At 41.0% G+C, this 72,089-nt stretch overlaps 2 protein-coding genes across 2 annotated transcripts; one reads left to right on the forward strand and one right to left on the reverse strand.

Annotated features, from left to right (window-relative positions):
• The first annotated feature begins 37,927 nt into the window (after positions 1 to 37,927).
• On the forward strand, positions 37,928 to 38,592 carry LOC149168629 (U-box domain-containing protein 43-like). Its single transcript, XM_089424938.1, has 2 exons — positions 37,928 to 38,093; positions 38,210 to 38,592. The coding sequence occupies exons 1-2, from the start codon at positions 37,928 to 37,930 to the stop codon at positions 38,590 to 38,592; spliced, it is 549 nt and encodes a 182-aa protein (XP_089281064.1).
• Positions 38,593 to 59,826: 21,234 nt separating this feature from the next.
• On the reverse strand, positions 59,827 to 61,674 carry LOC149168630 (uncharacterized protein At4g22758). Its single transcript, XM_089428354.1, has 4 exons — positions 61,596 to 61,674; positions 60,843 to 61,361; positions 60,534 to 60,741; positions 59,827 to 60,203 (listed from the first exon to the last, which is right to left on the reverse strand). The coding sequence occupies exons 2-4, from the start codon at positions 61,086 to 61,088 to the stop codon at positions 60,037 to 60,039; spliced, it is 621 nt and encodes a 206-aa protein (XP_089284480.1). The 5' UTR covers positions 61,089 to 61,361; positions 61,596 to 61,674; the 3' UTR covers positions 59,827 to 60,036.
• Between the last annotated feature and the right edge of the window lie 10,415 nt (positions 61,675 to 72,089).

Raw genomic sequence — 72,089 nt, forward strand, 5'->3', positions numbered from 1 at the left:
AGAGTAAAATAACTAAAGGTTGTTAACTCTTGCTAACAAAAAGAAGAAGATAAAATCCTTGAAGAATCTTCACCTATAATGTCCCCAACTCAAAACAGGAAAACTAATGGAAAATCGATTATTCTTTCCTTGGCCTACCCAAGACGAAAAGGATGCAGAGACACATTGGATTTGGGAACATGCATGAGAATTAATGTGAATGAATAAGACTGAGCATGACTGGGAGTTGTTTGGAGCACATGCTTGACTGAGATAAATACCACTAGAACACATGAACTAATTTAGGAATGAGTTGGCACTTTTCTTTGAGTTAATTAAAACACATGCATGGATGGGGAGATAACTGAGGGTGTGGTCCAGTTAACTAGGTGCTTGATTTTTTTCTCTTCCACTTCACAACACTTTGACATAAGAGTATCTCCACTAAACTAAACAGATGCTTCTTCTCTCCACTTCTACTTTAGTTGAACTCAATCATACTACCTTTAGCCATGTGCATGGCCATCACATCCTAGTTCACCATTAGTTAACCGAAATGCATGGAAGTTGAAGGCAGAGTCTTGCATGCATAATCCGACTTCCATAATTTATAAAAGGAGAAGGTTGCTTTGATAGTTGAGATATACATTGTTTCTATTCTATGTTGTTGTAATTTTGGGCTTAATGTCTTAAAACCTTGAGTATCCCTGCTTTTAAAGAGACATATGGGCTCCCCCTAGTCAAAAGGTTGTGTTTTGGTGGAAGAACTACAGTTTGTGAGACCCTAGCACATCATCTTTTCTGGGTTTCACTCATTCATCAGGCTTGGAGGTTGATCTAGAGAAAAAATTTAGAGGATAATTTTAGATTTATGTTCATTTCATCGATTAATTTTCATAGTTGTAATTCTTGAATTTTATGCAAATAAATTTTGGATTCTGTTGTGCTCTCATTTAAAAATATATTTTTTTTCTAGTATCTTTATTTAGGAATATTACAATGGTATAAGATTTGCAAGACATGGAAACCTATTTGGGTTAACTACATGTGTAAAGAGGGTGGTCATAACCTAGAAAAATGGAAGGAAATAATCGTTGGAAATGATAAACCATCACCATCAAGTGAGAAGTTGGAAAAACAAATGTTTGCATAAATGTTAAAACAACTATAAATGAATAACCTTCATTTGAGTCAGATGGCTTAAAACACAACAAATGGAAGAAATATGATGCATATAAAGTGAGTGGAAAGTAGCAAGGTTGAAGAAGACATTGAACATTCTTCAAAAAAACCTTCAAGTTCAACACAATCTAGACTTTTTCATGCCTACTTTTATACAAGAGGATGAGCCTACATAAAGGGAACCCATGGAGGACAATGAGGATGCTAAAATATTAGCTAAGTATCAAGCTTTGGAGGTATGTAATATCCCCTATCAGGGGTATCCCTCAAACACAAGAAAACTCCAACCAGAGAAATAACAATAGTGCAACATACAATAATGTATACATGGAATATAAGCAGATACTCGAGAAATGCAGAGAGAAATTCTAAGCCATTTTATTATACTGAGGAATGGAAAGAGAACAAGAGGTGATCAGAAAGATAGCACCTCGACTTGCACAAGGCAAGTGAAGCAATACACTCAGAATGGTAAGGAAACAGCCTCTCTCTAAACTGCGTCCAAGCTGCCGAAGAACTGTTGTGCTGCTGCTACTACTGGAATCCAGTGATGATTTGGGGTTGTTCCCCTCCTCAGAAAATGTTGAAACTCTGGAATCAGCCTCTGCTCAAGAAACCTAGAAAAGCCCAGAAAGCTTTTCTAAAATAATTGACCCCCGAAAATCACCCCCTTGACAATCTACGCTATCCCTCAAGGCTCTGCGCTGCCCCTGAAGAGAATCCTCCAAAACTCTACCCGAGACTCTGCCAAAATCCTCCAATATGCAAGAGTTGATCCCGTGCTCAGTCTCCAAGCTCAAATCATCCACATAAACCCAATCTGGAGCTCCTACCAAAAGAGACTGCATCCTCCCCTCTCAAGACTCCGCAGTCATCAAAATGTTCAGTCCCTCCTCCACTCCAGAGATTGCTCCCTCCTGCAAAATACTGATGAAACTACCTTGCTCGAGCAGGCACTCGAAGTCCCCCAGGGCTAAGGGTGAGATCTTCGAACAGAGACACTTGATGCACTAAACAATGCTGCAGACATGCTAAACAGCCAGCGTGCTCTAAGCCGAAGTGACTAACTCAAATGCAACATAATCAAATGCCCAAAATGAGGAGGCTCCTCTCTCCTTTATAGCGTTGGCCTCTCTCAAAACCCTAAGGACCACCTCCTACAACGTAGCCTCTCTCTTGTCACGTGCTCCTTCTCCATCTGCGCAGTCCGTCCAAGTGTCTATGTGGGCCCCTTCTCTACGTGGTTCTTTGGCCCCCCTTGGCTCCCCTTTTAAGTTACAATGTTGTGCTACTAGGGAGTGACTTTATTCAAAAAGTGAGTTATGTCCCCCTTTCCTCACCTTTTTATTTATAAATAACTATAGAAGGCAAAATTGAGCAAAATTGAATATTCCAACTAGCCATGGCTAATTAGGAATATTACAGTCTCCCCTGGAAAAATGTTGCTTGTCCTAAAGCAACTGAAGTGATGGATGCTACAAAATTTTCTCACTCTCCCAAGTGGCATCCTCATTCGGTAAATTCTTCTACCTCACCAAGAATTCCTGGACCATCCTATTCCGCAACTGCCTCTCCCTGGTATCAATAATAGCCTCTAGTTGCAACACCAAATGCCCCTCATCATCCATGGGTCGTATCTTATCTATCACTGTCACCTGTTGCCTCAATGCCTTCTTCGGGCATGATACATGAAAAACGTTATGAATCTTGTTGCCTTGGGGCAGCTCCAATTCATATGCAACCTGTCCAATCCTGTGTATCACCCTGTATGGCCCATAAAAGCGGGGCTTCAGCTTCTCAGTTCCCTTTACTTCAGTGATGATTGTCAGTATGGCTGTAATCGTAGGTAGACCAAGTCCCCTACCTCAAACTGTCTCTCCACCCGACCCATGTCAGCATACAGCTTCTGCTAGTTCTACATTGTAGCCATATTATCCTTGAGATCTCGGAGGATATCCTAACTCTCTTGGATCCAAATCTTGGCTCTCGGAGCCTTGCTAGAACCAAACATCACGTCAGCAAAAGATAAAGGATGATATCCATACAAAGCATAGAATGGTGACATACCAATGGACATGTGATGTGTAGTGTTGTAGCAGTACTTCCCCAGATGCAGCCACTTCAGCCATGCTCACTACTGCTCACTAACATAGTTACGCAAGTAGCCCTCTAGCCACTTGTTAACTATCTATATCTACCCATCCATCTGTGGGTGATAACTGGTACTCGGTGTCAACTCTGTCCCCACCAACCAGAAAAGCTCCTACCAAAACCCGCCCATGAAACAGTTGTCCCTGTCACTGATGATGGTCTTAGGAAGACCATGTAGCCTGAAGACCTCTCTAAAGAACAGCTCGGCCACCTGCGCTGCTATGTAGTGTGCAGATATGGCGAAAAAGTGTGCGTACTTTGTCAGTCGATTAACGACGACAAAGATACAATCCTTGCCCTGCACCATGGGCAACCTTGTGATGAAGTCCATCGAAATACACTCCCATTTCCCCTCTAGAATGGGAAGAAGTTGCAATAATACTGCGGGATGGCTGATCTCCCCCTTGTTCCTCTGGAAAATATCGCACTCCCAGATATACTAGAGTACGTCCTCCTTGAGACCCTTCCATGAGAACCTCTCTCTAATGGCCCTGTAGGTTTTGGTAAACCCCTGATGGCCGGCCAATGGTGAATCATGTGATACCTGAAGTATCTTCTTCTTGAGCTGAGATCCCTTAGTCAAGAAGATCTGGTCCCTATAGTAGATGATCTCATCAACTACCCTGTACCTGTCATCCGCCACCTACCCATCCAGAACCTCACATGCAAATCTGTCCTTGGAGTACTCTACTAAGAGTCGAGCCCTCCAGACTGTGTCTAAGCTCATAAGAGACAATGTGGCTGGTCTACGTGAAAGGCCATCTGCTACCACGTTGTTCTTACCCTTGAGATACTCAATTTCAAAGTCATACACTTGGATCTTACTAATCCACTTCTGCTGCCTCTCATGTAGCTATTTCTGCTCCAAAAAGAACCTGAGGCTGTTGTGATCAGTCCTCACCCTGAACCTGTTGCCCACTAAATACTATCAAAATTTGGCCAATGCATGCATAATGGCCAGCATCTCCTTGTTGTATATAGAATACAACCTCTCATTGCAGAAGGAGCATCCAGCTCTCAAAGGCTATAGGGTGACCTCCCTACATCAACACTGCGCCAATCCCCTCTCCCGACGCATCACACTCCAAAATAAATGGCTGCGAAAAATCTGGCAATACAAGCATTGGGCAGCTGCTCATAACCTCCTTGTGCCTGTCAAAGGCTCACTGCGCTGTGTCTGACCAACTGAATGCCCCCTTCGTCGTCAGATCTGTTAGGGGTGCAGCAACCTGTGAGAAACTCTTGACGAACTTCCGGTAGTAAGTACAAATGCCAATGAATCCTTGAAGATCTGTCACGTTCCTTGGCTCTCGCCAATCTCTAATGGCCCTGATCTTCTCCTCATGGACTCTCACTCCATCCAGCCCTATGATGTGTTCCAAGTACAACATCTCTATCAACCCAAACTCACACTTGGAGAGCTTGGCATAGAACTGTTTCTCCTCCAAGATGCGCAGCATTGTCTCAATGTGTTGGATATTCTCCTCCCAAGTCCTGCTGTAAATGAGAATATCATCAAATAACACCAACACAAACTTCCTTAAGTGACTGCGGAAGATGTAATTCATGTAGGACTGGAATGTAGCTGGGGTGTTGGTTAGCTCGAAGGGCATCACCAAAAACTCAAAGTACCCATAGTGACACCTGAAGGCGGTCTTTGGAATGTCCTGCTCCCTCACGTTAATCTGATGGTACCTAGATCTCAAATCAATCTTTGAGAAGAACCATGCTCCTCTCAACTCATCCATCAACTCATCGATCTTGGGTATGGGGTACTTATTCTTTAGGGTCTTCTTGTTCAGGGCCCTGTATTCAATGCACATCCTCAATGTGTTTTCCTTCTTCTTCACCAACACCACGGAAGAAGCAAAAGGACTCATGTTCAGCTGAATGTGCCCAAGAGCCAGCAACTCCTGAATGGCCCATTCAATCTCATCCCGATAGGCCTTGGGATCCCTATAGGGGGTAGTAATCACTGCCTGTATGCCCTGCTCAAGCTCAATGGTGTGCTCAAACCCCCAGTCCGGTGGCTGTCCCGGTGGAATCTCCCCAAACACTGTGGCATACTGGTCAAGGATGGACTATATCTCTGGGTGCACCGTCTGCCCTGTAGTCCCTGCCTCTGATGCACGCAGCTCCACTGCCCACTCTACGTCTCCCTTCCGAAAGAATTCCTCCATCCGATGAGCCGAAATAGTCTGAAGCAGATATGTGTGTTGTCCCTGTATCTTCTCATGCCTCCCTGTCTTCTTATCATCCCACTCCATCTCTAGGTCCTTCCAATCTGTCGTGACCTTCCCTAGAGTGATAAGCCACTGAACACCAAGTATCAGGTTGGTGTCTGGAATATTGACCACGAAAAAGTGTTCAGTCAGTGTGTAGGTGCCCATCGTCACTGATAACTCTGGGACATAACTAACACACACCATGGTATGATCTCTTGGGACCAAAACTGAAAAGCCATCAAAGCTCTCTGTCTATATACCTCTCCGCTCAACCATCTGTGCATCGATGAAGTTGTGGGTTGCCCCACTATCAACCAAAACTGATACTCATTGGCCACGTACTATCCCCCATATGCACAGCGTCAAATCCTTGCGAACTCCTTGCAATGCTGCAAGGGCCCCTCCGGTAGGTGCAAAAGCTGCACCACCTGCTGTTGGTGGTGGAGGTGGAAAAGGATCCTACGCAGCATGACTATCTCCTGTCTCCACATCATCCTCCTCATCCTCTTCCCCGCTACTCTCAGAGAAGACCTCAATAAAATGTGCTTTTCCAGCAGAAAATCTATGTCCCAGTGCCCACGGCTCCTGACAGGTAAAGCACAACCGCTTCTTCTTCAGCTCCCTCCTGGCATCATCATCAATCTGTGCTCATCTTGGATTCCCCTTTGGAGGCGGAATCCTCACATCCTTCCCCTTAGGCTGGAAATCCTGTCTCTGGGGGTAAGGTGCCCGGGTCCTGGGTAAGGCATCCTATAAGTCTCGGGTCCTGCTAATAGCATCCTGGAGTGTGGCTGGTCCAGTGGATCTGACTAGACCCCAAAGTGGCTCTGCTAACCCCTCAACAAACATGTAGATCCTCCGTGCCGTGGATAGATCTGGCACCATCACTGAAACCCTCAAGAAGTCTGCAATGTAGGTCTCTAGGTTCCCGGTCTATTTGAGCCTCGTCAGCTCAACAAAGTGTTGTTCCAGATCCCTCCGGCCAAACCTCTCTATCATTCTCCTGGTGAACTCAACATATGTCATCATTGTGGAGTGTCCAAGTGTAACCAACCGATGGAACTACCAGTCCTAGGCCTCACCATCCAAATTTAATGTCGCCACCATGATGGCCTCTATCTCCGACATCTGGTTAAGTTGGAAATAGATGTCCAGCTTCTCCACCCTGTTATAGACATTTTTGTGCCTTACAGCATTGAGCATGAAATGTCCATAATCCAAGGGATCCAAAGTCCCTAAATGAGTTGTTCCTACCCCTAAAGGAACAAGGTCAACCAATGACAGCTTCTCCCAGAAGTTCTCCACCAAAAACCACTCAGAAACAGTCAATTCAGGATCAATTCAGAGGCTCCACTAGCTGTCTGCGCTAAAATGCAGAGATTACACTGGCTAGGTGCACTGCAACGCAGGTAGAAGCACTACCAGGGTGCGCTGAGCGGGAAATGACAAATGGCAAGTTCATTCAACGAGGTGGAAAGACCCTGGAAGCTTCCAGAATCTTCTCCAATGACACTTGCCTCAATGAATTCGACTAGTGATGAGTAAGAGGTTCTCAACCTCCAAGTGGAAGCAAGAACTGACAGAGAGAAGCCACAAGTCAAAACATGAGCTGACTCATCCTCTCTGCTCACATCTATATATGGATCTCTCACCCAGAGGTTCAGGAGGCTGGAATTTTGTACTTTGCAGAGAATTGTTGTTGGTTTGAGATTGACATTAGCACATTGGGTGATTTATGCTTTGTTGGAGGAGAGGAAGGGATTCCTTTGCTGGGAGGTAAATGCTAGATCGGAACTCACTTGGTTGTATCTCCTCTTGGACTTTATTATCTTGTCAATAAACTATTTGAGTTTCTCCTACATGTTGTATACCAATGATGTTTTGTTATGCTTACATGTTTAGCTTAATCTGATATTGAGCTTTTTATGAATGTATATCTGTATCTTTGTGTAGTTTCTCTCTCTTGTAATCTTGCAGGAATTCGGTGAAGCTGGGTCGGTGAAGGAGCAAGAAGCTGGGAGCTACTGAAGAGAGGAGTGATTTGGATCGACAAACTAGCGGAAGATACAGGTTAGTTAGATCCTTCTTCTTCACTTACATTTCATAAAGAAGAATACTCGAATAAGTTTACATGTTTGTTGCTAAGGCACTATCACCTCTTAGAGTGGGATAGGGGCATTCCGAATTGGATACTTTTCCCAACAAAAAATTGGCGACTCCGCTGGGGAGAGTATCTTGTTAGTTTATTTGTGTTTCTATTTTTGTTCTTCTCATAAACTCAGGAGTGCCGAATCGAAATGCACTTGCCATTTTCAAGTGCAAAGTAGAGATCTGCCACTCTAGTCCACTCACTGGGCCTGTTTTTATGATCTGAACAAACTGATCCACAAGTGCTCTAACAGCCCTTTGTGATAGATCTTAGTCCTCCTCGAAATCATCCTCCTAATTGTACCTAATTGATAGCTTTGATCCGGCCAAAAACTGTTGATTTAACTGCAAACCGTAACCCAGAACCCAGAAACAACTCTCGTTTCTACTTCAGCGCAGACTCTGTGAAGAGGTTCTGCATTTAAACACAGATCCCGTGAAGGCTACCTGCGCTGAATGTCAAAACCTCTGTGTTGGGAGTGCGCTGATCAGTCTTTGCCTTGTGCAGCTGTGGTTCCCCGCTTCCTTTTGCTCAGTTTTATCTCTGTTTTTTGCAGCCTGTTATTAGTCAGTGTACCTATCTGAAACCCCTTTTCTTTGCCTCAATTCCACCTCAGTTGTATAAAGAAACTGTATTTGTTCTTTGTGTATTTGTTACATCATTTGCATTTTCCCATTACAAAAGTAAACTAGTCATACTGTCGCCCTTAGATCTAGACCTGTCATAAGTGTCGTTTTGATCTTAGGAGTGAGTCTGTTTGCTGTTCACAGTTGATTGAGATTTTAATTTTGTCGTTTGGTTTGAATTTATGCATTTCTAGTGTCGAAACAAGTAAATCATAAGGTGTCGTAATCGTCTTTTTTATTTTGAAAAAAGAACTTGTTTATGTTTTCACTTGAAATCGAATTCAAATTTATACAACAACTTTCTTTTTAGGCATCAATATTAAGGAATCGAAAACAAATACATGCATTTGTGCATTTGCATTTTGATAGTTTGCATGCTTTGATTTAGGGAAAAGTGCATTACAGTGTGCTCTATGCTCTTTGAGAAAAGTTTGTATCTTCCTTTTCCCCTTGTAGCTAGGATTTTCATTGTTGAAAAGATATAAAAGCTTGCTTATCATCTTTAGACTGCATTTAGGAATTGTATCATACATCAAGTGGTGATCCAAAAAGGCAAACTTCTAAGAAAGATCAACCTAAAATAAATTGAATGAACTTAACAATGCTTTGCAACTTAACGCACAACATAGAGGTCTAGGCTAGAGACGTGTTCCAGCGTCGTAAAACCTGGTGACTGTCGATCTCGCTGATGGTTGGGTGATTCCTCCTGAGGAACGATAGCGCCAGTACGGATTGTGCTCCCACGTACCATTGAGTATATATTGGGAGACCCCTATAGGCATAAAACCTTTATCCTTAGGAAGCCGTGTCGACCGCCCTACTGATCGCAATGCACTGAACACAGCATTCAGGAAGATTGACCGCTCGTACCTTAAAAAGTATTCTGCGGTTTTGCGAAAAGTTTGGCACACCCTCTACCTAGAACTCCAGAGCAGTTCCTTTTGGCCTTTTTCAGACTCTATAACGGAAAAAGTCCATCCGAGCATTTGTCACTTCGGGCTCGTTAAAACATCGAAGGAGACTAGAGTCATCTTTAGCTTTTTCTCGACTCTTTAAAATTGAAAAAGCAAGTTGTGTCTAAAGCATCTAAAAATTCATTTAATGCGGAAACACACTTTCCCCTTTTGTATTTTGGTTGATCGAGTAATCCCAATCGTGGAAGAAATTCAATTGAAACCTCGTCGTTCGCGGAGGCTTACGAGTCAACCATCTTTGTCTCTGGAATCGAAAACAGTACGGACAAAGCGAACTCATTTAACCGGTTCGAAATCTCCTATCAAAGTTAGAACAAGTGTTCCAACAACATCTGAGATTCCAGTTACTCCAAACATTTCTGGAAACCCTGCCTCTACAGAAGAAGTTCAACAGCCATAGAGGGACAGTGATACTGATCCTAGTCTGAGAGCAAACACTTGTGTTACTGAACCAGTTCCATCTGTAACCGGTTCAGAGAGTCTTGTTCCTCGAACATCTGTTGCTGTTGATTCAACCCCTTCTTCGGCACCAGAAATATTTTACGGACCTGACGGTCTTCCCCTTCCACCTGGTTTGATTGCGATAGAGGAAATTGTAGAAGATCCGCAAGCAAGTACTCCAACACATTTTGGAGTCGGGGTCACTCTATTTCCTTCGACATCAGAAGTTAGTCTACCACCAGTGGAAGTTCCTGTAGAATCGCTAGGTAATCTTTTGGATAGACTCAAAATGTCTGAACAACCGTCAACATCTAGGACTGTGTCAAATGACACAGCGACAGCAGAACTCCCTGCCGTCACTCCGACAATGTTTGCCGGCATACCATCTGTCCCGACTAGCTCACAACCGCTAGAAGGAGTCCACCCAGGGACTATTTCGACAGTGTGGTCCGTTCCTGTTTGTTCCTCCGGAATAATATCCGGCAACTCTTATGTTGAGACTCGCCAAATTGATCCATTTGGAGGTCAATTTGGGCAATCCAGTCCCCAAGGACAAACAATCCCCTTGAGTTCCGGATTGCCACCGTATGGGGGGCAGTATGCCCTTTCATTACCCCCTTCGGGAGGATATCCATACGGGAGTTCACAACAGTATCCAGGTTATATGGGAGTTACATCAAGTGGTTGGGTACCTATACTACCCCAACAACCAAGGGTTGTGTATTCTATGCAACAATGTGTACCTATGTCGAACATCCCGACTACACCAGCTATTGTGACAGTGTCGCAAGTTCAAACATTGCCTGTTGTATGTCAACCTCAGATCTCTCAGGTTGTAATGCAACAGCCCCTTGACCCTGTGACTCAACCACAATCGCCGACTGGTGGGGCGACACAGGTCCAAACGGGTACAATTACCCCACACCTTGGTCCAACGGTTAGTATAGCGCAACAGAACATGGCTTCACAACCATGGCTGGTGCAATATCAACAACCACAATTCCAACAAGTATACCAAGGTTCTGAGCAGCAGATCTTTACGAACAGTGGACAACCGTACATTCAAAACGGTCAAAATCAACCACTTTACGATGGTCATGTCCACCAACCGTATCAATCATACCAGCATCAATTACATTATGCTGGTATGCAAAGACCAACTGCTCAGGCAATTCCATCATATCCTGGGTATGCTTCACCTAACCTGAATCAACAATTACCATTCGTGGCAACTTTAGAGTTACCCGATTTACACCGGTTAACAAACGATCCAATTGCTTATGCCCCTTGGTGGCCAGCGATTCCTCACAAACTTCCTTCAGACATTCCTAAATTTAATGGAAATCCAGGTGAGGACCCATCGAATCACGTGATGACATTTCATCTATGGTGTTCATCAAACACCCTAAATGATGATTCGATAAGGCTTCGCCTTTTTCAGAGGACGTTAATGGGTCCAGCGGCAAAATGGTATATTGAATTGCCTAGAGCTTCGTTCGACAATTTCAGCACCTTAGCCACGACTTTCTTAACCCATTTTCAATTACCGATAAGGTATGAAACAGGAACGGAAATCTTAACCAACTTCAAATAGACAACGACCACTCACATATCTGATCATATACATGAGTGGCGACGTCGTTGTAGGATGGTAAAAACGTACGTTCTCGATCAGCTATAGCTGAATGGTTTATCAAGTCGTTACTTCCTGATATAATGGAAGATGTGGCAAAAGGGGGAGTCGTAACAGAAGAGCAAGTTATCGCTCGTGCACAATATCTAGACTTAGTCTATACTCAGTCTGGCATGCTCTACGACAAAATACCTGATGCCCCTAGACTGGAATTCTCAATTCCTCCTCCTCCTAAATCAAACAATGACTCTCATGCCGGTGATGGCGTGATTGGCACGCCAAACGCGAAATCAACAAAGGCCAACTCCAAGAAGGCCCGTAAGATTTCGGATCAAAATGCAAAAGATGAAATTCTTGCTTCGGAAGTAAATGCCGTATCAGCAGATAAAGGCAAAGAAACCAAACAATCAGGAAGCAAGAAGAAGCAAAACAAAGGGAAGAAGAAGAAACAAGGAGAGTCATCTCCTGAAAAAAATTCTTCAAACCCTCCTGGAAATAGGAAACTAAAATATCCATGTCAAATATGTGATGAGGATCATCGGACAGGAGATTGTCCATACAAAGCTGAGCTTAAAAGGTTCTTCAAGAGTTCGCAAACTTCAGCTGTGTTAACTGATCCGTTTCCAAATCCAGGACAAAATCTGGTTGATAGTGGAAATGCTTCCCCGTCGCAAGTGCTAATGTTGTCGATTTCCAAGCAACAAAATGATGCTTTGATTTCGACAAGGAACAAAGATTACGGGAATCCGCAGCTGTCGAACGGCAAGGAAAAATATCAACCAAGCAGTTCGACAACAACTTCGACAAAAGTTGTACCACCCATCATTCCTGAATTAACAATAAAACCGCCAAAGGGAGTAGTACACAAGTCGACATTTAATCCTCGTGCCAGAGCAGCACATCATTATAACATAGTGGAAGATTTGGCCCAATCGCCATCCGCTATGTCGACTCTCGAAGTACTACAAAATTGCCCATCCCAAAGGCAGGCTTTGTTATCAGCCATTGGTGGGGTTGATCCTAAGGATTCCAATCTTGTATCCTTTGACCACAAAGGATACGATCCTCAGTTACCAGCTCAACTAGCTTTCCTTATCCAAGTGAAAGCCCTCAACAAAACTGTTCATCGAACAATTATTGATGAGGGGGCATCTACATGTATTATTTTGATGAGTTGCTGGAAAACTTTAGGATCTCCATCCTTGTCGCAATCCTCGACAACATTAAAAGCATTCGACGGAAGGACATATACCCCATATGGTATCCTAAATAACTTGAAGGTTGAACTAGGGGGAAAAATAGTAGAAATAGATGTTGAAGTCATCGATGGGAATCTTGATTACAACATCCTACTAGGAAGACCATGGATCTATGCCATGGCAGCTGTTGTGTCGACCTATTTTAGAAAGATTGCATTCCCCTTTCAAGGGGGGATTACGATCGTTGACCAACAAAACTTCCTCCCTAATGGTTCACAAGTTACAGGAAGCATTCCCATGATCCATGGAAGCCCCCATTCGCTTCAGAATATCGGAGTAGGCCTACTAAAAGATCCTATACTAATGGGAACCTTCACTCTTCCACCTCCAATCGACTTGGCGGAAGTAGCGTCGATAGGTACCTGCAATATGATATCTTCCACGAAGGTCTCGGAAGACGATATCAACATGGATCATGCAATGGTTTTACCCCCAAGCCCGATAGAAATATTGTAGCAATCAATGTTTCTGGCATGGGAGGCGAACCCAGATCAACGCTCATCAATCGTTTGGGTAGATAGGTCTAGAGAATATGGTACCCCTTTAGATCCTTGGTCGCGAGTGCATGGAATCGACGAAGGAGTTCTACAATCAATGTTGATTGAGGGGGCACCATGGAATGATTGCCACCATCGTTCCCTTCTTCCTGACTATGAAGAAGATACTCAAGATGACCTTTATCACCCTTCAGTTTTTGAATTCCTATCAAATACTGTAAATACGGTGGATTGCGATCGAAACTTATCCAATATTGAAGAGACTATAGCCATAAATATCTCGACTAAAACAAATGTTGTAGAGAATATTTATGTCGGCAAAGGTTGTTCTCCTTCAGAACTGGAAATATATAACGCTCTTTTTCGCGAGTTCAGAGATGTCTTTGCTTGGTCATATGATGAAATGCCCGGCATTGACTCGAGTATAGTTGAACACGAAATTAAGATGTATCCAGATGTCAAACCGGTACGACAACGACTTAGGCAGGTGCACCCCAAGAAAGCCGCTGCCATTAAGGCAGAAGTTGAAAAACTCCTCCATGCTGGTTTCATCTACCCGGTTCCTCTAACCGATTAGGTATCGAATATTGTCCCTGTTATGAAGAAACAAGGGACAATTAGGGTGTGTGTCGATTATAGGGATGTAAACCAAGCTTGTCCAAAAGACAACTACCCTACACCCTTCATCGACCAGATAATTGATGAATGTGCCGGATGTGAAATCTTTTCATTCATGGATGGATTTTCCGGGTATAATCAAATAAATATCCACCCACAGGACTAGTCAAAGACTGCATTCATTTGTCCGTGGGGCACATTCGCATATCAAAATTACCTTTTGGTTTAAAGAATGCAGGGGCGACGTTTCAAAGGGCAATGAATTATGCCTTCCATGACATCAAGAACAACGTTCAACCATACCTCGCAACCTTCTGGCTCATTCGCGAAAGCGGACTGATCATCCGCAACATTTAAGAGCGATATTTCTACGTTGCCGACACTACAAGATACGACTCAATCCACACAAATGTGTATTTTGCGTCAGTTCTGGTCGTTTACTTGGATTTGTAGTCTCAAAGGATGGGATTCGTCTCGACCCTTGCAAGGTCCAGGCAATCATCAATTTGCCTCCACCTTCAAATTTGCTTCAGATTCAGAAACTCCAAGGGAAAGCAAACTTTCTAAGGAGGTTCATTCCAAATTACGCCGAACTTGCTAAAGGTTATACACGTCTTTTGAAAAAGGAGGTACCCTTCGTCTGGGATCAGGTTGCGCAAGCTTCCTTTGATGCTTTAAAGGATTCCTTAATAAAAGCATCATTAATGTACGCACCCGATTATCAAAGAGACTTTAACCTGTATCTAGCTGCAGCAGATACGACCATCGCAATGGTTTTAGTTCAAGAAGTCGATGGAATCGAACACCCTATATATTATTTAAGTAGAAACTTAAATGATACAGAAAGAAAATATTCTTATGTTGAAAAACTAGCGCTTGCAGCTGTTCAAGCGATGCAAAGGTTTCGACACTATGTCCTCTTTCGGAAAACTACCATTTTGTCTGATTGCAACCCCATGACTTATATATTGTCGCGACAGTTACTGGGGGGCAAATATTCAAAATGGATAGCAATCCTTCAAGAGTTTGATCTGGAATTTGTAAAATCCAAATCAAAGAAAGCTCTAGTTTTCGCAGAATTATTGTGCGACCTCCCATCGTCGTCCAACGATGAAACATCCGAAGAATCAATCGTGGACGAGAATTTGTTTCTGATATCTACAAGCAATGAGTGGTATGGAGATATAATAATTTATCTCCAAACCCAAAAGTTTAGGCCTAACACCTCTCACTCAGAACAGAAACGTATACGATACCAAGCAAAAGACTACATGATCGTCGGTCATATGCTTTACCGTCGTGGTATCGATACGGTTCTGAGAAGGTGCCTCACCCATGAGGAGGCCGAAAAAGCCCTGAATGAGTGTCATTCAGGCACGTGTGGGGGGCATCAATCTGGATATGCTACAGCACAAAAAATTTTACTAGCAGGATACTTCTGGCCAACCATGTTCAAAGATTGCATAACCGCAGTCAGAAGTTGCCATGCTTGTCAAATTTTTGATAGCAAAACCAGAAGACCACCCGCACCTTTACAGCCAATAGTTGCTGTTGGGCCTTTCGCCAAATGGGGCATCGATTTCATGACATGTAACCCCACCTCGACCAGGGGGCATGGGTATATTATAGTCGCCGTTGACTATTTTACCAAATGGGCCGAGGCGATGCCTACATTAGATAACACTGGTGAAACAGCTGCCCTTTTCTTTTTCAATCATGTAGTCGCCAGATTCGGCATACCACAGGCTATAGTTACGGATCATGGATCGCATTTTCGCAATCACATGATGGTTGAATTAGCTGCCAAGCTAGGGCTATCTCACGACAGCTCTACCCCGTATTATCCGCAAGCCAACGGACAAGTTGAAGCAATCAACAAGGTCCTAAAGCGTATGTTGCAAAGGATGATCGGGGTTCACAAAAGAAGGTGGCACCTAATCTTGTACTCAGCCTTGTGGGCCTACCGAACATCGGTAAGGAATGCGACCGGGTTCACACCTTTCCAACTGGTATATGGCCTTGAAGCAATCTTACCAGTCCAGTGTGAAATCTCGTCTCTTAAACTCGCAATTGATCTCCTCCCCGGAACTTCAGAAGAAGAGGCTCGTTTCTTGGAATTAATCCAATTGGATGAAACCCTTCGTGATGCCGCGTTGGCTAACGAAGCCCATAAGAAATGAGTCAAGGCGCAGTTCGACAAAAATGTCAAACCCCGTGTCTTCTCAGAAGGTGACTTGGTCTTACTTTATGACCAAGAATCCGATAAATTGGGAGCAGGTAAATTTAATTCTTTATGGATGGGCCCCTATATTGTTAAACGTGTGTTAGCAAAAGGAGCCTACGAGTTAATGGATTATGACGGAATTCCACTGGCGCAACCCCGTAATGGGTTGTACCTCAAGCGTTACTATGCTTAAATAGTAACCAGTATGCTTTTGTTGTATTTTGTTTTCGCTAAAGTGTTTGTTTTGGTCGAGTAATCCACCTTTTTACATTTATTGCAGATGTCAAACCTTTTGGAGACATGTGTTGGATATGCCGACGGAGCGAGTCGTAGTTCGCGGAAATTGTCCTCCGCAGCCTGGGCCATTTTTTATCCAAGCGGTGAGTTAGTAAGTTTCAGAGGTGTATGTATTGGGCAATCAACGAATAACATCGCTGAGTATAGTGTGTTGATAGAACTGCTCTCTGATGCCATCACCCATGGTATACGCCGACTAATCGTCAGGCTAGACTCACTACAACTCAATGGTGTATATTCCGTCCGAAATCCAGCCATTTATCGCATGTTTCTAAGGGTTAAGATTTTGGAAAGACATTTTGATCTAATTCAATACCAACATATTTCCAGAAACTTAAACACATTAACCGAATCATTAGCGAACTATGTGTTAGATAGACATTTGCGACATTTATAAAAGAAATACATCATCAATGTTGTACATGTGGGTCACATAACTCAACCAGAATAAAACCCCGAAAATCAAAATATATATATATATATATATATAGCTATTTATGGTTTACATATAATGTTCTGTAACCAAGACAAAATCGGTCACATGACCCAAAAACTCAAAAATGCTAGGGGGCACCCTAGTCTAGTGATGCTCATGATAGCACGTCACGGCCTGTGCGATCATGCGTAAGAGACGAGTCCATCGTCTAGGCACACCAGTAGTATGCCGCTGCAACTGTAAAGGTAACTCGTCGATCCTCACGTCTAGAATGCCGAGAGTAAGACTCTCAACCTGCTCCTGTACAGCTGTGAGGGTCTCGGCTACATCAAGGTCACGAAGAATAACCCTCCCGGCATCCTCTCCTGCTGGGGCAACGGCTGGCGCTCTCGGGCGAACTGTTGGACGAACAGGACCAACATCTGCGCACACACATGAGTTTGATTAAAGTCTTGATAGAATAAAGCACAAGGACATTGTGAATAAAAATAGTAAACAGTGATATGGTCCAAGATTTTACCAATAGCACCCCACTGCTCGTCGTCCGGCAGTACCAAATCCGGATCACCCCGGAAGTCCATGCCAACATATGGATACTCGGAATAGACCATCTCCTGACGCTCGAACCACCTAAAGAAGGTATCAGAGAAAGAAATCTGAGATTGACTGGCATGCCTAGACATGTGATCAACCCATCTCTGCATGCGTGGTTCAGTAGGAGAAGGCAAGTCGAGTGCAATGTATTGTGGCTGCATCAGTGGTATCTTCTCCAAAGCAAAGGCGGTCAAAATAGAACCAAACCCAAAGTTCTTCAACTTCCCGTCCTTTACCTTGGTTAACTGACTTTTCATCTGAAGAAGTACTGCATCACACTAGTTGAATATTTTCGGTTGGAGGCACTCCAAGGCATGCTGCACATAGGATCTGTTGGCTACGTGAAGAGATGCGCTGCCGGCCATCCTACCAATAGTATACAAGATAGACCTGAGGGACCTGTCAGCAACCTCACGGATAACGATCTTGCTGTCTTTACTCGGCTGAGATCCTTCCCTGCAATACTGGCGGACATAATCTCTCACAGAGTCACTCCCTCGGGCCGAACCTGACAAAGAGATGGGGGCACCTCGCCACGACAAGCCAGTCAAGAAATAAATGTCTATTGCGGTCAAGGGGATAGATTTGCCCCTAATTTGAAATACTTGGTTGACAGGATCCCAAGCGTCGAGCAAATACTGCAGTAGGGAGATCTGCTGTCTCATGCTAGAGATACGGAAGAACTTCAGCAGGCCACAGTTCCGCAACGCGTTCACAGTGACAGGATCATGTAGGGCAATCATGTCCTCTTCTTCATGTTCTCGTTCTCGCCATGTAAGGGTCATTTTGCTCCAATATCTCTGAAAAGAAAACATGAGATGAGTTAGATCCTGGATTTGATGAGAAATAGGCAAACATTTTCATCAAAAACTGTGCAATAAAATCCTTTTCTGCGCTCAACGCACTTACACAGTGTTCCACCTGCGTTGAAGGTCAAACTGCCTTCATGCCACTTGACATTCAGCGCAGATTTCGAGTGCACAAGGTGCGCTGATGGCAGAGCGACCCCATAAAACCCCAGGGGCTCAGAAAAAAGGGAAATCAAGCACAGAATCCAGAAAGGAAACCATGAAATGAAAGAGCTCAACTTTAGCTCCTACCTGGTCCAGACGGCGCCAAGAATCATCCACAGAATCTCCCGAAATCAGCTAGTGAAAATCAATGGGGAAGAGGCACCTCCAAAGCTCCAACAAACCAAGTTCAAATGAAATGGTAAAATGAGAGGTAAAAACACTTTTTAATTGCTTTTTACGTAGTTCAAAGCAAAATATTAGGGTTTTAATCTCATTTTCAAGCAAATGTTATTCATTTCTAACTAGTTTGATGCAGCAATTGAAGGTACAGTGCTATCTTTGAAAAGGGCAAAGCTAGTTGTGGTAAAAAATCAAAATTAGACCATGTTATCGAGCAGTTTTAGCACATAGTTCATGCTCGTTAAAAAATAAACATAAGATCGAGTAGTTTTAGCACATAGTTCATGCTCGTTAAAAAATAAACATAAGACTAAGCAGTGTTTTTCCGCGTTTAAGCTCATTAAAAAATGAACTATCTTCCGGTAAATAACCACCGCGAATGTAATATTATCAGCCATTAAAGCCTTGGTCGTGTTTGCACCGTCACCTCCACTTTTCCATTGGCCGATCGTTCACCTCCATATGATTGTTTACCCATTTTGAGGAACAGCTGCGAAGAGTGATTTCACTAGCCATCCTTGTGACACTGCCGTGATTGGAAAATTCCAACCTTTACCTGGAATCAACTGCTAACCCGTTTCATCACTCGTTCCTCAAAAGACGAGTCTTCTTTAAGCTCTTTTCATCTGACTCGTAAAATATGAAAAGATTGCCGAGTTTTGGCCTTCCAGCTCGTTAAAGCGACCGGAAGTGCTATCCCTCCTCTAGATTTTAATCTTTTTGGACCTGAAGGATTATTGCACAAAAAGATCGAGCGCTTGTTTTGTTCGGCTCGTAAAAACTATCGAAAATTCATCCCTTTTGTATTGTTTTATACTTTTTCGGACTTAAGGGATTAGATGACGAAAAAGGACTTTCGGAGTTGACTTTACGTACCTTTTTAGACTCTCTAAAAATGAAAAGGACCGAGTTATCTTTGTCGTTAGACTCGTTAAAAGCATTAAATAGCGACAAACTTGTCTTTAGACGAGAACGAGTTTCACTATCGCTAGGCTCGTTAAAACATAGCGATGGGTTTGCCCGAAGGGCAAATTATAGAACAAGCATATGTTATCCTCCTCAAGCTTGACAAAAATAAAGAGGTACTGGTCAGCAATGACTGGGGAAAAATTGGGAGAAACTCAAAGAACTTTATTGGTAGCAAGTCGCTCTTGAACATGACACTTCCACTCCGTGCCTGAGTCGGGTTGGGTTGTTTCATTCACCGGTCACATCGCCATGGTCTCGCCATACCATCCACCTTTGGGGTAAATGCTACCAATCCATCACACAAGTGTCGCCGATATGTTCAAGAGAAGTCATCCAGAGAAGTCAACCGTGTCCCATCCACTACCATACATTATCCTTCATTCCTTTCATGACCGCCACCCTGAACCATATATCATCAGATCATTTTCACCTCCATCAAAATCATTTGCTCCGTTCCATGTCACTGATGTGGGATACATTAAGGCCCTCCTTTGACGGGTCGCTTCTTGTCGACATCAGCTCATTATCCAAGAAGTTGATCTAGGAACAACCCCTTCAGTACTTTGAAGCTTGCATGCCTCAATGGCAAGTTTCTCACTTTCGGCGACAGGTATACATCAAGGACCTTCGACTGAAAGATTTTGCGTGGTTTTCGACGCCAAGTCCTTTATTCACACCATGTGAATTGTACTGCAGTACCTTGAGGGTCATTATCATTATTGGTGATTCCTCTCGCGCTTGTTAACGGTTTACCTCATTGACCGGTAATCAAGCGATGTCCTTCCATGTTCGACTTCAGAACATTTCTCACATGGATCGACTTGTACTTAGAGTGAAGATCGAACGAGTTTGAAGACCCCGGATCTAGTTTCATCCATCCAGGCTGCGATATATATTCAGGAAAAATAAAGACATTGACATGTACAGCATTACAGCAGATAATCATCCTACCAAAAGGATGATGATTTCATCAAAATCATCAGTCTACCATCAGACGATTGTCTGTTCTATGTACAGAAAAATGAATTTATAAAGCTGAGCATGGGAATGCCCGCCTCAGCTAGATCATGAAAGCAGGATGAAAAATAATGTATTGTATTGTATCTTATTACAGGTCTCCTCCCAGCATTGGAAGAACTTCGGATCCTCCTAATAAAGCATTTCACCCGATAAACGGCCTCATACTTTAGGGGGCAACTGTTATAGACATTTTTGTGCCTTACAGCATTGAGCATGAAATGTCCATAATCCAAGGGATCCAAAGTCCCTAAATGAGTTGTTCCTACCCCTAAAGGAACAAGGTCAACCAATGACAGCTTCTCCCAGAAGTTCTCCACCAAAAACCACTCAGAAACAGCCAATTCAGGATCAATTCAGAGGCTCCACTAGCTGTCTGCGCTGAAATGCAGAGATTACACTGGCTAGGTGCACTGCAACGCTGGTAGAAGCAATACCAGGGTGCGCTGAGCGGGAAATGACAAATGGCAAGTTCATTCAACGAGGTGGAAAGACCCTGGAAGCTTCCAGAATCTTCTCCAATGACACTTGCCTCAATGAATTCGACTAGTGATGAGTAAGAGGTTCTCAACCTCCAAGTGGAAGCAAGAACTGACAGAGAGAAGCCACAAGTCAAAACATGAGCTGACTCATCCTCTCTGCTCACATCTATATATGGATCTCTCACCCAGAGGTTCAGGAGGCTGGAATTTTGTACTTTGCAGAGAATTGTTGTTGGTTTGAGATTGACATTAGCACATTGGTTGATTTATGCTTTGTTGGAGGAGAGGAAGGGATTCCTTTGCTGGGAGGTAGATGCTGGATCGGAACTCACTTGGTTGTATCTCCTCTTGGACTTTATTATCTTGTCAATAAACTCTTTGAGTTTCTCCTACATGTTGTATACCAATGATGTTTTGTTATGCTTACATGTTTAGCTTAATCTGATCTTGAGCTTTTTATGAATGTATATCTGTATCTTTGTGTAGTTTCTCTCTCTTGTGATCTTGCAGGAATTCGGTGAAGCTGGGCCGGTGAAGGAGCAAGAAGTTGGGAGCTACTGAAGAGAGGAGTGATTTGGATCGACAAACTAGTGGAAGATACAGGTTAGTTAGATCCTTCTTCTTCACTTACATTTCATAAAGAAGAATACTCGAATAAGTTTACCTGTTTGTTGCTAAGGCACTATCACCTCTCAGAGTGGGATAGGGGCATTCCGAATTGGATACTTTTCCCAACAACACACCCAAGACTTTGCCGAACTATTTGATGAGCCATCAAACGTAGGCAAGTGGAATCTACTAGTTGTGTGGTGGGTGTCTCCATCATGATAATGCTGGTATCCTCTGTGATGGTCACGGGGTCTACTATCCCACTGGAGCCAAACAAAGTCTCTGAATGAGAGAGCATCCCTGAACTCCTGCCCATAGGCCTGGTACTCTGCAAAATAATCGCCCATATGACTGGTCTCTGCCTCCTGCTGGGCTTCGGCCCCCGTGTGTGCTCCTAGGAAAGTGGGCATGGTAGAGTGTGTAGGGGCATGTGAGTCCATCTGCTGAGGAGTATCATGCTGAGTGGCACCCTGCTTTGGAAAATGGTGGGATGTACCCGATCCCTCACCAACCTGGAAAACACGTGGGTTCTCACGCTGTCTAGCCTCCACCGTCGTGAAACTCTACGCCATCACCTCGATCTGCCTTGACAGATCCTGCACTGATTTGAGGAGCATGTCCGCAAATCTCTTGCCATCCTCATCTGCCATCGGATCCTCCTGCTCTGCGTCCACCACAGGCTCCTCCTGTTCTGTGTTCACCACAGGCTCCTCCTGTTCTGTGTCCACCACCCAAACGCAGTCTCCCTCTCCATAGGTGTTCTCCAACCTATGCTCAATATATCTGTATTTCCTACCTCTGTAACAGATGTAGGGCTTCTCCCCCAGTAGAGGTAGGGATTCTCCCTCAGTGTCATAGACTGCTAGCTCCACAGGCTGAGCCAGATCTATGCTCTGATACCACTATAATATCCCCTATCAGGGGTATCCCTCAAACACAAGAAAACTCCAACAAGAGAAATAACAATAGTGCAACATACAATAACAGTAGTGCAACATACAATAATGTATACATGGAATATAAGCAGATACTCGAGAAATGCAAAGAAAAAAGCTAAGCCATTTTATTATACTGAGTAATGGAAAGAGTACAAGAGGTGATAAAAAAGATAGCACCTTGACTTGCACAAGGAAAGTGAAACAATACACTAAGGATGGTAAGGAAATGGCCTCTCTCTGAACTGCGTCCAAGCTGCCAGAGAACTGTTGTGCTGTTGCTACTGCTGGAATCAAGTGATGATTTGGGTCTGTTCCCCTCCTCAGAAAATGCTGAAACTCTGGAATCAGCCTCTCTTCAAGAAACCCTGAAAATCCCAAAAATCTTTTCTAAAATAGCTGACCCCCAAAAATCACCCCCTTGAGGATCTACGCTATCCCTCAAGGCTCTGCGCTGCCCCTGAAGAGAATCCTCCAAAACTCTACCCGAGACTCTGCCAAAATCCTCTAATATGCAAGTGTTGATCCCTTGCTCAGTCTCCAAGCTCAAATCATCCATATAAACCCAATCTGGAGCTCCTACCAAAAGAGACTGCATCCTCCCCTCTCAAGACTGCGCAGTCATCAAAATGCTCAGTCCCTCCTCCACTCCAGAGATCGCTCCTCCTGCAAAATACTGATGAAACTACATTGCCCGAGCAGGCACTTGAAGTCCCTCAGGGCTAAGGGTGAGATCTCCCAATGGAGACACTCGATGCACTAAACAGTGCTGCAGACAGGCTAAATAGCCAGCGTACTCTAAGTCGAAGTGAATAGCTCAAATGCAACATAATTGAATGCCCAAAATGAGGAGGCTCCTCTCTCCTTTATAGCATTGGCTTCTCTCAAAACCCTAAGGCCCACCTCCTCCAACGTAGCCTCTCTCTTGCCACGTGCTCCTTCTCCATCTGCATAGTCCCTCCAAGTGTCTACGTGGGCCCCTTCTCTACGTGGTTCTTTGGCCCCCCTTGGCTCCCCTTTTAAGTTACAATGTTGTGCTACTAGGGAGTGACTTTATTCAAAAAGTGAGTTATGTCTCCCTTTCCTCACCTTTTTATTTATAAATAACTATAGAAGGAAAAATTGAGCAAAATTGAATATTCCAATTAGCCATGGCTAATTAGGAATATTACAAGGTAAATTTTCAATCATCCATCTCCTTTAGGGACCATTTGGAGGTCACAAAGTGCACAAATCCAAAGAAAAAACAATGGAACCAAGGCAAGTAGAATTATGGGCTGCATAAGATGTTGGGCAATGTATCCTTACCAAGTTTTAATGGATCATCCAAGTGTACAACTAGGGCTTGGATTCATAAATTGGATACTTATCTTTCCCTAAATCAGATGAAGGAGATTGAGGCCATCAATTTTGATACCCTTCACCTTCAGGGAGTTGCACATGAATGGCAGTATCATGAGTTAGTGACACGAGGACATAGTGAATGTTAGGTCCCTATACTACTAGTGTAACCCCTTATTTTTATTAGTACAACCCCCTTATTATATTGTTGTGCCCATGTAGTCACCATATTGTTATTATTGTGTCTCATAGAAGCCCACTATTGTTATTATTGTGCCCTTACATTATTATTGTTATGTCTACTCTGATTATATTATGACCCCTTAGACTCATATATATAGAAAGGAGGTCTTGTCATTTGTATCATCGAATAATTGTTCATTTTTTGTAATGTAAAGGAGGTTTCCCCCTCGAAGAGGCTTATTTCTAAGGCATTCATCTATCTTTTCTATCTTTTTGTGAGCTAGTTTCATAACATTTGGTATCATAGCTTTGGATTCTAGGGTTTTGCTGCTCCAAACAGGTGATTGTCGAATTTTCACTAGTGACATTTCACAAGCAAAAAAAAAAAACCCATTTAAGATGAAATCGCGCTGAACCTAGGTTTCGAATTTCAGATCTTGTCTCGTTATATTTTTGGAGATATGATCTGAGGAAGTTAGGGTTTTTGCAAGCTCCATAATTTCACCTAAAACAAGTCATCGTGGAATTTTCGCTATAATGTTTTCCCTACGAAGTTTCAGAAGCTTAAAAAAACCCATTTGAGAAGAAATTGGTCTAAACCTCAGGTCCGAATTTCAGATATTTGCTCGCTATATTTTCAGATATATGATCTGAGGAAGTTAGGGCTTTTGTAGACTCCCGAATTACATCTTAAATAGGTGACCTTGGGAAAATCATCATAACTTTCTCTCTGAGCATTAGATTGAAATTTCGTAAGAAGTTACAAAAAGAGGACAAACTGTATTTTGTTCGGGTATAATTTTCAGAACCTAAGGTTGAAACAATGACACGTGGCATGTCATACAAGTTCACTCTACTGAACCAGTCTATAATTAGGTCATTGCGGGAGATTGGGAATAAATATTTCTTTGGGAATCCAATTGCGATTAGACTTGTGGAGTTAGAAAGAGGACTCAGAGGGTGATTATAGGGCGAAATTTCAGAACTTAAAGATCCAAAATTATAGAGTTACAGTTGTTTCAAGATCGAGCTTCTAAAATCAAGAAAAATCAAAATGAGGAAGTTTGATGGCAAGGATCCAGTAAATTGGATACTACAAATGGAGAAATATTTTGATCTACATGGTGTACCACTGTTACAAAAGGTACGTATTACATCTAATTATTTAGAACTGAATCAATTTTTATGGTATAAAGGGCTTTTTTCTCGTAAACCACTTGCCACGTGGTCAATTTTCACGGAGGAAATGATAACACATTATGACGATACCAAGAGCAACACCTTCTTTAGCCAATTGATAAATCTCAAACAAAAGGGTTCAGTGGTAGAGAACATTGAGGACTTTCAAAAATTGAATATAAGGGTAAATGATATTCTAGAGAAGAAAAAGATAAATAATTTTATCTATGCCATGGAAGCTGATATCAATGGTATGAAAGCATATTGGAAGAAATGCATGGAAGATTTGAAGAAAGACATGGAAGGTTTGAAGCAAGGTGGGACAAAGCTGCTACAAGAAAGGCCTCCTAATGACGAAAAGGATCAAGAAACGTCAAAAGAAGAGGATATACACCGGGAACCAACCCTAGAGAAAGAACAAATGAATCTGACCATATCTTGTATTGCAATGAAAAGAATTACCACTCCTCAAACTCTCAATATACAAGGACATATCGAGAAGAAGAAGGTTCAAGCAGTGAAATATCAGGAAGAAAAGTATCAAGAAACATCAAAAGAAAAGGATACTCACCAGGAACCAACCCTAGAGAAAGAAGAAATGAATCCGACCATATCTTGTAATGCATTGGTCGGAATTACCACTCCTCAAACTATAAAGATAGAAGGACATATCAAGAAGAAAAAGGTAATAGTGTTGATTGATTCAAGTAGTACCAATAATTTTATTCATTGTAAGATAGCCAAGGAATTGAATTGCTTCCTATATCCAACACCAGAGTGTCAAGTGACGGTTGTAGGTGGAGGAACCATAAATTTCTCTAGAAAGTTCCATAATATCAAGTTATCCATGGGAGAATATGTATTGAATAGCCCAATGCTTTTTGTTCCAATGGGTGGTATTGATGTTGTACTAGGAGTCCAATGGCTACAACATTTGGGTACAATAGCTTTTAATTTTCAAGAACTTTTCATGAAATTTTCTTCGGAAGGAAAGGAAGTTGAATTAAGGGGTATCACAGGGAAACCAGGAAAGATAATCAGCTCTAATAGAATGACAAATCTTCTAAAGAAAGAACAACGAGGCGTAATTGCACAATTATATTCACTAATGGTTCCCACATTGAAATCATCTATTTCTCTAGATCTCCAAAAAGTCTTGGACAATCATTCCAAGGTATTTGAGACTGCCAAAGGTCTTCCACGTATTCGTGATCATGATCATGTTATTCATTTGATTCCAGGAAGTGTTCCTCCAAACATCAGGCCTTATAGATATCCATATGCCCAAAGGAGTGAAATTGAACATATTGTTGTAGAAATGGTAGAGGTTGGTATAATTATCCAACCAAATTTGATAAACGAAGCAAGGGATGAATGGAAGAATGGTGAAGCAAGGTGGGAACTCATTCAAAAGTTACCGAAGATCTCAGTTCCAACAATATTGCCAGAACTTGACAAGGAAGGAAAAATCATATTGGAACCTGAAGCATTCACAAAACCGAGAAGTTGACAGCTACGAAATCGATCAATTTCAGAGTATCTCATCAAGTGGAAGAACTTACCCGTTGAAGATTCCACATGGGAGGATGAGAATTTTATACACAAGCATCAAGGACTACTCAAGCGTTGAGGACAACACTTTTTGAAGGAGAGGGGCATGTTAGGTCCCTATACTACTAGTGTAACCCCTTATTGTTATTAGTGCAACCCCCTTATTATATTGTTGTGCCCATGTAGTCCCCATATTGTTATTATTGTGCCCCATAGAAGCCCACTATCGTTATTATTGCGCCCTCACATTATTATTGTTATGTTGGCTCTGATTATATTATGACCCCTTAGACTCCTATATATAGAAAGGAGGTCTTGTCATTTGTATCATCTAAATATTATTCATTTGTGTAATGTAAAGGAGGTTGCCCCCTCGAAGAGGCTTATTTCTAAGGCATTCATCTATCTTTTCTATCTTTTTGTGAGTTGGTTTCATAAGAGTGAAATAGTCCCTTATGATTAGTTTTGCACTACATTGATAGAGTTGTTTGACTGCAAGGATTCATAGATACACTCCAGAGAGTTGGAAAATTTGAGATAGGTTGGGACACTTGATTCATATTGTTACACAGTAATTTGTCACCGTCCCTGTTACCCCTTCTCCCGCACATTGGAGGACTTATTCCGGGACCTGTGAGAAGTGACATAACCTGAAAACACTTGCATTGTATCCCCTTGAGTATGTACTTCATATGCCCTGAAGACACCTTCTGCAAAATACCCATAAAAATAGCCCTTTTTCCATTGGCGCGGTTCCACTGTGTATCACTCGCGCCAATGGGGGAAATCCTCCAAAGAGGGCGTGCCAGCTGGCGCTCTGTCTCAGAGTCGCACTCGCGCCAGCCCAGTTGGGTAAAGTTTTTAACAAACAAACTTACGAAGGTTCTTCCTAACCTATTCATGAACTGATTCCATCTTGAGTTAGTTCAGTTGGGCTTCGAATCTCCATAGAAGGGAAGTAGTTCTCCACCTCTCATGGAAGCTTCTTAGTGATAAAGCTAATCCCATGAATCTTGTGGATGGCCCTAACTCCTTCTCCTCTATCTATAAAAGCTTGTAATTTTCATTTGACAAGTTAGAGTCTCCAAGTCCCAAAGTCTGAGAATTGCTAAGCTCATGCTACAAGAAGCCTTCTTCATTCCCATGAGGCTAAATCTAAAGTGAGGAGATTCTTGTCCAAGTAACCAAGGAGAGAGAGGCTTGTTCCCCATTCCCAACAAGCTTTGCAAGGCATGTGCTGCTGATCACCTAGCCAAAGGAGGATTTGACGTCAGAACTATGGTTGTATTCTTCTTTGTTTATCAATAATAGACAACTATCATTATGGTTCCACTCTTATTGTCTTTTGTAATGATGATTGAGTTATATCCTTTCTGACTGATATATAGTTGCATCTATTGGATTTTATGCTTGTGTTTGTGTCGTTCTTTGCATGTGCAGGTGTCCGTTCACGAGGATCGTGGTGATTGTGACCAGCTGGAGCAAAGGAACAGGAGCGACGACTCTTCTAAAAATATTAGCGTTGGAATCCAGGTAGGCTCTCATCATTGGTCTTTGATTTGCAATTAGGAACATGCGTGATAGCGTTGTTTGATTGTTGCTAGACCCCATTTGGGCTAGTAGGGGTCGCCTCTGTCTGCAGAGGGGATTTACCTCCACAACAATTTGGTGACTCCGCTGGGGAGTTGGATTTTTGTCTTGTTCTTCGTTTTGTCTTGTTGTTTGATTTGTAAAATTTAGACGGAGCCTGAAGTACGGCCAGGTAGCCTTCGAAACGCTATTGCTTTGCATTAGCAAAGTAGATCCACGCCACTTCAGTCCATCTCCGATTTGGTTTATGAGCTGAACAGCTTGGAACTTGCCTTGTTTCTTGTTTGTTTCTTGGTTTCTCTTGTTTGAATAACTTTCTGGGTTGAGTCTTTGTGTTGCTTCTTGCCACTTGGTGTACCTGGGTACTGTTGACTTAGCTTTGGCTCGTTTTTTTTTTTGTTTTTCCATAGCAAACTCGGTTGGCGCTCTTTTATAGCATTACAGTCGCGCCTGTTGGCACCAGTTTTATATTGACAACCCGCGCCAATCACTGAAAGGCGCTATTTTCAGCCTGACAGTCGCGCCAGGATTAGTAACTTTTGAAGTTTGCTTTTTTTTGAGCCTCTTGAGCTTGGTTTTTGTTCTGGGTACCTTTTTTCGACTACTTCAGTGTGTTGGAGTCTTGTTTGACTGGTTTTGAGTATCTTTTTTGAGAAATTCTTAATTTGATTTCCTTTGGTCATTACTTGGAGGTTTGTCCCAGTCTTTTCACAATTGTGTATGAGTGTTAATCGCCTTTGAGTGTTTTTATTTTTTGATCTTTCGGAACTCTCACCCAATTTTCATGATTTGCACTTGATTGGTTCTTGGATTACATTAGAATCATCTTGTGTTTGAGAATTCTCTTGCATAGATCATACTTGCATAATTAGAATTCTCATTTTCAGAATGTGCATAGATTACATTTACATACTTTTCAAGTGAATTGTGCATAGATTACCTTTACCCTTTGGATGTTTGCCATTTTCTATCGATTTCACATTTCTAGCCCTAGGGCATCTAGTGGCTTTGTGTGTCGAGCCTTCCTTAGGAGTTTTGGTCTTCTATTAGTCCAGTCAACTTTCTGATTGCTCCCTTGCACTCGTTGAGTGGTTGTTAATCATTTTATTGTGTTATTTGGGTGATTTTCTTCGTCTTCACTTGAATTCCGCTTTGTCTTACTTTGAGCCTAGATTACACGGCTCATTGGTCTCTTTGGGATTTTTCTCGTTCTTTGGAGTTTTGTTTTGTGATTTAGGGAACTGAATGTGTTTTCATTGAGTGAAATTTGTGCTTTTACTCTTTTGTTATCATTTCTCAAAGTTGTTTAGTGCGTTTTTCCATCAACTAAAGAAAAAATCTCTTTTGCTTTGTATTAGTTAATGAGAATTAGAACTTTTCATTTTGATTAGTGATTAGTGATCTTAAAGAAAAGTTTGTTAATTTCCATTAGCTGCATTAGGGAAGTTCTTTGTTGTTTTGTGATCATTTCGTTTGCGTGAAAGCTCGCAAACCCTCTCGTAACTAGCATTCATCAAATGAAATGACATATTTTGGCATATAGTTTGCATTTAGGGAATTTTGAGAAATTACATACGGTAGGGCCTGAAAACTGAAACATAATACAAGATCAACTTTAAAATGAACTAAATGAATCTAACAACGCATTGGAACATAACGCACACTTTTTAGAGGTCTAGGCTAGAGACATGCTCTGGGGTCGTTAAACCTAGTCACTTTTGTTTCACTCAAGGTTGGGTGATTCCTCCTTCTGTGACTCAATAGTGGTCTAGTACGGATTTGAACTCCCACGTACCGTCGAGTATATGGGTAGACCCCACTAGGTTATCATCCTTTATCCATAGGAAGCCGTGTCTGTCGCCTTACAAGCCATAACGCACCGAACAAAGCATTCGGGAAGATTGACTGCCGTATGGAAAGTCCTTGGTTTTCATATAATTGCCAAGGTGTATATGCAGTTTTACGGATTGTCTGGTAAACCTTTTGCCTAGTTCTCTAGAGTAGTCACTTTTTGATCCTTTTCAGACTCCCTAAAAGAAAAGGCTCACCTGAGCATTTGTCACTTCGAGCTCACTAAACATTTGAAGGTGACTAGAGTCATCTTTTTGTCCTTTTCTCGACTCTTTAAAGATGAAAAGGTCAAGTTATGTCCTTGCGTCTTAAAATTTATTCAGCCACGATTCACATTTACCTGGTTAGATCTTGTTTGTGTTAGTTTGAGTAGGGTTCTTTCTCGTTTGTGATGGCAACTTTTCCGGAGTTTACCAACCCAGGCATCCCTCTAATAGGAATCCTGGTCATTTCTCTCCTTTTGGAAATGTTGGTGCTCCTTACATGGCAACGTTGTCCCTTCCTGGGTTAACTATTGGGTTGCCTGTTTGGTTGTTCTCAACCTCTCTGGTCCCTACTGATCCGGATTTAAACAGGAACGCAACAAATTACAGCGATAACCATATACACAAAGATAGCAGAAATAATACTTCATTTCATTAATGGAAAATACTGAAATATGCTTACAACCAGAAATGGAAATAAACCAGCTAGGGCGATGGTAGCTTATCTCTGAGAAGAGATGTGGTGGCTACATGCCTCTGAACTGTGTTACAATGAGGCTCGAAGGCCTATTTATTGTTGAGAAACAATGTAAAACCCTTCACATTCCAAAATCTAACCCTAGGAGATGAAACGCCAAACTGTGGGCCTCGTTTGGGTAAATTGGTACATCAACTTCCCGGGGTCGTAACTTTGGCATACGATCTCCGTTTGACGCGTACAATAGCTCGTTAGAAAGATCTATCCGAGCACCCAGATTTCCCAAAAAACGTCGTTTAGGGCCTCAAAACGGCTCCAGAAGTTCAGGACCCGAAAAACTGCTAAAAATAGTAAGTTGTGCTACAATTAAGGAAACTAAAAATGCTGAGAGAAACAATGGTGGGGGTCCAGGTGGACTTGGCAGGTGGCCACCAATATCCACCTGGATCATTCCTCCCCCCTTAGGAAGCAATGGTCCCCATTGCGTTGAGTTCCTCCATGAGATGAGGAAACTTTTGCTAAACTTGTTCCCTGGTGAGCCACTTGCCCTGCTGAAGGAGTTGGCCTGCTTTGGCAACTCGATATAGTTGGATATTCTATTGGCGAGTGTTCTTGATCTGTGTGTCCATGATCCGATCAGTTGCAGCTTGTTCCATGCAATCTGGATTTAATTCTGTGGGTTTGAGCTGTTCTGCAATGTCGGATGTGTCTAGCAATGGTGGAAAGTATGGCCGAAGGCGGTCCACATTGAACACTGGGTGCAGGCCAAGGAATGGGGGAAGGCTTTCAAATGCATTGTCTCCCATAGCCTTAGTAATGGTGTAAGGACCATATCAGAGTGGTCTCAATTTCCGATAGGCTCCAGTAAGGCGTTCCTTTTGCAAATGCAACCAGACTTTATCGCCCACATGAAACTTGTGTGGCACCCGATGTTGATCATGTCGTTGCTTGTACTTGGCATTTGATTTCTCAAGAATGTCATGGACCTACTGGCGAATATGTTGGATGTGCTCAATGAAGTTGGTGGCCTTATCTGTTTCGGACTGGACATGAGCTGAATTTATGTGAGTAGCTGCAAGTGGCATGGCCACATCAATGGGGCATAGTGGCTGGAATCCCAAACCCACCTAAAAAGGGCTATGGCCAGTGGAGCTGTGTGATGAGCCCCAAAAATGTGCAATTATTTGGGCTCATTCAACCTCCTAATTTGACTTAATCCACTATTCTCATTGGTTTATTGCATGTTTTTGATTATTTTTATGTTAATAGAGTGAATTTGGTTAGTCATTATGCCAACAAGTCTAATGGGTGCTTTGTGTAGCCTTTTTGGTCAATTTGGAGACAAAATGGAAGGTCTTAATGAGCACTTGGCAGCCAAATTCGTGGGAGAACAAGCTAGAGGATTTGTAGGAAGGTGTCCCCCTCATTTATGGGCCCTTACCTCGAATTCTCCACCATCAGCTCGGAGTTCAAGGGCCACCGAATCAATCAGCACAAGGGCAGCCAAGCAAGTCAAGTAGGACTGCTGTTAACTACAAGTCTTGGGCAGCCAAGTCCCTAACTTTTAGGAGGACTGTTGGGTCCTCAAATTGTATAAATAAGAAGGCTTGGGGCCTCATTTTGGGTTAGCTAGTTGTTAGTCATTTTGGGGAGCTAGTTGGTAGTCATTTTCGTAGCTAGTAGTTAGTCATTTTTGGGATTAGCTAGTTAGTCAATTTGGTTAGACAATTAGTCTTTTTGTAAGCCAGTTTTGGCATGATGTTAGATTCATGATTATTCAATAAAGGCAGGCAGCTTTGGATTCAATTCTGAGTTTTTAAGGGAGCTATAGCTCTCAGGTTAGGGCCCAACCTGAGAGCAATAGACCTCCTCTTCCTTGTATCGTTACTTGTTTCCTTGCAGCACTTTATTTCCTTTGTTTTCACATGCATTTAGAATTTCCAGTCTGCTGATTTGATTTGTTTTGTGTGATTGAAGTAGGATTAGCTTATGGTTTAAGTGATTTTAGTTGTTTAGATTAGAGGAGGAGGATTGTAATTCATTAGAGTCAAGAAAAGGTTGATAGTGCACTCGCTGCCATCTCTGTTTAGAGATTGGGGGTGTGGGCTGTACCAACCACCAAAAAAAACGCAGTCTTATGCTTTCATGCAAGCTGCCACATAGTTATTTTAGTTATAGATCCATGCATGCACTCTTTCTCCACTTTAGTTCTTTGTTCCTGAGCCATCACAAGCCTCATTTCCATCCTACCTATTCACCCATACACTTCCTCCACTCCTCCATCACCCAAAACTCCAACCACAGACCTTCCTGTAGAAATCTCGAGACTTCCTGTAGGATCCCCTGCAGACATCTTGTAGAAGCCTGCAAACTCGGTTGCTGAACATCTGGACGTGTGGAACTTTTGTGGGATGATGTTAGAGATCCCCTGGAACCTCTCCTAGCCCCCCCTGGCCTTTCCCAAGCTTTCCTTCCTTTCGCACCACCTCTGCACAACCAAACCCTAATAAGAAACAAAATCATCATCACTCCAACCATTTAAGCAAAAATACAAAAACATGTTCTTTTCAATAAAAGTAGTTTAAGTTCATGCATTTTACATCATTAGAAGTAATGGCATCATTTCCAGACACTTGCACTCCACCCATTGCATCCTAGAGGTTAAGCTAGTCAGATTAGGGTTTCCATGTTTTGGTTGGCTTTCAGTTCATTTTTGCAAAATAGATTAATTTCCTTTAAGATAGCCTTCGTCCATCATTTAGCAAGCTTCTTCTGAGAGCATATAGAAGTTGGCTTGAGCCCTAGCGGACTTGTGCCAGCTAATCAAGTGACAGCTGCGACAAGAGCTAGTACTTGTGCATACAGCACCGTCGTTTCCAAGTTTGTACGAACTACCGGGTTGATAAAATTAGAGATAGGAAGCTCCAGGAGTTGTAGCATTATTGCTACAATACTGGAGCCCACCATCTTTTTGGCGTCGTTGCCGGGGAAGCGTCAGAGTATTAGTAATTGTTGCTTTTCTTCTATTTTCTTACTCTTGCCTTCTGCTAAGTAGTTTATTTCATTTCCATTCTGCAAAAGTAGCATAGACATTTCCTGCTTTCATAGATTAGCATTTCCTGCTTTCATAGATTAGCATTTCAATTCCGCAATTTCATTTCTGCAAGCGTAGATTAGCATTTCAATTTCGCAAGCGTAGCCTAGCATTTCATTCCTGCAATTTCATTTGAGCAAAATAGATTAGTCCTTTCCTGCTTTCATTTCAATTCCACATTTTCATTTCAGCAAGATAGTTAGTTGCAGTTCAATCTATTTTAGTTTTGCAGGTAGAAGTAGAAAAAACAAAAAAATCAACCAAAAAGATTTCATTTCATGCTTTGTAGGAGTAGAGATAAGTTAGAAAAATGATTGCACAACACCCCCACTGCTTCACACAGCCAAGATTCTCTCTTCTTCGATGGTTGTGATTGAAGAACCCCTGGGTGGACATCAAGACATATCTGAAGAACCTCTAGGGGAGAAGAAGAAGAAAACATTCCTCTGGAGCAAATGGCTACAAGTAGAAATGTTGGGAGCAACATCTTGTCCAAAGATGAATTTGAAAATCAGCTGGAAGATTTCAAGAGTGATATGAGGCAGTTTCTTGCCATGCAACTGGATACCTTGCGGATCCAAAAGAAGCAAGAAGAAGCCAAGAGGGCTTTGGTCATTTTTTGTCCTAGGTGCACTAGAAAGCATCCTAGGAACGAATGTCCATTGTACTCCATAGAAGTGTGTTTTGTCTGTGAAGAATACCATCCTACAGATCAGTGCCCTTCCTTACCCAGATTCAAAGCTGCATATCAGAGAGCCAAAGGAGCCACTGAATCACTCTATTACATGAACCAAAGTTGGCCGCATAGACCTAGATCTCATCAGTGGGAACTGCAAGGGACACCCGAGACCTATTATGACCCCTACCAAGCCACTTTCATGCCTTCTTGGGGTCCCCCTGCTCATCCTTCTTGGTTCACACCTCCTCCTTGTTCCTTCACAGATCCATATTATGCCTAACCAGTTGCTCATTCGTTTCACTCTTATGCTCAGCCACAGCCTCAGTGGAATGCACCTTATCAGGAGTGGAGGCCCCAGTACAAACCTCATCCCGCTCATTTTCCTCCACCACCTGCTCATCCACAACCATCGGCTCCTCCTCCACCAAGGCAACCCCAAATTCCTACCCAACCACAATGCCATCCATCTCCATCTCAATTTCACACCTCCACTCAACTACCCGTACCATTTCCAAAGCCATACAATGGAGTAGCTCAACCCAATTGCAAAGCTGAGGCCCAACATATGCAAACAACTCCTCTTGAGCTCAATGATCTTCACCATAGCTCAGGAAGAGTGTTGCAAAGCAGAGACTATATTGCAAGCATTGAAGGATCACATCCAGCAAAAGAAGATTCAAAAGAGGAGATCAAAGAACCATGGGCTGCACTTGATGAAGAGAAGAGATCAGAATCAGAGATCGAGAGAGTTCCCTCATGGTTACCATCAAATCCTCCATGTAGTCAAGAGAAAGATCAGCAAAAAGAGGAAGAAGAGAAAGTCATGTTAGAAGGTGACATGAAACATGATTCAGATCAGAAAAAGGACCAAGGATATCAAAGCTATATTGAGACATGGTTCCAGACAGTCACTAAGTTGCAGCAGTACTCTCTTCCTCAGCTATGTTTTGTACTTTCAAAGTTAGATCATTTTGTCTCTGAAATCTGGATCGTTGTCAAAGCATGTATTTCGAGCCTTCACATCATTTTGTCTCTAATCTCGATGTGCACATGGCTCCATTGGAAGTATTCTTATACTTGAAAATGATTTTGTTTTTCAAGTAGGGTAGGGTAGAGAAAAAAAAAGAAAAAAAAAAAAAAAAAGAGAAAAAATGAAAATAAGAAGAATAAAAATCTAAGGTGAAAACCTCCTCGGAGGCGCCTTAGATTGGCTCATTGATTGAAAACCTCCATGAGGCAGTCAATGGGTTGGGAAAAAAGAGAAAAGAGAATAAGATCTTTGGGTGAAAACCTCCCTTGGAGGCGCCCAAGGCAGGCAATTAGGGTGAAAACCTCCATGAGGCGCCCTAGTTGTTTTTCAAAAAAAAAAAAAAGAGAAAAAAGAAAAAGAAAAATAAAGCTAATCTCCATTGAATAAGTTCATGTTGCAGCAATGACATTGCAGGTTAAAGAAGGACGTTTCATGACAGGAGGAGCACTCAAATCAAGGTCAAAGGACTCTTTCTTGTGCCTTCTACAGGAAGCTCTGTATTTCTACAGGAAACATCCTGTAGAACCTTTGGACGAGCCAAATCCAATTTCAAAAGTGAATCTGATGGTGGGAATCTGTTGATTAGGCCTACAAGCACTTGTGTGTCCATCCCTTGCCTTCATCCATCATTATTTCACCTTCTTGTGCTTCTCATTGTGCTTCTACAGGAACTTCCTGTAGAAATTGTGGGAAACTAGGCATGCATTTCAAAAAGTGGTTTGGCGAACATGGTAGCTTCCTCAAGGGTTCAGAAGTCCTCATGCAGTCTTCCAACTCCTCCTCCATCATCTCTATACCTGCATCACAACCAAAATTCATTTTGTCATCCCATGCAACCAAAATGCAAAGTGCCTTGAAGCAAAAACACATAGAGCAGAATTTGTTTTTGCCATAACTTGAAAACCATGCATCCATTTGACAAACCGTTTTATGGGGAATTGTACAAGGTTGATGACAACATGCCTGAGAAGTTTCATTCAATTCCGGTGCACGGTTTCCAAGAAATCAGCCTCCATCACCATCAGCCATTTTTGCATTTTCTCCATATCCATGCATTCGTTTCAAAACTTGTTTCATGGGGATATGCATGTGAGTGATAGTAGCCTACCCAAGCAGTTTCAGCCGATTCTGATGCACGGTTTCCGAGAAATCGAGCTCTGAAATCTTCAGCCATTTTCCATTTTTCTCGAAATCCGTGCATCCATTGATCATGATTTTGCTATGGGAGATGCATAATGATGGTAGGAACATGCTCACCGAGTTTCAGATCAATCCGATCTACCGTTTGGGAGAAATGGCAAAAAGAAGTTCTGGTTTTGTGACCATGCAGCAGCAGCAGCTTGAACGGGCAGAGTTGAACGTGGAAACGATTGCATGCAGCTCAGATCCGGCCAGAGGACACCTGCACAAGGAAAAGCAATCAAGGATTAACAGCCAAGCCACATGCAATCAGAAAAACTAAGCATGCAGCAGCAGAAACAGAGCAGGCAGCAGCAAAAAGCTCACGGCAGCCATTCAACTTCGAGGTATGTGACTGATCTCATTCTTCTATTGCATAGATTTAATTTGAAAACTGCATGAATTGATGGAATGGTGGAATTAAGCCACGAATATAGCAAGGTTAAGTCAATTGCACTCATCAAGGCAAAAATCACGCAGCATGATCAGTCATTCACGTGAAAATTAAAAAAAAAAACAGTTAGTGTCGGCTGCTTGAACTCCAGTGCAGCAGATCAAGAAGAAAACAAACAGTTCATGATAGCCTAACTGTCTGCATGGCCAACACATGTCTCTGCCACCTCACTCCAAAAATCACGCAGAAATCTGAGCGCTCAGCTGAAACTCATAGACTGTTGTTAACTTGCACTTGCATCATGTTTAACTCGAAGTATACATCCTCTGCTTCCACAATCGACTTAACCTATCATCCTCCGCTGAGTTTCCTACCTGGTTCGAATTTCACTCATGCATCGGGCTCACTCAAAGGCAGAATCACGTTCTATAGGAAACGGGTGGGGTCTTCTATAGGAAAGTGCAGCAGAGCAGAGAAGCCTGAGTTTCTCTTCATCAAGTTTGGAGCTTGAAGAAAGGTGAAAATAGCTGAGGTGGATCATGCTATTGATTTTATTGTTCATCCACTTGCACGTGATATTGCAGAGGGTATGAAAGCCGTGGAATTGCTTTTATAGCTTTCAAAGGATATGGATGTGTGTGAACAGATTAGCAAGGTACAAGGTTGTATCCTCCTCCTTGTAACAATGTCAAATAGTGACAATCCTAAAGCTGCTAAGGATGCAAACGAAGTTCTGGAGAATCTCCCATACAGTGAGCATAATGTAGTGCAAATGGCACAGGCGAACTATTTCAAGCCCTTGATACAGAACCTGAGAGAAGGGTCTGAAACAATGAAGATTGTTATGGCAAGTAAGTTGTCAGAGATAGATTTACAGATCAAAACAACGCTGCATTGCTCAAAGAGGGAGTTGTATTTCCACTTCTTGAAATGATTTCAAATATTAATTTGAAGTCAAAATTAGCAGCCATTGGGGCACTTCAAAATCTTTCAAGTTTACCTGAGAATGCTTTACAAATGATCCAAGATGGGGTGGTCCGACCCATCTTGGACCTTCTATGCACACCACTGTCAACTATATTTGCTTTGAGAGAAAAAGCTGCTAATACCTATGCAAACCTTGCTATGTCTACAACATTACCCCAAATAACAAATGACACAACAGCTGCATTATTGGGATCTGATGAGATCATATACCAGCTATTATCTTTAATAAATTGGACACCACCTTCAATACATGGAAGCATTGTTCGAGCATTCCATGCCATTTGTTGTGTACCAGCGGCTGTTGAGGCAAGGACAAATTTAAGAGAGGGAGGAGAAATTCAAGTATTGCTTCCCTTTTTGTGAAGCTACATACTCTGAAATGCGAGCTTATGCTATGAAACTGTTGTTTATCTTGTCTCAAGATGGAGATAAAAGAAAATTAGCAGAACATCTTGGAGAAAACTATATGAAATGTTTAGCAAAACTTATTTCAACATCTTCAAATGAAGAAGAGAAAGCTGCCGCAGTCAGAAAGTATTGTCATGTTAGGAACAGAAATTTGAATCAAAGTTAACGAATGGAAAAACAGTGATTTTACATGACGTGAATCTACCATGAAACAAACTGGAAAGTTCTGGTGTTGTTCTGGCTAGATTTGTTTATTTCAATACTTTCCAAGGGGTTCACAAGGTCTTTTGCAATAGCTAGATTATTCCATGTGAAAGAATTCTTAAAAGTGTGATTCGGTATGAAGTTTTTCTCTACTCCTGGTTATACAGCAGCTTGAAACAAAACTTGGGAATTCTCATTTTTGGCCTGTTTTGAAGCAATTTCAGATTGAAGGGAAATGCTGATTCATAGCAGTGATATGTTAGCAAGTCATATTTTCTCTGCCCTTGATCTATCTTATGTTCTGTTCTGCTTCTGTTATCAATTCTTAGTAGAGTTCAAATCCAAGATTAAGAATGCCATTCGATTCAGTTAAAGGCCTGGAAACACTCTTTCCCATCCAGATTTGGCATGTGCTATCTATTCTCGGGCAGTTCATTGTACTTGTGTGCTTTTATAATACATTAGACTTGCCATTCATGTTGGATTCGTCAGCTTTCAGGCAGCACAGTTCAAGGAGAAGGCACCCCCAGCCAAGCAAGCAAAATCAGAGAAAATTGGTTCTACAGGAAGTTAGCAGACTGTTTCTACAGGAAGACAGAGGACTGTTTCTACAGGAAGCCAGCGAACTGTTTCTACAGGAAGTTTGAAAAGAGGGAAGCCAAAGGAGAAGTCAGCCGAGATGTTAGCCAACGAAGCCACCAGGGCCATCAGATGAGGAGAGAGATTGGTTGCTCAGAGGATGAGCAACACTTTCAGTAGGGGGGTGATGATGAGCCCCAAAAATGTGTAATTATTTGGGCTCATTCAACCTCCTAATTTGACTTAATCCACCATTCTCATTGATTTATTGCATGTTTTTTATTATTTTTATGTTAATAGAGTGAATTTGGTTAGTCATTATGCCAACAAGTCTAATGGGTGCTTTGTCTAGCCTTTTTTGTCAATTTGGAGACAAAATGGAAGGTCTTAATGAGCACTTGGCAGCCAAATTCGTGGGAGAACAAGCTAGAGGATTTGTAGGAAGGTGTCCCCCTCATTTATGGGCCCTTACCTCGAATTCTCCACCATCAGCTCGGAGTTCAAGGGCCACCGAATCAATCAGCACAAGGGTAGCCAAGCAAGTCAAGTAGGACTGTTGTTAACTACAAGTCTTGGGCAGCCAAGTCCCTAACTTTTAGGAGGACTGTTGGGTCCTCAAATTGTATAAATAAGAAGGCTTGGGGCCTCATTTTGGGTTAGCTAGTTGTTAGTCATTTTGGGGAGCTAGTTGGTAGTCATTTTCGTAGCTAGTAGTTAGTCATTTTTGGGATTAGCTAGTTAGTCAATTTGGTTAGGCAATTAGTCTTTTTGTAAGCCAGTTTTGGCATGATGTTAGATTCATGATTATTCAATAAAGGCAGGCAGCTTTGGATTCAATTCTGAGTTTTTAAGGGAGCTATAGCTCTCAGGTTAGGGCCCAACCTGAGAGCAATAGACCTCCTCTTCCTTGTATCGTTACTTGTTTCTTTGCAGCACTTTATTTCCTTTGTTTTCACATGCATTTAGAATTTCCAGTCTGCTGATTTGATTTGTTTTGTGTGATTGAAGTAGGATTAGCTTATGGTTTAAGTGCTTTTAGTTGTTTAGATTAGAGGAGGAGGATTTTAATTCATTAGAGTCAAGAAAAGGTTGATAGTGCACTCGCTGCCATCTCTGTTTAGAGATTGGGGGTGTGGGCTGTACCAACCACCAAAAAAACGCAGTCTTATGCTTTCATGCAAGCTGCCACATAGTTATTTTAGTTATAGATCCATGCATGCACTCTTTCTCCACTTTAGTTCTCTGTTCCTGAGCCATCACAAGCCTCATTTCCATCCTACCTATTCACCCATACACTTCCTCCACTCCTCCATCACCCAAAACTCCAACCACAGACCTTCCTGTAGAAATCCCGAGACTTCCTGTAGGATCCCCTGCAGACATCCTGTAGAAGCCTGCAAACTCGGTTGCTGAACATCTGGACGTGTGGAACTTCTGTGGGATGATGTTAGAGATCCCCTGGAACCTCTCCTAGCCCCCCCTGACCTTTCCCAAGCTTTCCTTCCTTTCGCACCACCTCTGCACAACCAAACCCTAATAAGAAACAAAATCATCATCACTCCAACCATTTAAGCAAAAATACAAAAACATGTTCTTTTCAATAAAAGTAGTTTAAGTTCATGCATTTTACATCATTAGAAGTAATGGCATCATTTCCAGACACTTGCACTCCACCCATTGCATCCTAGAGGTTAAGCTAGTCAGATTAGGGTTTACTAGGGTTTCCATGTTTTGGTTGGCTTTCAGTTCATTTTTGCAAAATAGATTAATTTCCTTTAAGATAGCCTTCGTCCATCATTTAGCAAGCTTCTTCTGAGAGCATATAGAAGTTGGCTTGAGCCCTAGCGGACTTGTGCCAGCTGACCAAGTGACAGCTGCGACAAGAGCTAGTACTTGTGCATACAGCACCGTCGCTTCCAAGTTTGTACGAACTACCGGGTTGATAAAATTAGAGATAGGAAGCTCCAGGAGTTGTAGCATTATTGCTACAATACTGGAGCCCACCACTGTGAAGAGCTCGGTTGTCGCTGTGTTGAACATAGGGGAGGCTCTCGTCCCATGTGCGTGGATGCTTTGAGTTATACATGCGCAGAATGTGCACAATCATCCTATTGACAACCTATGTCTGGCCATCAGTTTGAGGATGGAAGGCTGTGGACTTCGTGAGTTTGGTGTCCAGCATTGACCAGAGACTGGACCAAAATGTGCTGAGAAACCAACTGTCCCGATCTGAGATGATAGACTGTGGGATCCCAAAGTGCACCCACACTCATTCAAAGAAGAGTTTAGCAGTGGCTTCTGCTGTGATATTCTTCTTGCAGGTTGCCATAATGGCCATCTTCGAGAACCTGTCGACGACCACAAAAACACAGTCATTTCCATGCTTAGTGGAAGGAAGTAATCCATGGAGATGGATTCCCAAGGTCGACTAGGGGTAGGCAATGGGATATAGAGGTCGTGCTTCTTAATGGTCGGTTTGGCAATGGCACAGGCAATACATGATCTGATGTACTTCCCAACATCCTGTCGAAGATTCAGCCAATAGAAATAATTTTGCAATACTGCCACTGTTTTCTCGACCCCGAAATGCCCAGCAGCCCGACTTTAGTGTGCTTCCCAAATCATCTTGGCACGCTCGCTTGAAGGAACACAAAGGTGACCCAGGTGGCATAACAGGGCATCCTGGAGGTGAAAATCTGGAACATGCCGACCCTCCAAGAGTGTCTGGTATGTGTGGCCGAATTCTGGGTCGCTTTTGTAGAGAAGTGGCCAATCAAAAGTCTCGTGCCCACAAGAGTTGAGAACGGTGGTTAACGCCATGATCGGTGGTCAACTGAGGCAATCTGCAACATTATTGGTGCTGCCCTTCTTATACTTTATATTCAAGTGGAACTGTTGCAGGTATGTAGACCACTTCTAATGGCGATCATTCTGCAATTTCCCTTGGGTTTGTATGAACTGCAGGGGTCGGTGGTCTGTGTGGATGACCGTTTCCTTCCCCAAAATGTAATGCTTCCATTGTCGGCAGGCCTATACAATGGAATACATCTCTTTATCATAAGTGGGGTACTTCCGGACTATGTCTGAAAGTGTTTCACTGTGATATGCCACTGGATTTCCATGTTGAGTAAGGACTGCCCCAATAGCATAGTCAGAGGCATCTGTCTCGACCTCAAATGGCTGTTGTAAATCTGGTAACGCGAGCACTGGTGCCATGCAGAGGCGATCCTTCAACTCCATGAATGCCTTCTGTTGAGATTCAGACCAAAAGAATTTTGCTTTCGCCCCTCCCTTGGTGACTTGACTCAAGGGCCAAGTAATATGAGAAAACCCCAACACGAACCTGCGGTAGAAGTTGGCAAGACCTAGAAAGCTGCGGAGCTCTGTTAGAGTGGTTGGAGATGGCCAGTCCCGAATGACTTGGATCTTGGCTGGGTCGACATGCACCCCCTGTTCATCAATGATGTATCCCAGATACTGAACCTGGGTCATGCCAAAAGTGCATTTCTCCAAATTGGCACATAGCTTGTGTTGCCGCAGTGTTTGGAGAACCTGTTGGATGTGGTGGAGGTGCTCTTCCCAACTCTGGCTGAAGATCAGAATGTCATCCAAGTATACTACTACAAAGGAGTTGGTGAATGGCCGCAAGATGTCATCCATTAGCCTCATGAAGGTTGCAGGAGCATTCGTCAATCCGAAAGGCATAACCAACCATTCGAAAAGGCCCTCCTTGGATTTGAAGGCAGTCTTCCACACATCAGAGGGTTCGATTGGTACCTAGTGATATCCTTACTTCAGATCGATCTTGCTGAAATATTTCGCCCCCTTTAGTTGGTCTAGGAGGTCATCAATCCGTGGGATCAGGTACCTATTACGGACAGTGATCTTGTTCAGCGCCCGATAGTCAATACAGAGTCTCCACGTTCCATCCTTCTTCTGTACCAACACGATCGGGCTCCCACAAGGCGATGAACTCGGATGGATGTGACCTTTCTGCAGGAGCTCCTGAATCTGCCTCTTGATTTCATTGTTCTCCAGAACAGAGCGCCGATAAATTGTTCCATTGGGTAGCGGCACACCTGGGGTCAGATCGATGGAGTGCTTGACCTGACAGTGCAGAGGAACCCTGCAGGGGAGGTGAAGATGTCCTCATACTCCTCCACAACCTTGTCCATCTGTAGTTGTCGTGCAGAGGGACTCCGTCTGGAGGCCGCGGCCACCGTCTTCTTCTTTCCTTGAGGGTGTATCATCAGGAAAACAAATTTCCTGGTTTTGGAAATGATCTTACTGCATTGTTTTGCAGTAATTAAAGAGATGGCGGTAGGTGGTGCTACCTCTGTATCCTGTACAACTTATTTCCCAATGTAATAATAACAGCACGGGGCCTTGATTCATACATAGCATGTCACTTCCACAAGTATGGTTGTCCTAATAATACATCACAAACTTCAAGGAGAGCAATGTCACACAATACCTCATCCATGAAGAGCTTGATGTTGTATAGAAGGCGACAGTGCTGGCTCACGTGAAGATCTCGTCCTTGGTGAAGCCACCCAATGGTGTATGGTTGTGGATGTGTTGTGGTCGGTAAGCCCAACCGCTTCACGACCTCTGCCGAAATGAGGTTCTTTTGACTCCCGCTATCAACAATGAACTGTATCGGGGAGCCCTTTACCCACATCTGGGAGTGGAAGAGACGCTCCTCCTCCTCTGGATCTTCGGGTTCATTTTTCTGGATCTTGGCGGTAGCAACAGTGGCGTTGGGATCCGCATCAATGATCTGCTTCCCTTTTTCATTCCCCTTATCAGGTTCTGACTCAGAGTCGGAACATGCATCTTATTCTGAAACCTTTAGCTCAGCCACCAGTGACTGCTTGGCCCGACACTCACTTGTGTTGTGAGTGGAGCTTTTATGGAACTCACACCATTTTCCAGTGTCCTTTTTCGGCTTCGCGGCGCTGTTCTTTGCTTGCAGCTTCGGCGGGTCGTCTTGGGCTGTCCCGCCTTGGCTTTGTCCTTTGTTCTGTGGTTTAGGGGCACCTTTCCCCTGCTTTGGATTCGCAGATCCAAAGTCTCGCTTCTTTTGTTTAAACTTCTGCTCGACCTTGACGGCAAATCGGTATGCTGCGCCGAGCGAGGAGATGTTCAGGAATTGTATTTCTTTCTGGATGTACTTGTGCAGGCAGCCACGGTATTTGAGTATCAAATGTTGCTCCGAATCCTTGATACCCAACTTTGTGCGAAGGGTATGGAAAAGATTGGTGAACTCCGGCACGTCTTGGTCCCTTCCCTGCCGCAGCGTGGTCCACTTTATGTATTCATCCTCGTAGCTTCCGACAGGGTAGTACTGCTCCTTGATGGCATCCCGGAATGAATTCCAGGTGGGTGAGGCTAAAAATAGTGAGCCAGTACTTTCATCCTTCTGCTCGCAGTGGGTTTCCCACCAGTCCTTGACGTGGGGGGCTGCTTTGAGAAGAGCGAAAACAATCTTTTCCCGACTCGAAAATTCATGAACAGAAAAATAACCCTCTAGCAGATTTAACCATTTATCTACAGCATCTGCGTCTATCTGACTCTCGAATATGGGGATTTCAAAATTAACTTGTACCTTAAAGGGTGTGGTGTTTCCAGAGTAGCTGCTGGAAGCCGTTGCGTCGCTTCTGGGTAGCCGCTGAAGGATCTGGGCAAAGCTGTCCATCATCGCGTTCCGTTGTCGCTCGAGGGCTTCTTCGAGCAAGATTTTGATGGGATCTCCTGCCCCCTCATCTTTCTTCTCATCCGCCATGGGAGGCTGTCGGGATTTGCGAGGCTGGTCTTGCAAAGGTTCAAACAGTTCAAGCCCTAACTCCTTATATCCCGACCTTGTTGGGGACATGCAAAGAAAAACAGAGAAAAAACAGACCGCTCTGATACCACTGATCCGGATTTAAACAAGAACGCAACAAATTACAGCGATAACCATATACACAAAGATGCAGCGGAAATAATACTTCATTTCATTAATGGAAAATACTGAAATATGCTTACAACCAGAAATGGAAATAAACCAGCTAGGGCGATGGTAGCTTATCTCTGAGAAGAGATGTAGTGGCTACATGCCTCTAAACTGTGTTACAATGAGGCTCGAAGGCCTATTTATTGTTGAGAAACAATGGAAAACCCTTCACATTCCAAAACCTAACCCTAGGAGATGAAACGCCAAACTGTGGGCCACGTTTGGGTAAATTGGTACATCAACTTCCCAGGGTCGTAACTTTGGCATACGATCTCCGTTTGACGCATACAATAGCTCGTTAGAAAGATCTATCCGAGCACTACCACTTTGGGAAAGGCAACATCGGTCCATGGACCCATGTTGCCCCCAGATTTCCCAAAAAACGTCGTTTAGGGCCTCAAAACGGCTCCAGAAGTTCAGGACCCGAAAAACTGCTAAAAATAGTAAGTTGTGCTACAATTAAGGAAACTAAAAATGCTGAGAGAAACAATGGTGTGGGTCCAGGTGGACTTGGCAGGTGGCCACCAATATCCACCTGGATCGCCTACCGTCTCAACTGCTAGTCAATCAGTTCCTCCACCTGAACAACATCATGTTGATTCTAAGGTGGACCTCTCCCCTTCTTCGCCTGTTTTTGCGTCCTCATCTTCTACTTCGCCTGGTTAAAGTCTAACCAGGTGGCTAAGAAGAAGAAGAAGAAGACGAAGAAAAAGAAGTCTCCTAAGCAAGAGGTTAAAAGTACAACTCAAGTCGAGCCACCTTCTGCTCCTCCGCAGAAGGTCAAATTTCCTTGTAGATTGTGCAAGGATGACCACCTTCTTCGTGATTGTCCTGGCATTCCCAGGATCCTTGAAGTATGGTCTCGCAATCCGGCTCGTCCCTCATCTTCCTCTGAAGCTCATGGCGATGCCACCCTATCAAATAACAACATTCAGAAGAAAGGGAAGATTCGAATCCCCTGTAGACTATGTGAAGGCAATCATCCCCTTCACCTTTGTCCGCTCATGGATAAAGCTTCCGCTGTTTTGGAAAGTCTTACAGCTTCTTCACCCCAACTTCCTGTTGGTTATCAGAAGCTCTCTTATGACCCCCTCCCTGTGGACAAAGAAATCGACTTAGATTCTTCTCTTGTCTGTCCTCCTCCTTCCGAACCTGGCTGTGCCAAGCTTGCTCCAGACCAACCATTGGTCAGAGAGAGTGTCGACTCGGGTTCACCACCTGTCAATCACTCTATTTTGGAAGAGCATCATGCTCACGTTCTTCTCATCTCCTCAGATTCTCCTGAGCCGAAAATAACTCTCATATCCCAACTGCTCCCGAGAGTCCTTCTTCGGTTCCTTTAGAGCAGGGGGGAAATCATACGATTCCCCCACCAAGTAGTTCAGTCGTTTCCTTCGACTGGAGTCATTTGACTACATTCTGCCTTCCATCCCATGTTCCTTTCTAGATTATAGTACATGCCTATGATAAGGCAGTACCTGGCACTGTCTTGGATGAGGGTGCATCTGTCAGTCTCATGCCTTTCACTACTTGGCAAGCTTTGGGCTCCCCACAGCTTGTGCCAGTCGCACAGAATCTGTTGGCATTTGACGGAGGAACCAGTCAACCTTTAGGGATCCTCCCGAAGCTTCCTGTTACTTTGGGAGGAAAAACCATCTATATAGACGTACTGGTTACCCAAGGTGCTCTAGATTTCAGTCTTCTCCTTGGCCGTGACTATGTTTATGCCATGGGGGCCCTTGTCTCTTCACTTTTCCGTGTGGTTTGTTTTCCACACGACGGAAGAATCATGACTATAGATCAATTATCATTCTTTAGTCCCCCGGTGCCTCCTGCGCAGCTTCCATCCCCTCCTGGTTTTTATCCACCAGTTGTATCTACCCCACCGCAGGTCAACTACGTGGCTACTTATCCCGTGCCTGTATCCAGTGATGATGCCGTCGTGCATGATGTCCTGGGGGCATTGGGTCCTGACTTCCAAGACGTTTTCCTTCCACTGGGAGTGACACTCTTGGAAGCAACGACTTCCTGTTCATTATGATGAAGTTCGTTCGGAGCATAGTTCCTTTCCTATGTCAAGCTCCTTAAAAAATGAAACTAGGTCTGGTCGGAGCATAGTTCACTTTCCTATGTCAAGCTCCTTAAAAAATGAAACTAGGTCTGGTCGGAGCATAGTTCACTTTCCTGTGTCAAGCTCCTTAAAAAACGAAACTAGGTCTGGTCGGAGCATAGTTCACTTTCCTATGTCAAGCTCCTTAAAAAATGAAACTGGATTTGGTCGAGCATAGTTCCTGATCTTGTGTCAAGCTTGTTAAAAAATGAAACAAGGGTTACGAGGATAGTTTTGATCTTATGTCGACCTCGTTAAAAAATGAAATAAGGGTTATGAGGATAGTTCTTTTCCTATGTCAACCTCATTAAAAAATGAAACAACTCCCTTTCCAAATTGAGTATTTTGATTAAGATCTTGTAAAATACAAGTCGAGTCTTTCATAGATCTCGAGAGTGAACCTTCATTCCATCCACTTTGTTAAATGCAATGAAGCTTGGGGGGCATGTACCTCGTTTTGCGTCATTAGGCTGGGGACATGCAAACTCATAACAAGCATAGTTTTTCGTTTCAAGCTTGTGTAAACATGAAACTGAATCCAAGCAGAGTTCTCCATGGTTCAAGCTTGTGTAAAAATGAACCCATACCTAATTCACATCTTGTGATTGCCGCCTATCCGCTAAATTCTGCTAGATGAGCCTTGGTTGTTTCATTCCATTGCCACCATCTCTTTGGTTGATCATATGCTCTCACTTGGTTGTTTTTCCTTTCCTGAGGAACCGCAGCGATGAGTGGTTTTATTAGCCAGCCTCCTGACCATTACATGTTTTGAGCAGTTCCACCATTGCCAGAACAGTTGCTACCCTTTATACCACTCATTCCTCTAGGATTGGTCACCTTTAAGCTCTTTTCTGACTCGTAAAATATGAAAAGATTGCCGAGTATTTCCCTTTTTGACTCGTTAAAGAGAATAAAAATGGAGGTCTGCTTTCAGTGCTTTTTCGACCATTTAAAGACGAAAAGATTGCCGAGTTTTTCCTCTTGACTCGTTAAACGTAAATAAGACGTGGTTGTCTTTAAACTCTTTTCTGACCGTGTAAAGACGAAAACATTGTCGGGCCCTTGTCATTTCATGCTCGTTAACGGTTATGAAACGACATGATTTCGGTCACTTTTTTACTTTTTCAGGTCGAAGTCAGTAATCATGAAAAGTACTCCTCGATCGTAATGGTCAGGCGGTTCTTTCGAGCATTGTTTTATACTTTTTCGAACTCGAAAGACACAACTTTACGAAAAAGGACCCCCCTGGAGTTTACTTTTCAGTTGTCTTTTCAAACTCTCTAAACATGAAAAGACGCTGAGTTTTTCTTTTGTCAGACTCGTTAAAACTTGATGACATTGGATTCCGTCGAAATGACACTTTACAAGCATATGCTATCCCCGTCAAGCTTGTTGATAAAATAACTGGGGTACTCGCCAGAAATGGTGGGGAAAAATGGAACCACAATTATTGTCGTGTCGGCAGTATGTCGCTCTTGAACATGGCACTTGTCTGCATTCGTGTCTGGGTGGGGACATCTCATCTTGTTTTTACACTTGCCTCCATGGGTTTGGGTTATCCTATTTGACCTCTCATCTGCTCATTACCTCGTCACCATGACCCTTGATCATTTGATGTCAAATACTGCCAATTCCACTGTCGTGCCGCCAATATGTTCAAGAGAAGTTGACCTCTGCAGAATACTCAACTTCCCTCTGATACCTCACACAAAACATCTTATCCTTCTCTGTCTCGTGTCGATGATGTGGGAAACATTATGGCCCACCTTCGATCAAGGTCGCTTCATGTCGACTTCAGCTCATTATCCAAGAAGTTGACCTAGAGACTCCCTTCAGGTGCCTTGGAGCCTGCATGCCTCAATGGCAGGTTCTTCGCGTTCGACGCGAAGTTTTCATCATTGGCCTCCAATCGAATGATTCTACGAGTGTTCGACGCCGGCTCACTGATTCGCACGCCGTAGATTGTACCTATAGTGCCTTGAGGACCATCGTCATTATTGGTGGTACCTCTTGCGTCTGTTAACAATTTTCATTATTGACTGGTAATCAGACGTTGTTCTTGCATGTTCGACTTCGACTCTCATATTCGCATGCTTGAACTTGTACTTTGTTCGGGTCGAGATGGAACACAAGACCCTGGATTTTGTCTGTTGAGATCCAGGTTGTGATTTTGTGGATTATTATGATCATTACATGACTCATTCACTGGATGGCTGCGACCATGCCTGAGTCTACTTATCAATCCTCACTGGATGGTTGTGTCCATACCTTGGATCTGGATTTTTATGTACTCTGCTATGGATGGCTGCGCCCATACCACATACATCATGTACTTGAGATATCAGTTGTACTTCTTCATGCAGGTTCTCCGACGGCAGTGTTTTCAGTTGGCCATTTTCTTGTAAAGCATTTCACCCCTCTCTCTCTCTCTCGGGCTTCATGCTTTAGGGGGCATCTGTTACACAGTAATTTGTCACCATCCCTGTTACCCCTTCTCCCGCACATTGGAGGACTTATTCTGGGACCTGTGAGAAGTGACATAACCTGAAAACACTTGCATTGTATCCCCTTGAGTATGTACTTCATATGCCCTGAAGACACCTTCTGCAAAATACCCATAAAAATAGCCCTTTTTCCATTGGCGCAGTTCCACTGTGTATCACTCGCGCCAATGGGGGAAATCCTCCAAAGAGGGCGTGTCAGTTGGCGCTCTGTCTCAGAGTCGCACTCACGCCAACCCAGTTGGGTAAAGTTTTTAGCAAACAAACTTACGAAGGTTCTTCCTAACCTATTCATGAACTGATTCCATCTTGAGTTAGTTCAGTTGGGCTTCGAATCTCCATAGAAGGGAAGTAGTTCTCCACCTCTCATGGAAGCTTCTTAGTGATAAAGCTAATCCCATGAATCTTGTGGATGGCCCTAACTCCTTCTCCTCTATCTATAAAAGCTTGTCCTTTTTCCTTTGACAAGTTAGAGTCTCCAAGTTCCCAAATTCTAAGTCCCAAAGTCTGAGAATTGCTAAGCTCATGCTACAAGAAGCCTTCTTCATTCCCATGAAGCTAAATCTAATATGAGGAGATTCTTGTCCAAGTAACCAAGGAGAGAGAGGCTTGTTCCCCATTCCCAACAAGTTTCGCAAGGCATGTGTTGCTAATCACCCAGCCAAAGTAGGATTTGACGTCAGAACTATGGTTGTATTCTTCTTTGTTGTTTATCAATAATAGATGACTATCATTATGGTTCCACTCTTATTGTCTTTGTAATGATGATTGAGTTATATCCTTTATGACTGATATATAGTTGCATCTATTGGATTTTATGCTAGTGTTTGTGTTGTTCTTTGCATGTGCAGATGTCCATTCACGAGGATCGTGGGGATTGTGACCGGCCAGAGCAAAGGAACGGGAGCGACGATTCTTCTACAAATATTAGCGTTGGAATCCAAGTAGGCCCTCATCATCAGTCTTTGATTTGCAATTAGGAACCTGCGTGTTAGCGTTTTTTGATTGTTGCTAGACCCCATTTGGGCTAGTAGGGATCGCCTCTGTCCGCAGAGGGGATTTACCTTCACAACACATATATTTCATAGCTTCGGTGGTTGTCATCTATGGAGATTGCTTTCTTGGTTCATAGAGGGCTTGTCAAAACCTCTCAGTGGTTGGGTCAAATCTTTTAATCCACCAACCTTGTAGGATGCTATTAAATGTCCAAGGTATCTAGAGTTATCCATGCCATAGGATAGGTTCCCTGTCAACTTTCTGCATAGACCCTTCCTTCCAAATTGGCCGCAGAGGTAGGATAAGAAGCTAGAATATAATAGACTTATGGGTGAGATGTCTAGGCTAGTTAATGGTGCATGTTATGATTCAAGGGATGAGATGAGATGAGAAAGGCTCTGCTTTAACTGTTGTGAACCTCGGACACCTGGACATAAGTGTAGAAGCAGAGGCAAGGCCCACTAGATTGAGGAATTTAGGATCCTGGTGATGGTTAGTTAGAAGAGACACAAGTTCCTGATGAGAAGCATGAGCATATGGATGGAAATACATGTACAAATGAGAAACCGAATGATTTGGAACAAATAGGGAATACATTTGCAACCCTCACTACTATTCTTCATTGTAACGCCTTCAAAGTGAACATTGTTATATAGGGAAAATGAATTGTGCTAATTGATAGTGGGGCTACCCACAATTTCATTGACTCGTCATATGTGAAGAAGCGGGGTTTGCATGTTGATGAGTGTTATGGTTTTTGGGTACAATTCAAGTGTCCAGATGTTGTGTTGTGTTCATCGTGTTCCATAGTTGAGTATAACTTTGGGTAACTACATCATTACTGATGAATTTTATGTGATTGACATTGAGGATACCAATGTGGTGTTGGGTGTTTAGTGGTTGCATTTAATAAGTCCATTTGTTACAAATTTTAAGACTATGCAATTGAGTTTCACATCAAATGGTAGGAAGGAGGTATTATGAGGATTAACTCCATATATTCCTAGAGTAATTACAGCTAAGAGTATGGAGAAAGTTTTTCAACATTTCGAGGCCAAGTGGGCAATGTAGTGTTTCATTTCAGAAAGGTCTACAGGTATAGGAAAACGTGTGTATCATGTAGACATATAAGGTTTGTTGGACAAGCATATTGTGGTGTTTTCAAATCTACCACGTGGCCTACCTCTAGATCATGGTTTTGAGCATATTATTGAGCATATGGACGGTAACTCAGTTGTTATGAATCCCTACCGCCATCCTAAATGATTCAAGGATGAGATTGAGAGGACTATTCAGGGATTGTTGGGTGCAGGACATATACGACCTAGCTCTAGTCATTTCACTTCTTTTGTTATCTTGGTAAATAGGAAGGATGGCACTATGAGGATGTGCATTAATTATCATGCACTAAATAAGAATACCATCAAGAACAAGTACCCTATTATGTGTATTGATGAGTTGATGGATGAGCTATATGGAGTTGTTTATTTCTCCAAAATAGATTTTCATTCAAGATATCATCATATTCGAATATGAGATTAGGATGTACACAAAAGAACTTTTAGGTGCCGCTTTGGACATTTTGAGTATTTGGTGATGCCCTTTGGGTTATCAAACGGTCCAACTACTTTTCAGTTTTGCATGAACCATGTGTTCAACAATTTGTGGCGGATATTTGTGTTGGTTTCCTTTTATGAAATGTTAGTATATAGCAAGTCATGGGAAGAGCATCTTCAACATCTTGATGAAGTTTAGATAATCTTCGGCAAAATCACATAACCAATCTTTTATCGACGCGTTTCGAACCAACCAGTGTGGTTCATCGTCAGGACAAGTTGAAGAACCAATCTGGCTTAGCATGATTAAATAGAGTGTGCAGAGACTCCAACGGCTATATTGCCAACGGCTAATTTTGACCTAATGATCCTAGTCAAACCACTAAAAACATATAATTCATTATTATTAGTTAATTGAATAATATAATATTTATATAATCCATATTTATTATTTAAATATAATGGTCATTAATAAATTATATCTTCATATTTATAAAATAATCTATATTTATTACTATTCCCAAATTATTTAAATACAAAAAAATAGCATTAAATTACTATTATTCTTAGAATTTAGTTACAATAGGTAATTGTGTATTTATTTAATAATAATTATTTAAATCTAAGGGTCCATTGGTAAACTAGATCTTCTCTATATGCTCTTTAAAATATATCATTTTTATTAATTATTTAAATATAATGGCCCATTCGAAATTAAAATAATAAGTTATATACAATAATTTATGTTTATTAAAGAATCTATATTTACTTAATAATTTATAAAACAAATAAATAGTATTCTAGTTAAATCATTATTATTCTTAGAATTTAGTTACATTAGGTAAATACCATAATTAAAGTACATGTTTATTAATAATAGTATATCCATAAAAAATAACTAACTCAAACTAACTCAATGTTACTGGTCTATCATATAATAATTTCTTGTTTATCATTTAAACCTAATGGTCATTTGGTAAACTAGATCTCCTCTTATAATTAATTTAGAAATTTATATTCATTAAATAATCAATATTTATTCACTAAATTTTTTTTATTAAAATTAACTATGTTATTAGGTAAATATATTATTACTTATAAGGTGTAAAAAGGGGTTTTTTATTAATTAAATATATAGGAAATTAGTTAAAGGGAAATTTCAAGGTGTAGTAGAATTAAATATCAATGCATAAATAATTGAAATTATGGAAATAAAAAATCTAATCTAATTATAATATACCCCCTAGTATCATAAACTCATGCACTCCATAATAATATGACTAACCTGCCAAAAACAAAACTTAAGGAGAGGGAAGACAGAAACCCTAAGACCTAACAAAAGGGGAATGAGGAGGCTAGGAAGACAAGGCTGGGACCCAGCAACTGCTAATCTTCCAGCCATCATCCCTATTAAGATTGTTCGGCCTTTTCTCAATCTCCAGGGCCTCTCTAAATTTGCGATGGTGAAACTGCGCAACTTTGGCAATGACTTGAGCCTCTTCTATACAAACATGATGCATAGTCTTCCCCGCATGCTCAGCCAGGGCTGAGGACTTGGTCCTACCATGTCTTAAGTCAGCCGAATGCTCGCTAATCCGTTGATTGATAGAGCGACCAGTCTCACCAATATAAGGGGTCCCACAGGAACAGGGAATGACATAGACGCCCTTCATGTCCTTAGGGTCAATAGGGTCTTTCACAGACCTGAGGGAGCCACGGATAGTGTTGAGAGGTCTAAAAGTTGCGGGCACATCGTACTTCCTCAGAACCCTCGCAATCCTATCTGTGGTCCCTTGGATGTAAGGAAGGTTCACACCCATGATATGATCTTTAGAAACTCTTCGGATTGAAGGCTCCTTCTTGGCCCTGAGGAAGGCTTTTTGACCGAGGTGCCTATTGTAACCATTCTTCTCAAAGACATATAGGAGATGAGCCTTCTCCGCTTCCAGGCTCTCCTCATCCAAAATTCTTACAGCACGTGTGGCAAGCGTGCTAAGAACCCCTAACTTCTGAGCGGGGAAATGATGCGAAGACGCATGCAAGTATTGCTCAGTATGCGTCTTCTTTCTAAACACTTGATGAGAAAAGGAACCATCCACCTTCTTAGAGATGAGAACATCCAAGAACGGAAGACAACCATTATCTTGATGAAGTGTTAAGTATATTAGTAGCTAGTTCCCTTTTTGTGAATGCCTCTAAATGCGAGTTCAACATGACTTAGCTATTATATTTTGGATATGTCATTTGGTGAGGTTGTGTGAAAACATATCGGGAGAAGATTCAAGCTATATTGATTAGTCACCACCAAAGGATGAACCACATTGGTTGGTTTGAAACTTCACCAAATCCTAACGATGTGATTAATCCGAAAGATTGATATCTACTATACTTGATTGGTCGCCACCAAAGAACCTGTCACAATTGTGGGGCTTCAATGGTCTATGCATATATCATAGATGGCTTGTGAATGGATTTTCTTCATTAACCACTCCTTTGACAAATTTGACCAAGAAGGATGTTTTTGTTTGGACAGATGAGAATCAAGGAATTATGGATCATATTGAGAAGGTAATGGGTACTTGTTTTGGCTTAACATGATTTCTCTAAACCTTTTATGTTTAGTGTGATGCATTAGGTATTGGTATTGTGGTTGTTTTGATGCAAGGAAAGCATCCCATTGCTTATGAAAGTTAAAAATTCAATGAAGTTGATAGGATATTCTCCACATATGATAAGGAGATGTTGGTCATCATGCACGCACCTGAAGAGTTTTGTCAATATCTTGTGGGCAACCAGTTTACTGTGAGGACTAATCAAAACAACCTCAGGTATTTCATGGAGAAAGAAGGATTAAATGAGAGACAACAACAATGGATAAGTAAGCTACAAGGGTAAGACTTTGACATTGAATTTGTCAAAGGGAAGAATAATGTTTTTGTTGATGAATTATCTAAGAATCCTTCATTTTTCTCACTTTCATAAATTTTAGCCTCTTGGAAAGAACACATACTAGCAAAATATGCAAAAAATCGACATGCTTGTGAATTTTAGAAGGTAAAATTGATGATGGAAGATATAAAGTGATGAATGACACCATCTATTACAAGAATAGAATCTACCTAGTACTTGAAAGTAAATTTAAGCACAAAATTCTAATTGTTGTTCATAACAATCAACTTGTTGGTCACCCTAGTTATTTGAAGACATACAATTATGTTCGTGAAAGGGTATGAAGGATGATGTTCTCAATCATGCGATGAAATGCCCAGAATGCCAAAAAAACAATGTTTAAGTTTCCTTCCCGGCTACTACAACCACTTCCTATTCCCAACCAAAAGTGGGAACAAATATCAATGGATTTTATCACAACGTTGCCTAAGGTAAATGGTAAGGACTAGAATTTTGTTGTAGTGGACAGACTTACTAAATATGCACATTTCATTCCAATGCCTTTTGAATCTAAATTTCCACAAGTTGTTGATCTATTTTTTGAACATGTATTCAAACTTAATGGTGTGCTTAAGAGGATTGTAAGTGACAAAGACCGCATATTCATTAGCACCTTTTGGAAAGAATTAATGAAGTTGGTAGGAATAGAAATTGATCATATAACTAGTTATCATCCTCAAATTAATGGTCAAACTAAAATTGTTAATAAATGGCTTGAGGACTACTTGAGGAACTATATGTTGGGACAACAAAAAGCATGGGTAAAATGGTTACATTTAGCATAATTTTGTTACAACACTACGTATGACATGAGCATTGGCATAACTTCTTTCAAAGCCTTGTATGATTATGAAGCTTCTACATTTTTGAATTTGGTCTTGTGTGATTCTAGAGCTCCAAAAGCTCTTAAATGACCTAAAAAGAAACAAGATATCCTTAATACACTCGAGAAGAATATTTAGATTGCATAAGAACAACAGAAGAACTATGTTGATCGCCATCTAATTGAGAGGTATTTCGAGATGGGAGACATGGTATTTTTTGCATCTTCAACCTTATAGATTGAATCAATGGAGTGGAAAAGCTTAAACCCCAATTTTATATGCCTTTCAAGGTTATCAAGAGAATTGGTGTACTGTATGAGTTGGAGTTGCATTCTACAAGAAAGATTCACAATGTATTTCACGTATCATGCCTTAAAAAGGTTCTTGCGCGGCATGTAACTCCAATAGAATTACCTCCCTTAGATGAAGAAGGTAAATTGATACTTAATCTAGAGACCATTCTGTAGGTCAGGGAGAAACGATTGAGGAATAAAGTAAACTCAAAATATCTCATCAAATGGAAAAACTTGCCCTTTGAGAACACATGTGATGGGGAGGAGATTCTTAAACATCCTAATCTTCACATGCTTGAGGACAAACATTCTTTGGGTGGGGGGCACTGTAATGTCCCCACCTTAAACCAGGAAAACTAATAGCCACATTGGGTTTGGGTGCATGCATGAGGATTAATGTGCATGGCACTGAGCGTGATTGAGAGTTATTTGGAGCACATGCAAGAGTGAGCCAAAGACCATTGGATGCATGCACTAATTTAGGAATAAGTTGGCACTTTTCTTAGAGTTAACTACAACACGTGCATGCATGGGAGATAACTGAGTGTGTGGGTCAGTTAACTTGGTGCATGTTTTTTTTCTCTCCCACTTCACATCACTTCGACATTAGAGTATCTCCACTAGACTAAATGCATGCTTCTTCTCTCCACCTCTACTTCAGCTAAATTCAAGCGTACTTCCTTTAGCCATGTGCATGGACATGTCATCCTAGGTCACCATTAGTTAATCGAAATGCATGGAAGTTGAAAGCATAATTTATAAAAGGAGAAGGTCACTTTGATAGTTGAGGAGATATACATTGTGAGTTTCTATTCTATGCTACTGTGGTTTTCGGCTTAAGGTCCAATAATCTTGAGTATCTATGGTTTTAGAGAGACATATGTGATCCCCTTAGTCAAAAGGGTGTGTTTCAATGGAAGAGCTACAAAATTTGTGAGACCCTAACACATCATCTTTTATGGGCTACACTCATTCATCAGGGTTTTGATGGAAGAGCTACAATTTGATGGAAGAGCTACAATTTGTGAGACCCTAGCACATCATCTTTAATGGGCTACACTCATTCATCTGGCTTGGAGCTCAATCTAGAGATAAAAGGTCAATCTAGAGATAAAATTTAGAGGACAATTACACAGTTATGTTCATTTCAACAAGTAGTTTTCATAGTTGTACTTCTTGTTTTTTTATTCACATAAAATTTCAGATTGTGCTCTCATTTTAAAAATATTGTTATTTTTCTAGTATCTTTATTTGGAGATATTACATCACCCCAAAAGATGATGATCTTTAAATAATAATCTATGATAAATTATAATTATTCATTATAATCAATATTTTTTTGAGAATGTACTTTCTAATTGAAAATGAGGTGCACTGAGGATGAGTAGTGATTAAGCCATCAAGCACAATCATAAAGCACAATCATAAAGCACAATCATAAATTGAGTTTCTGTGGACGACTATAATTATGGTGAAACAATTTTATAAGAATCTCACCCATTAAATAGGAACAAAACAAATTTTGTAGCAAAATTTTGAAAGGCAACTAAACCGTGTTTGTTTAAGTCTAAATATTTTTGAATCCAATTTCAATTAATAAGTAATCAAACGAAGAAATTAAGGCTAATATAATAAATACCATATCACATATAATGATATCACATATAATGAAAGACATTTAATGATTTAAATATATATTCTAATATTGTTGAGAATAGAAACATGGAAGTGCACATTTATCCTACTAATAGTAGTTTTATGTTTAGAATAGAGACATGGAAGTGCACATTTATCCTACTAATAGTAGTTTTAAGTTTAGTAAAATCTTTAATTATGTTTCATATACAATAAGTATATATAATAAAAAAATTAGTTGTTAATTTAAAATTTAAAAGATTACAAAATATATCCACCTAAATCCGTAACTTGGTTAAATATTTTATAAAACCATATCAAATATACCCACCTAAATCCGTAACTTGGTTAAATATCTTGAATCACCATATCAAATAGTTACATGAAATAGAAATATTAATTTAGGTAATAAAATATAAAAAAAGAAATAATCGAAAACAATTTATAAAAATTAATTAAATTAAACAAAAATAAAAATTTAAACCAGTAAATAAAAAAGAGCGTATATTGACAAGAATGTGCTCATGGTTGATCATTTCCAGCGATTATTTCCTCCCATTTTTCCAGGTTATGACCACCCTTTTTACACGTAGTTAACCCAAAAAGGCTGCCAAGTCCGGTAACTCTTACACCATTGTAATATTTCTAAATAGATATACTAGAAAAACACAATATTTTTAAAATGGATATATTGTAAAAACACAATATTTTTAAAATAAGAGCACAATAGAATCCGAAATTTATTTGTAAAAACACAATATTTTTAAAATAAGAGCACAATAGAATCCGAAATTTATTTGCATAAAAAATCAAGAATCACGACTATGAAAATTAATCGCTGAAATGAACATAAAGGGGAAAAGATTCTTAAACATCCTAATATGCTTAGGGCAAACATTCTTTGGATGGGGAGCACTGTAATGTCCCCACCCTAAACCAGGAAAACTAATAGCCATAAAGGGGAAAAGATTCTTAAACATCCTAATCCTAATCTTCAAATGATTAGGGCAAACATTCTTTGGATGGGGAGCACTGTAATGTCCCCACCCAAAACCAGGAAAACTAATAGCCACATTGGGTTTGGGTGTGTGCACAAGGATTAATGTGCCCACCTTAAACCAGGAAAACTAATGACCACGTTGGGTTTGGGTGTATGCACAAGGATTAATGTGCATGGCACTGAGCGTGATTGAGAGTTATTTGGAGCACATTCTTGTCAATAAATACATTGGAATTGGAATTGGAATTTGTAGAACAACTATCAATGAATTCTAAAAATAAAAATAAAAATCTGTATCGAGATGGTACTAAATCTGAAAACTGATATCAATGAAGATTGTAACCATAAAAGGTTAAAAACTTATATCAATGAAGACTCTAACAATAAAAGGTTAAAAATAAAAATCTGTACCGAGATGATACTAAATCTGAAAACTTATATCAATGAAGATTGTAACAATGAAAGGTTAATCCGATATTCAAACGCATTCCACAATTCACATTAATGTCTTCCATGTAATAACAATTAATCTGAAAACTTATATCAATGAAGATTGTAACAATGAAAGGTTAATCCGATATTCAAACGCATTCCACAATTCACATTAATGTCTTCCATGTAATAACAATTAATGTCTTCCATGTAATAACAATTCAGCACTGAATAGGCCAATAAATCTGCAGCATGGCTCTATAAAGGTAGATACGATAACCAGCCTGGTTGCATGAGGCAAAAGACTATTGGTATAGAGGTTCATTCAATGAGAAGAAATACCAAAGCTGTTCCACCAACTTTTCCAAAGGTTGCCCTTTAAATGATGTTGCTGCTGAGCAGGAGGATTGTTCATAAGTTTCTCCTCATGTTTCTTGCACAGCAGGAAATTCCTCGTTCCTAGAGCTCCAACAACTTGACAGGGTTTCACGGCTACAAATAACAATAATGACAAAGGACTCAGCTACCAAATTAATCATGTACAAATTCAGTATAAATTATAAATTCAGTACAATAATATATCATTTTAAAAATTCTAATTTTCAACTTCAACTTGGCGATAGTTTTCTTAGGGTTTTACTTGTTAGCTTCCGATTGCAGCAATGTTTTTCTTGCATGACTAATCTCTTTTATATAAATGCTTTAACGGATATGCAGAAAAATAAGTATATAAAGATAGAGTATACAGAGAGAACAATAACGATATAAATTAAAGAAAACCTCTGTTGATGGTTGCAAATTGAACATATGGTATAACCCTACCTTCAGTGCCACTGTTAGCACAGTAGAGCTCGAATTGTTTAGCATTGTAGCCTAGAACTGGCAGACGACCTCCCCGGGCGTACAATTTCAGAGCGGTTTCAATTATTTTAAGCACTGTCTCATCTTCTCTTGCCAAAAATCTTAGAGGACCGGCGCTGCCCAATACATTTATTGTAACCAATAACCGATTAACCTCGTTGGCTTTCACCTGAAACAATTAAAGGGTAATGAACATTGTTCAAAACAAAATAAACCACCAGAGTCAATGTTCAAATCAATTGAAGAAAAAAAACAGAAGGGAAGATATACCTGGTTCTTTCGGAGAAGAGAGACAAGCGGGGACTTGGGATATTTAGCCGACAGCGAAGGGCTTGGGCTTGGGCTTGTGGATGGTATAACAGGTGGTGCTCCAGAATTCTTTTTGGGATTTGGTGTGCCATTCTTCCACTGCATTGGATAATCCTTCGTAGGGCTGGGTTGTTTAGGGTTAGGGTTAGATCCCTTTCCCATATTGCCCTGTTTCCGCCTTGGATCTGATACGCCCCGCCCAGACATGGTGATTCTATGTAAAAACAAAGGAAAATAAAGCAGCAGCAATATTGTAAGGGCCAGAGACGTCTAAGGATCGAGTCGCAAGTACCAGCCCTGCCTGCAAAAGCCCAAGCTCCCAGAGGCGTATACACAGCAGACGCAGCCCTTGTGAATTGTGATTTCTAGTTGGATTCGGTAACAGCTTGCAGGAGTCGATCCGTTCTCCATGGAAGGACGAAGCTGCATCGAAGTACTGAGCACCATTCAAGGAAACGATTCGATGCCAACCGTATAGGACTGAAAAACCACCGGCAAAAACAACCCAAAATCAAATCGAAACTGAACTCTCGAATATAAGCACAACAACACAGAACAGAGAGAGAAGGAAACGGAATTTTTGCACAGAAAAGAAAAGAGTAATGCGATGCGATGCGATGCGATGATATTCTGGTTTTAAAGGGGAGAAGACAACCCACTCGTTCAATACAATACAGACGATATTCTGGTTTTAAAGGGGAGAAGACAACTCACTCGTTCAATACAGACGGGCGGTCCACAAAGGCGCTTCACAGTTCACGGGTGTTGTGATGTTGATGTGATGCGTCGAATATGAAAACGGAAGAGGTGAGATGAATAAAAACACTCTCTTTATTATTTTACGTATTTTAATGCCACATGCCTTAATTAGTGGACACCATTGCATTGCTTGTCAAATGCTTTGCTTCATGTTCACATTGCCACCTGTCAAACTTAACAGCTACTTGTGATTCTATATTTTCCACTTTTCAAAGTTAACGATTACTTTTCCTCCTTTTGATACATGTGATTTTATACTTTCCATCTTTTTCTCTTTCTTAATTTTGCTTTTTTAAGTTGCATCCAATTGAGCATGTGATTTTCTTTAGCACCAAGTTAAGTCATGTTTTATTATTATTAAATCTGTTAGTACATACTTTAATTTTTATGCTTATTAACAAAAGAAGTTAGGTGCAATGTTAATTATATGTATGAGAGGTAGAATATTAGATAACAAGTGTTGTTTATTCAAAATTATGGATACAAAAATTCTAACAGTTGGTGTGGTCCATATAGATTGCAACTTTAAATCATAATTTTTTAGTCAATGTTAAGAAGTACTTGTGATTTTATACTTTCTATTTTTTTCTCTTTCTTACTTTTGTTTTTCTAGTTGTATTCAATTTAGCATGTGCTTTTCTTCACCACCAAGTTAACTCATGTTTTAATTGCTTAATTTTGCTTTTCTAGCTGCATTCAATTGAGCATGTCCTTTTCTTCACCACTTTGTTGCCAATCATATTATTAAATTCATTAAACACTTTGGTACCAATTATATTATTAATTTTGTTAGTATAAAATTTAATTTATATGGTTATATTTGTGTGAAGGTTGTGGTTGACCACTTAGATAGCTCTAGATCATGATTTCGATTGTGATCCCTATCCGACCACTTAGATAACCTTAGATCATGATTTCTTAACCAAAAGTTAACAGTGGCTTGTGATTTTAGAGAACCCTATTTGACCACTTAGATAACCTTAGATCATGATTTCTTAGCCAAAAGTTAACAGTGGCTTGTGATTTTATACTCTACATCCTTTACTCTTTCTTAATTTTGCTTTTCTAATTACATTCAATTGAGCATGTGCTTTTCCTCACCACCAAGTTAACTCATGCTTTAAATGTTTTGTTACCAATCTTATTGTTGAATCAATTAGTATATAATTTAATTTTTATGGTTATCAATAGAAAAAGTTAGGTGCAATGTTGATTATACGCATGAGATGTAGAATAATGTAACAAGTTGTTTTATTAACGGAATATTTGTGTGAAGGTTGTTGGTTCAAAATCGTGGATATAAAAATTCCAACCATGTTAAAATTTGGTGTGGTGCACATGGACTATGATCCATGTTTAACAACTTAGATAACCTTAGATCATGATTTCTTAACGAAAGACTACTCAGTCATTCAATACAGAGGGGCAGTCCACAAAGGCACTTCACAATAGTGTTGGTGATGTTGATGTGATGTGTCGAATATGAAAATGGAAGAGGTTCTTTTGTATTAGAATAAAAATGCTAACTATATTTATTTTTATAGTTATTATAATGCCACTTGCCTCAAATAGTGGATAACATTGGTGGCCACTATGCGTGTCGAATGGTTGGCCTCTTCACCTCCAATCTTTGGGTTAAATGTCTAGGTGAGAAAAGAGGTTAGTATCAAAGGTTAACCTCACTTGTGTCTTCTAAATTGCCAAATATTGTTGTTGCCTTAAATCATGCTCATATTGCGACGTCTCAAAGTTAATAGCTACTTGTGATTCTATATTTTCCATCCTCTCCTCTTTCTTAATTTTGATTTTTTAAATTGCATTCAATTGAGCACGTGCTTTTCTTCACCACCAAGTTAACCCATGCTTTAAATGTTTTCTTACTAATCCCATGATTAAATCCATTATCATGGAAAATGCAACAAGAAAATCTAGTTTTGACTTTGCCTTGGTCAAACTAGATTAAAATTTGAATTTGAATTTCAATAAAATACTTAGAGGTAGTTAACTAAGGTGACATGGCACTTGTCACTCAGTTAACTCATTTAATTCAAGTTGGAGACACTTGAGTTCAGTTTAGTATGATTGATTGCAAATTTCTAGCAATCTATTTCAGTTAATTTGAGTTATTGTGAGTTAAACTAGCTCTAAGTGTTAGAGAACCAGTGGAGGGTCTAGTAGTGGGGTGTGTACCTTATTGATCAACTAGTTAGCTCATCAATCAACCTAGAATAATTGATGCATGCAGAGAACTCGAGTTACCCAGTTGAGATTGGATTTCAACGGCAGTGTACTAACAGTTGTATATTATTCTGAAGTGTACAGGTGGTGCATGCGGTCATAGAAGGGCCTAAAGGAATTGTGCAATTTTCACTGAACAATTTACCTAATTATTAGGGGTTAATTCCTCAATGAAGGAAATAGAAGCTTGGCAAGAAGGAAAATTGGTTGTGTGTTGGCCAAGATCAACCTATGAAGCGGTGAGATAGACTATACTAGTGCAGAGGTTGCTCGAGCTTGAGAAAAAATTATATTTCTTCTCTATTTTCTAATTAATGCAATACAGATAGGAAGGGGTTTTCAGTCGTTGCTTTCCCCTAGGTAAATCTTTGTGTATGTGTGTTGAATCATGTCGCTTGTAAATGATTTCCTTTCTCGATCATGAATGTTTTCCGCAAATGAGTAGAGTAGATTCAAGTTTTATGTTTTAGTAAATTACATGAGCAGTTTTGAATCCACACAGAGTTTCTACAAGGTATCATAGCAGGATTCACAGTAGAGAAGAGAATTTGAAGTTGTCTTTATAGTACAATTGGATTTACAGGATCAATTCTTCAGAACTAGCAGGATGTCTTTCTATGGACTGAGACTCAAGTATGCCCTTGAGGGTAGCTCAAATTATATTGCTTGGAAGGACATGATGGAGGCAATGCTAGAAGATAATGGGTTAAAGGAATTCATGGATATTGAGATCCTGAAACCACCAACTGTTGATGTTCAAGATCTAGTAGAATGGAAGAAGTGTGTAGCCAAGGCAAGGAGAATCATATTGGAAGGTGTGAAGGACCGTATTAGTGGATAGGATTGGTGGACATCGTTGCATCTCAAATGGTTAGCCTCTTCACCTCCAATTTTTGGGTCAAAATGTCTAGGTGATAAAGAAGATTAGTATCAAAGGTTAACCTCCTCAGTTGCATCTTCTAAATTGCCAAATATTGTTGTTACTTTAAATAATGCTCATATTGCCACATCTCAAATTTAACAACTACTTGTGATTATATGTTTTTCATCCTCTCCTCTTTCCTAATTTTGATTTTCTAAATTGCATTCAATTGAGCATGTGGTTTTCTTCACCACCAAGTTAACCCATGCCTTAAACTCTTTCTTACCAATCCCATTATTAAATTGGTTAGTAAAAAATTTAATTTTTATAGTTATTAATAGAAAAGGTTAAGGGCAGTGCTAATAATACCCATGAGATGTAGAATAATGAGTAACATATTGTTTTGTTAAGGGACTTTTTGTGTGAAGGTTGTTGGTTCAAAAGGATACAAAAATTCCAACCATGTTAAAAGTTAGTGTGAGATGTATGGACTGAATCCTTATTTGATGACTTAGATAACGCTATATTATGATTCTTATCCAAATACTACTCACTCTTCAATACAGAGGGGCGGTCCACAAAGGTGCTTCACAACTATGTTGGTGGTGTTGTTGTGATGTGTCGATTGTGAAATTATAAGAGGCACATTTGTATTAGAAAGAAAAAAAAGACTGACTGTCTTTATTTTTATAGATATTCTAATTCCACTTGCCTTAATTAGTGGATAGGACTGGTAGACATCGTTGCATGTCAAATGGTTGGTCTCTTTGCCTCCAATTTTTGGGTCAACATGTCCAGGTGAAAAAGGAGATCAATATCAAAGGTTAACCTTCTCACTTACATCTTTTAAATTTCCAAATATTGTTGTTACTTTAAATTATGCTCATATTTCCACATATAAAAGTTAATAACTACTTGTGATTCTATATTTTCCATCTTATCCACTTTCTTAATTTTTCTTTTCTAAATTTCATTTAATTGAGCATGTGCTTTTATTCACCACCAAGTTAACCCATGCCTTAAATTCCTTCTTACCAATCCCATTATTAATTCAAATAGTACAAAATTTGATTTTTATGGTTATTAATAGAAAATGTTAAGTGCAATGTTAATTATACTCATGAGATGTAGAATAGTGGGTAACTGATATGAAAATCATTTATGTATGATCTCAGTTAATTAATGTAGGTATTACAGACTCATGTGCTGGTGTGCCTATGTTATTTTAAGCAACGGATCGATAAGATTGTGAAATACACAGGCATTGGAAAACAGTAAGAGAAACACAGCAAGCAAATTCAAAAACACAACAAATTAATAAGGAGTTCACCCAATCCTCCTGGGCTACGTCTCCTGGTCCAGCTTTCAGTGGTGGCCTTTTTTTATTGTGTCTTTAAGCAGAGTTTTTACAATGAGGAGCTCAATTTGAGTCTCCTGTAACAGATGATGCTTAGTAGGGTGGTACTTGGATTCCCCAAGCCACTAGAGTACACAGACTCCCCCTTACCAAGTCTCGACCTCAACTGGTCTTAATGGGATGAGTCCAATTTGGTACTCAGTTCCCGACAGATATCCTCACAGGGATTGCTTGAACCTCTCAAGCCTTCTCGGTTTTGTCTACTCGATGCTACCTTAGCTCTGCTAGTCAGCTCGACTTCTCTGTTCTCTGCTTCTTGCTTCACTCTCTATTTTATCTCCTATGTCTCCTTTGTCTCCTCTGTCTGTTCATGGCTTAAAGCCAATCCATCCCTTGACTGTTCGCTTCCTCTTCCGGCCCTTCAGATCGCCTGCCTCTGTCTGCTGGAATTCCCCGCTTCTATGTCATCGTCACTATGTAACATTTCACAGAGAGGTGGCCACTTGTCTCCTTATGAACTGGGCGCCAACTTTTCCTCGAACGGTTGTTATTTCAGTTATTCCGCAAAATGATTCATCTGCCAACTCATCGGTTACGTCAGACCCCAAATTTCAAATGCCTCAGCTTATTCTTTCGTCAAATCCAGTTCTCCATCAAGTGCAACCTCCACTGTTGATCTAGGGCCTCCAGATCCTACTGTCAGCGCTTTTATCGCACAGGTGAGTTGCTCGACCATTACCTTGCGATGAGAGTGGTTTTCTCTCTCATCTACCGTACATGCGTCATTCAATGTATGGCATCGCTCAGTCCTCTGCCAAACCCGCTGACCACCCGAAAATGCCTCTGATATTCTACTGGTTTTGGAGCGCAGGACCCGCCTATCAATTTTAGCGCTTTTCCCATGGTTTTCCCTGTTTTTCACATGACCAGGTGACGGGGCTTTTCCTTCTCTGAGGTTTTTATCCTACGATGCGCTAATCGCGCATCGGAAACGACCTTTTTTTTCTGATTTGGACTCCTTATTTACTAGTTTACACCACTACGCGATCTCCATGGGCCAACAGTCAGCACGCTTTGACCGCGGGTCTTCATTGTTCCGTGTTGGCTACAACTACCACTGTCCAGAGGTCCTTCCTGATAATTCATTATTCACATGATTTTGGAGTCTGACATAGTTTGAAACAGTCATAGAAACTCTGATAATTTTCTAGGATCTAATTCAGATCATGGCCTTCCCACTGAAAAAGATTTTGGACCACCAAAAGTTGGTTTTCAAGCATCGACTAAGTGAGGATACAACTTTCTCACCTGTCCAATCTCTATCCATTTTGCAATGCTTGGCTTTGAACCCCTGAGCCCAATCCTGAGGTACTCAACATCTCCCCTGTGTGTCGTTCTCACTTTCCTGTCCAGAACAGTGTCTTCCTACAATTCATTAAGATATTCAGCTAGCAAGTCATCAATAGAAGGAAATTGACTCTACTCTTAGGGATCCTCAATTAGTGAAGGTTCAAACAATCTCAAGCTATCTGCATTTATGACTGAGTAGATGTGCATGTAAGCTGGTAGATCAAGGCAAAAATCATTCTCACCAATTTTCTCAAGTATCTTGAAAGGGCCATACTCGATAGACTTTAGCTTTTTACCTTCACCTTGCATCATGTCCTTGCTGATATATAGCCAGACTTGATCACCAACTTGGAAACTATGCTCCATCTGATGCTTGTCATGCCTTGCCTTGTATTTGGCCTGGCTCTTTTCCAGCTGTTCCTGTACTGCCTGGTGGATCTCTTGGATTTGTTCGATGAACCTAGTTTCCCTGTCCACATCGTTGTGTCCCTCAACTGTTGTGTCCTTACCAAAGACAAAATCCAAGGGAGACCTTGGTGTGAAACCAAAACAGGTCTCAAAAGGAGATCTCTGTGTGGAAGAATGTTTGGCTCGGTTGTAAGCATGCTACACATAACACAAATGTTCATCCCAAAGCTTAGGATGCTTGCTGCAATATCCCCTGAGTAACTGGATCACTATCCTATTGACTACTTCTGTCTGGCCATCGGTTTGTGGATGGAAAGTTGTGCTTTTCTTTAGTTTGGTGTCCATCAGTTCCCACAGACTTGACCAAAACTTTCCCACAAATCGGGTGTCTCGATCAAATATAATGGAAGTGGGTAATCCAAAATGAACCCATACATGTTGAAAGAATAGTTTTGCAGTTTGTTCAGTTGTAATCTGTTTATTACAAGGTATCAAAATACACATTTTGCTGAACCTATCCACAACAATATATAGATAATCATGACCTTTCCTAGATTTAGGCAGTCCTCCAACAAAGTCCATGGAAACACTTTCCCAAGGATGAGAAGGAACTGGTAATGGAGTGTACAAGCCTAGTTTTCTATTGCTAGGCTTGCTTTTAGCACACATAGTACACCCTCTTACATATCTAGAAACAGTCTCATTCATTTTTTGCCAATAACAAAACCTTTGCAGCTGTGCAATTGTTTTACTTACCCCAAACTGACCTAATATTAGAGAAGTGTGTGCTTCTTGAATAATTATCTTTACTCTTTCAGTTTGTGGAATGCATAGCTTCCCACAATGATATAAGAGTCGGTCCTTAATATGATAATCCAATTCTTCTATTCGTTTGCCTTGAATTAAAGTTGCATATACATCTTTAAAGTCTATATCTTGAGCATATTGTTCAATGTAGCTCTCATGTAACACAGAATTATGCTTAAGTATAGTAGATGCATTTATAATGGGTCTAGATAACATATTTGCAACTTTATTGTGTATGCCCTTTTTATATCTGATGACTAAATGAAACTGTTGTAGAAAACCCATCCACCTATAGTGTCTTGATTGTTGCAACTTAGTTTGGGAGTGTAGATATTGAAGTGGTCGATGATCAGTATGTATTACTGTCTCTTTGCACATTAAGTAATGTTTCCACTTTTTCACACTCTATACTAATGCATACAATTCTTTATCATATGTAGGATAGTTAACTACTGCAGAATTAAATGTCTCAGAATGATAACATATGGGTTTACTGTGTTGTATCAACACTGCTCCCATGGCATAGTCACTGGCATCCATTTGGATCTCAAAGGGTCTTTGAAGATCAGGTAGTGCTAGTACTGGTGTTGTACTAATCTTTTCTTTCAAGGTGTCGAAGGCTTTCTACTGTTTGCCTCCCCATTGAAACACCTTGTTTAATCCTGTTAAAGCATGTAAGGGAGCTACAATTAAGGAAAAGTTAGAAATGAACTTTCTCCAATATTGTGCTGCTCCTAAGAAACTCCTAACTTCTGTAGCAGATTTGGGTTTAGGCTAGTTTACAATGACTCCCACCTTAGAGGGATCTATCTTCAATTCACCACCCCCTACTATATGTCCCAAATAATTCAAAGATGTTTTTCCAAATTCACATTTGGAGAGTTTCACATAAAGTTTTTCTCTTTTCAAAACATCTAGTGTCCGCTTAACATGCTTTAAATGTTCTTCCCATGTTTTTCTAAATATCAGAATGTCATCCAGATATACAATAACAAAATCATCAAGAAAAGGTCTGAGTATATCATTCATTATTCTCATGAAAGTAGCAAGAACATTAGTTAAGCCAAAATGCATAACCAACCACTCATACAATCCCTGCTTTGTTTTGAAAGTAGTCTTCCATGCATCTTGTTCTGCAACTTTGACCTGATGATGTCCATTATGCAAGTCTAACTTGGAAAAATAAACAACTTCTTTCAATTGATCTAATAGATCATCTATGCGAGGAAGGGGATAACGATTTTTTATTGTTATCTTATTCAGTGCTCAGTAATCAATGCACATTCTCCACGAGCCATCTTTCTTTCTCACCAAAATGATTGGAGATCCACATGGTGATGTGCTAGGTCTGATGAACCGCTTCTCGAGCAACTCCTGCACTTGCTTCTTGATTTCTGCATTCTCTAAAGCGAACAACCTAGGCATTCTGATGTTAGGCAATGGAGCATCTTGCTGCAAATTAATTTCATGCACTATTTCCTTTTTGGGTGGCAAACCTTTAGGTTCTTGAAACAAGATATCATACTCTGAAACAACTTTTTCTAAATCAGCTCGCTGTTTAGCATCAGCCCTCAAATACATTGGTTTTATCAGGTTTCTTTTCCTTTACAACCATCAGTAAAAATTGTTTGCATGAATTTATCATTCGTTTCATTTGCCCTGAGTTTATGAGAGTGTGATTATTCTTGAGCTTATGAGCTCTTACAAAGTATTCGATTCCATCTTTAACGAGTAGATAATTGTTCTCAGCTCTATAGAAAATAGCTTTTCTGTCATGCAAGTAAGGACTTCCTAAAACAATTCCACATATATCCAAAGGAATTATGTCTAACTCAACCTCATCAACAAATGTTGAGCCAAAAGAAAACTTGAGTTTGCATTGTCTAGTCACTTGTAGTTGTGATTTATCATTTAACCATCCTAATGGGTATAGTTTCTTGTGAGGTGTAGTCAGTAATCCCAACTTCTTTACAATTGCTTCAAAAATTAAATTTACTTGTGAGCCACTATCAAACAAAGTATCAATCTTTTGATGTTTGGAAATATCTTGAATATGGAAAAGCTCATGTCTTTTTCTCTTATTTTCTTCATCAATGGTAGATTGTGCAGAATTACTAGTAGATGCTTCAAAATTCTTACCTTTTATACCTGTGGTTGCAATGGTTGTTTCATCTCCTGAGTCCGACCCCAAATCTTTCTGAATAGCTGCAACAATCTTCTTCTTCTTGCCCTTGAACTTCTTAGGTCTCAGCTTTGGATGCAAAATCCAACAGTGCTCATCATCATGCCCATCCTTCTTACAGTGAGTGCATGAAGACTTGCTTTTCTTTGAAGTATTGGCCTTCCTTGCTTTCCATTTCTGTTTTCTTTTCTCCTTATTCTTGCTTGCAGTGGGTTGGCATGATCCCCCAACTTCTGGGTTTCCATTCTTTCCTCTAGCTTCTAGATGCGTAGCTTGAAAAAATACCTCATCTATACTATTGGGATTAAACATGAGGATAGTGTGCCTCATGTAGCTGTGTAGACCACCGATGTACTTCAACAGAGTCTCAGGTGAGTCTAATGAGATTCCTAGAACCAAAGCTCTCTTCCTAAATTCTTGGGTGTAACCTTGTACAGTTTTCCCTTTCAACTGACGAAGAGTTTTCCAGCTCATCATGGCTTGCTGCATGTAGGCCAGTGGATAGAACTGCTTTTTGATTGCAGAAAAAAATTCACTCCAGACATAAAGAGTCTTACCATGTCTCTTCATGTCAGCTTGGGTCCTGCCTTCCCACCAAACCAAGGCAGTACCTCCAAGGCATAGGCTGGCCAGCTAAATCTTGCTCTTATCTGAATAGATACTCTGCAATCTGCGATAAACATCAATTTGTCTAATCCAATTGTCCAACTTTTCTGCATTCAACTCTCCATCATATATTGGTAGATCAAATTTAACATCTAGTTTAATCAAAGATGTCTTCTTTTTATGTTCAGGGCTATTAGGAGATGTGAGAAAGCTTTCTTCTTTCCCTTTTCCTTTTGAGTGGTCATGGAGGAGAGACTCTTCTTCTCCTTTATCTTGTTTAGAGCCTGATGAGTCTTCATCTTTATGTTTTCTAAAATCCTTATACATTTCCTCTACCATGGACCTTATGGCCAGGAAACTATCTATAAATTGAGGGTCTGGCCCCACAGAACCTTCCTCTGACTTTGTCTTCTGAGGATAGACTCTTCCAATCTTAGGATTATTTTCGACCAACTCCTTCTCCTAATTTGAGCTTTGATCTAGTTAGCATTCAACAGTTAAATCTAGCACAAGCTTGTCTAACCTTAACAACCTATGTGCTCTGATACTAGTTGATCTGAAAATCACTTATGTATGATCTTAGTTAATTAATGTAGGTACTACAGACTCATGTGTTGGTGTGTCTATGTTATTTTAAGC

The sequence above is a fragment of the Pinus tabuliformis genome, chromosome 4_2 (assembly GCF_031772625.1).
Source record: "Pinus tabuliformis cultivar Carrire ecotype Pingquan chromosome 4_2, CPIR1, whole genome shotgun sequence".
Lineage (NCBI taxonomy): Eukaryota > Viridiplantae > Streptophyta > Pinopsida > Pinales > Pinaceae > Pinus > Pinus tabuliformis.

Coding starts and splice junctions, on each gene's coding strand:
- LOC149168629 (XM_089424938.1), top strand. CDS start 37,928: ATGTCAAATAGTGACAATCCTAAAGCTGCTAAGGATGCAAACGAAGTT. Junction 38,094..38,209: donor AATGAAGATTGTTATGGCAA/GTAAGTTGTCAG, acceptor CAAAATTAGCAG/CCATTGGGGCACTTCAAAAT.
- LOC149168630 (XM_089428354.1), bottom strand. CDS start 61,088: ATGTCTGGGCGGGGCGTATCAGATCCAAGGCGGAAACAGGGCAATATG. Junction 60,742..60,842: donor CTCTTCTCCGAAAGAACCAG/GTATATCTTCCC, acceptor TAATTGTTTCAG/GTGAAAGCCAACGAGGTTAA. Junction 60,204..60,533: donor TGCTAACAGTGGCACTGAAG/GTAGGGTTATAC, acceptor TGTTATTTGTAG/CCGTGAAACCCTGTCAAGTT.